General features: G+C 40.0%; 2 protein-coding genes and 1 pseudogene across 4 annotated transcripts; 2 read left to right on the top strand and 1 right to left on the bottom strand.

Annotated features, from left to right (window-relative positions):
* Nucleotides 1-4,867: 4,867 nt before the first annotated feature.
* LOC129492647 (vacuolar protein sorting-associated protein 35-like) lies at nt 4,868-21,282 on the bottom strand (annotated as a pseudogene).
* Nucleotides 21,283-22,045: 763 nt separating this feature from the next.
* Nucleotides 22,046-32,058, top strand: LOC134731828 (SHC SH2 domain-binding protein 1-like). 2 transcript variants are annotated; one of them, XM_063612778.1, is made up of 4 exons: nt 24,289-24,414; nt 30,120-30,206; nt 30,546-30,686; nt 31,841-32,058. In XM_063612778.1, exons 1-4 carry the CDS (start codon nt 24,346-24,348, stop codon nt 31,841-31,843), a joined length of 300 nt encoding a protein of 99 aa, XP_063468848.1. In that variant the 5' UTR covers nt 24,289-24,345; the 3' UTR covers nt 31,844-32,058. The 2 variants fall into 2 exon arrangements, 1 of the variants encoding a protein (XP_063468848.1); XR_010114440.1 differs by lacking the exons at nt 24,289-24,414; nt 30,546-30,686; nt 31,841-32,058 and adding an exon at nt 22,046-22,263 and having other exon boundaries at nt 30,120-30,448.
* A 187-nt stretch (nt 32,059-32,245) lies between these two features.
* LOC129493150 (cyclin-Y-like protein 1B) lies at nt 32,246-58,584 on the top strand. Of its 2 annotated transcripts, none has more exons than XM_055298922.2 (8): nt 32,246-32,873; nt 34,203-34,262; nt 36,670-36,704; nt 42,021-42,121; nt 45,295-45,330; nt 47,412-47,463; nt 48,050-48,169; nt 58,389-58,584. In XM_055298922.2, the coding sequence occupies exons 1-8, from the start codon at nt 32,516-32,518 to the stop codon at nt 58,404-58,406; spliced, it is 780 nt and encodes a 259-aa protein (XP_055154897.1). In that variant the 5' UTR covers nt 32,246-32,515; the 3' UTR covers nt 58,407-58,584. The 2 variants fall into 2 exon arrangements, with proteins under 2 accessions (XP_055154897.1, XP_055154896.1); XM_055298921.2 differs by lacking the exon at nt 58,389-58,584 and adding an exon at nt 56,039-56,196.
* The last annotated feature ends 13,505 nt before the right edge of the window (nt 58,585-72,089 follow it).

The following is a 72,089-nucleotide window of genomic DNA, read 5'->3' on the forward strand; positions in this document are numbered from 1 at the left end:
AAAGAAGGTGAGGCTAAAAACACACCAGAAGAAATAATGACTAAAAGCTTGCAAATTTGGCAGGATTTGGATAACAAACGTACAGGTTCAAGAAGCTGACCAGACCCCAAACAGGATAAATTCAAAGAAATCCATGCCAAACTACATCATAATTAAACTAGTGTAAGCTAAAAACAAAAATCTGAAAGCATCAATGAAAATTTTATGCCTTACCTATAGGAGAGAAAATGTGATTGACAGCATCAGAGACCATGGATGCCAGATGAAAGAGACACAGTATTGTTCAAGGGCTAAAAGAAAAACATTCTCAACCTAGAATCCTATAACCAGTGAAAATATTCTTCAGGAATGAAGAGGAAATCAAGATATTCTCAGAAGAAGGGAAAAGAAGAAAATTTGTCACCAGCAGACCTATCTTCATAGAATGACTAAAGGAAGTTATCTAAACAAAAAAGAAATGATAAAAGAGAGGATCTTGGAACATCAAAAGGAAAAAAAACTCATTAAGCAAAGATATAGGTAAATACAATAAGCTTTCCTTCTCTTGAGTGTTCTAAATTATGTTTGACATTTGAATCAAAAATCATAAAATTGTCTAATATGGTTCTAGATGTATGTATGTAAAGGAAAAGTTTAAGACAATTATAAAAAGGAGATGGTAAAGAATAAGAAAGGGAGGCAAGGTTTCTACACTTTACTTGAAATGGTGACACCATTAAACTGTGATGCTATGTACATATCATATATACAACCTAGAGCAACCACTAAAAAAGCTATACAAAGAGATATTCTCAAAAACAAATGCAATTCTGAAAAATGTTCGGGTATCCACAGGATGGCAGGAAAAAAGCAAATCAACAAATGAAAAGCAGAACAAACAGAAAACATAAAATAGCAGACTAAAGACTTAACATCAATAATTAAATGTGAGTGGTCTAAATACAATTAAAAGACAAAGACTGCCAAATTGGATTAAAAACGTGACTCAACTATATGTTGTCTACAACTCACTTCAAACAGAATATAGGCAAGTTGAAATTAAAGCAATAGAAAAAGACATATCATGGAAACAATAATCAAAGGAAAGCAGGTGTGGCTATATTAATATCAGATAAAGTAGACTTTAGAGCAAAAAAAATTACCAGAGACAGACATAAAGTAATCATAAACATGCTGACTCACCAAAAAGGCATAGCAATCCTGTAAGAGCATACACCAAATAACAGAACTGCAAAATATGTGAAGCAAAAACTAATAGTACTGAAAAGGCAAACAAACAAATTCAGTTATAATTAGAGATTTCAACACCCCTCTCTCAACGATTGACAGAAGAAAAAATCAGAAAGAATACAAAAGAACTCAACATCACCAACCAATTTGATCTAGTTGACATTGTATAGAATATACCACGCAATGACAGCAGACAGAATGTGACAATGACTCACTTTCTTTTCATTTGCTCACAGAATATGTATCAAGATAGACCATATCTTAAGCCGTAAAAGAAACCTCTTGAAATTTAAAAGAATTAAAATCATATAGTATGTTTTTTGACCACAATGGAATGAAACTGGAAATCAACAACAGAAAGGTAATAGTAAAACTCCAAATATTTAGACACTAAACAACACACTTCTAAATTCTGCATGAATCAAAGTATAAAAATAAAAAATATCAAAATTTACAAAACAGCTAGAGCAATGCTGAGAGACAAGTTTATAGCATTAAATGCTTACATCAGAAAAGAGAAAAAGTCTCAAATCAATCATCTAATCTCTCAGGTGGAAAACCCAAAACAAGCAAAATAAACCCAAAAAAAGCAGAAGGAACGAAATCGTAAAAAGAACATAAAAAAGTAAAAATTAACATTAAAATTAAATTTAAAAAAAGAACTAAAATAAATGAAATTGAAAACAGAACAATTATCAAAAAGAAAAAAATACACAGAACAATGAAACAAAGAATTGGCTCTTAAAAGAGAGAAGACACAAACTACCAATAGCAAATATGAAACAGGGATCATTACTATACACCCTGCAGATATCAGAAGAATAAGGAAATACTACAAACAATTCTATAAATATAAACCTGACAACTTAGAAGTAGTGGTCCAATACCACAAAAAGCACAAACTACCAAAATATACTCAATATGAAATAGGTCATTTGCATACCCTTTTAACGGTTAATGAAATGGAATTCGTAATTTAAAAATTCCGAAAGAGAAATCTCCTGGCCCAGGTGATTGCGCTGGAGAAATCCATCAAACATCTAAAGAATGAACAGCAATTCTACACAAGCTCATCTACAAAATAGAAGAGAAGGGAACACTTCTGTATTCATTTTATGAAGCTATTATTATCGATAAAACCAGACAAAGACAGTGGCACAGAAAACCAAAACTAGAGTCCAATATTCATGAATATAGATGCAAAATTTCCTAACAAAAGATTAGCAAATATAATTCAGCAATATATAAAAAGAATTATATACCATAACCAAGTGGGGTTTATGCCACAGAGGCAAGGCTGGCTCAAAATTTGAAAATCAACCATTGTAACCCACCATTTTCTGTTTTCCAATAAGAAAAATCATGTGATCATATCACTCTATCCAGAAAAAAACATTAAAAGTCAGCCTATTCCTGAGAAAGGAACTCAGAAATAAAGTAGTCAACATCCACTTATGATAAAAATACTCAAAAAAAAAAAAAAAAGAAAAAGAAACAGAGCAGAAATTCTTCAACTTGATAAAGAATATCTAAAAACCTGGTCAACCTTATTTTTTGATGGAATACTAAACATATTCTCCCTAATATCAAAACCAAGGTAAGGAGGTCTGCTTTCATAGTGCTGGAAATTCTAGCCAGTGCAATAAGGCAAGGGGGGGAAAAGGCATAAAGATTAGAAAAGAAAAAAGAGAACCTGCCCTTATTTGCAGATAACAATACTCTCTATATAGAAAATCCCAAGGAAGCTACAAAAACATTCCTATAAGTACGGTTTAACAAAGTCATAGGATATAGGATAAACATATAAAAATAAATTATGTTTCTATATACTAGCAATGAACATATGGACATTGAAATGAAAAATATCCCAATCACTCAAAAGAGTGAAATAATTAGGTACAAATCCAACAAAACACATATAACATTTGTATGCTGAAGAGTATATGATGCTGATGAAAGAAAACAAAGATTTGGCTGGGTGTGGTGGCTCATGCTTGTAATCCCATCACTTCGGGAGATGGAAGCAGGAGGACTGTTTGAGCCTAGGAGTTGGAGAACAGCCTGGGCAACATGTCAAGACCCCATCTCTACAAAAAAATAAAGTAAAAAATATTAGCTCGGTGTAGTGGCATGCACCTGTGGTCCCAGCTACTTGAGAGGCAGAGGTGGGAAGATGGTTGACCCCAGGAGACTGAAGCTATGCCATGAGCCATATTCATGCCACTGCACTCCAGCCTGGGTGACAGAACAAGACCTTATCTCAAAAAAAAGAAATCAGAGATTTTAAGTAAATGGAGAAATACATTGTGTTCAAAAATTGGAAGGCGTTAATCCTTCCCAAATTGACATATGGGTTTATTAAAGTTCCTATCAAAATCTCAGCATGATCTTTTGTGGATATAGACAAAATTATTTTAACATTTGTATTGAAAAGCAAAGGAACTTGAGTAGCTGAAACAATTTTGAAAAAAAATAGTAGGAGAAATCACTCTACCTGACGTTAAGACTTAATGTATAGCTACAGGTACTGGTGGAGGGATGGCTACACAGATTAGTGAAACAGAATAGGAAAAGAAATGAACCGTGACCTAAACCTCACACCTTACACCAAAATTAAGTAGAAAATGGATCACAACCTTATGTAAAATATAAAGCTATAAAAATTTTTTTTAAACATAGGAGAAAATCCGGATCTATGGCTAGGCAAACAGTTCTTATCACTGAAACCTCGACTCATAAAAGGAAAAACTGATACACTGGACTTCATCAAAATTAAATATTTTGCTCCATAAAAAGCCATATGAAGAAGGTGAAAAGACAAGCTACAGAGTGGCAAAAAATGTCTCCAAACCACATACCTGACAACGGACTAGTATCTAGAATATACAGAGAACTCTCAAACCTCTACAGTAAAGAAGAACAAACAATCCAATTAGAAAACGGGGCAAAAGTCACAGATATTTCACTAAAGAGGATATAAGGGTGGCCAATAAGCATATGAGAAAATGCTTGACATCATTAACAACTGGGGAAATGACAATTAAAACCACAATGAGATATCACTACAGACTTAATCAGAATGGTGAAAACAAAAAATAGTCAAAACACCAAATGCTCTTGAGGACATGGAGAAACTGGACCACTCAAACATTGCTAGTGGGAATGTAAAATGGTACAACTACTCTGAAAAACATTTTAGCGATTTCTTTAAAAAAAAAAAAACTAAACATGGAACTACCATATGACCTACAATTGCATTCGTGGGCATTTACTCCTTAAAAAATGAAAAATGTGTTCACACAAAAACCTGTACCTGAATGTTTACAGCAGCTTTACTGACAACAGGCAAAAACTGGAGACAATCTAGACATCCTCCCACAAGTGACTAAACAAACTGTGGAACAACCACACATTCACTATTCCTCCACAGTAAAAAGGAGCAAGCTATTGGTACATACAACGATCCAGGTGAAGCTCCACAGAACCACACTAAGTGAGAAAAGCCAATCCCAAAAAGCCACCTACTGTGTGATTCCATTTCTACATTTGTGAAATGAAATCAATAGAAGTGAAAAACAGCTTAAGGTGTGCCTGCAGTTAAGGAAGTGGTTGGTGGGAGAGGCAGGTGAGTTTGGCTCTAGGAGGGCAGCATGAGGGTCCTTGTGGTGATGGGAATATTCTTCCACTTGACTGGATCGATGTCAGTATTCTGGCTGTGATGTTGCATGACAGTTAAACAAGACGTTACCCTTAGGGGACACTGGTGAAGGGCATAATGCAGGATCTCTCCCTGTTATTTCTTACAACACTGTGTGAATCTACAATTACAAACATAATTTTAAGGACCTAAACCTCTCTTAAAGCTATATAAAGTAATTGTGAGATTTACTTTTCTTCTATCATTTAAAAATGCTTCATGAGAAGACCCTTGCACAGTTGAGTCTGACTGACTTGGTAGAGATGACTGTCTGAAGACTGTGGGAGTACACACATACATCTTGGTCCCATATTTCATATATTCGTTCACAACTTCAACCCAAACTACTTCCCCAGTAGGACAAGAGCTTTTACCTTGGCTCCATATAAACTGAATTCTTCATGAGAAACTCTGGCGATGTCCGCGCTGTGACTCTGGTCGTCTCACACTGCAGCACACAGTTTTCCAGCGTAGTCTTACCATGGTGAACAACTGGGATGAAAACACACGCTGACTCTTTTAAGAAGTAATGTGCCTTTTCCAATGTTAGAGATAGCCTGCCGCTGACCTTAGCTATGGTCTAAATATTTCTCAACGGCTACCATTTAAATTTTCTTACCTAATTTACAAATTCATAAAATATAAAACAATGACTATTTTATTTTCTACAATCTAAAAGCAACATTCTTTAAAAAGAATGACTTGACCTCAGATACAAAAGCACTTTCCATTACCAGAAAACAAGAAAAGTATCAGACAGCAATTTTTCTGAGTATCTCGGAAGAAAAAAACCTTGATTCAAGAAAGGGGATACAAAGATTCCAGCAAACAAATCCCACGTGAAGATAACTTCCGTCTAGTGCTACCTTGAATACACAGAACACAGACCACAACACTGGTAAGTTTTAAAAGAAAAAAATCACTACACAGAAAAGAAACTAATATTAAACAAGTTATAATGAGTAGGCTATTTTTCACTTCAGGGTTAAGATTGCTAAGTCGTCACACTAGGTACATAAAAAAATAATTTTTTAGGCTGCATGCAGTGGCTCACACCTGTAATCTCAGCACTTTGAGAGGCCAAGGGGGGTGGATCACTCAAGGTCAGGAGTTCAAGACCAACCTAGCCAACATGGTGAAACCCCGTCTCTACTAAAAAATACAAAAATTAGCCAGGCGTGGTGGCGGGCACCTGTAATCCCAGCTACTTGGGAGGCTGAGGCAGGGGAATCACTTGAACCTGAAAGGCAGAACTTGCAGTGAGCTGACATCACTCCACTGTACTCCAGCCTGGGCAACAGAGCGAGACCTCTGCCTCCTGCGTTCAAGCGATTCTCCTGCCTCAGCCTCCTGAGTAGCTGGGATTACAGGCGCCTGCCATCATGCCCGGCTAATTTTTGTATTTTTCAGTAGAGATGGGGTTTCATCGTGTTGGCCAGGCTGGTCTCGAACTCCTGACCTCAGGTGATCTACACGCCTAGGCTTCCCAAAGTGCTGGGATTACAAGCATAAGCCACTGCGCCCAGCCTAAATGAATATATATATATTTTTTGAGACAGAGGCTCGCTCTGTTGCCTGGGCTGGAGTGCAGTGGTGCGATCTCGGCTCACTGCAACCTCTGCTTCCTGGGTTCAAGGGGATTCTCCTGCCTCAGCCTCCCGAGTAGATGGGATCACAGGCATGTACCACTACACCCGGCTAATTTTTGTATTTTTAGTAGAGACGGGGTTCCACCATGTTCACCAGGCTGGTTTCAAACTCCTGACCTCAGGTGATCCACCCTCCTTGGCCTCCCAAAATGCTGGGATTGCAGGTGTGAGCCACCACACCCAGCCTCATAAATAATCAGCCTTCCATACACACGCATATCCCAGAGATATTGCAGGTTGAGTTCCAAACCACCACAATAAAGGAAATATCACAATTAAAGTGAGTCACACAATTTTTTTGGTCTTCCAGTGCATACAAAGTTATGTTTATGGGAGTCTGAGGAGGGTGGATGGCTTGAGGCCAGGAGTCTGAGACCAGCCTGGGCAACACGGCAAGATCCCATCTCTAAAAAATAACAAAAATTAGCCAGATGTGGTGGCACACGCCTGTAGTCCCAGCTACTTGGCTGGGCAGAATTGCTTGAGCCCAGGAGTTTGAGGCTACAGTGAGCTGTGATCATGCTATTGCTCTCTAGCCTAGATGAGTGAGACTGTCTCTAAAAACAAAAAATAAATAAAACTTATGTTTATACAAATGAGCATATGAGTTTATACTAATGAGTACTATGTTTATAATGCATCTATTAAGTGTACGAAAGCATTATGGTTTTTAACAATGTATACATCTTAATTTAAAATACTTTATTTTGCTAAAACAGTCCTCTGAGCCTTCAGCAAGACATAATTTTTTTTGCTGGTGGAAGGTCACCTCAATGTTGATGGCTGCTTACTGATCAGAATGGTGTTTGCTGAAGGTTAAGGAGGCTGTGGCAATTTTAAAAAATAAGATAACAATGAAGTTTGCCACATTGATTGACTCTTCCTTTCATGAAAGGATTTCTCTGTAGCATGTGATCTTGTTTGATAGCACTTTACCCACAGTAGAAGGTTTTTCAAAATTGGAGTCGATCCCATCAAAATCTGCCTCTGCTTTACCAAGTTTACATAATATTCTAAATCATTTGTTGTCATCCAACCATGTTCACAGCATCCTCCCTAGGAGATTCCATCTCAAGAAACCACCTTCTTCGCTCATCCGTAAGAAGCAACTCCTAATCTGTTCCAATTTTGTTATAAGATTGTAGCAATTCAGTCACGTCTTGAGGTTCTCCTTGCTATCATCAGGCTCTAGTTCTCTTGCTATTTCCACCACATCTGCAGTTACTTCCTCCATTCGAGTCTTGAACCCCTCAATCATCCATGACGGCTGGAATCAACTTCTCCAGAATCCCTGTTAATGTTGAGATTTTAACCTCCTCCCATGAATCATAAATGTTCTTAGTGACATCTAGAATGATGACTCCTTCCCAGAAAGTCTTCAATTGACTTTGCCCAGACCCATCACTATCAATAGCTCGTATAGCCTTATGAAGTGTATTTCTTAAATAGTAAGACTTGAAAGTTGAAATTACTCCTTCATCCGTGGGCTGCAGAATGGATGTTATTAGCAGGCATGAAAACAACATTAATCTCCCGATACACCTCCATCATAGCTCTCAGATGACCAGGTACATTGTCAATAAGCAATCGTATTTTTAAAGGAATCTTTTTTTTCAGCAGTAAATCTCAATAATGGGCCTAAAATATTCAGTAAACCACATTATAAACAGATGTGCTACCATTCAGGCTTTGTTGTTCCATTTCTAGGGCACAGGCAGAGTAGATCTGCCATAATTCTTAAGTGCTCTAGGATTTTCAGAATGGTAAATGAGCACTGGCTTCAACTTAAAGTCACCAGTTACATTTGCTCCGAATGAGAGAGTCAGCTGTCCTTTGAAGCTGTGAAGCCAAGCACTGACTTCTCTCTAGCTATGAAAAGTACACAGAATTTATAAAATTTTTTAATATGTGTGACACAGTGACATCCAGGTTTTGTGAAATTCTCTGATATGGTAGATGAATAAGAGAACGCATTTCCCCTAGGGGCAGTCAGAGCTAATGACCCTATCAGTAAAGATCTCTATACATGTGAATAACCAATCAGCCACATGCAGAAGGCATACTTTCCTTGTTGTTGTTGTTGTTGCTGCTGTTGTTTTTGTTTTGTTTTTGAGACAGAGTTTCATTCTTGTTGCCCAGGCTGGAATGCAATGGCGTGATATCCACTCACTGCAACCTCCACCTCCTAGGTTCAAGTGATTCTCCTGCCTCAGTCTCCCGAGCAGCTGGGATTACAGGCGCCCACCACCATGCCCGGCTAATTTTTTGCATTTGCAGTAGAGATGGGGTTTCATCACATTGACCACGCTGGTCTCAAACTCCTGACTTCAGGTGATCCACTCACCTCGGCTTCCCAAAGTGCTGGGATTACAGGAGTGAGCCACTACACCCAGCCAAAAGGCATACTTTCTAACTACTCCATTTGGTATGCAATAGAAAATGAAAACACACAGACACACACAATCTCACACAGAAACATAAGGGAATCAGTTAAAATACTCAGACAGTCTCTCTGTACAGATCACATAGCTCACAGGGCACGATACCACGGTCCTGGAATGTTTGTCACTAAGCCATGACGAAGACCATCACACTACCAACAGAAGTCAGCCTCTTATTTCACACTGATTATGAAGAAGTACAGGAGTGTCAATTACAATGAAGAAAGTCAACAGAAGGAGCTGAGACACGACATCCTCAAGCAAATGTCTTTTTCATCACAGCAGCCTAACAGCCTTATGCATCCAAGGATGGTTAAACTACTTTGCCCAAACAATAATTAAGCAGCCAACCATGCTAACCCTTCACTAAAATAAATTATCTAGTATCGGTCACTGATACCCCTACTCAGGCAGCATGTTTTATCCATTTCACAAAGATTCCCTGTGGACTAATAATAAAGAGAGAACCTCGTGTGACTGTTCTTTATCAGAAAACAAAAGTTAAGAAAAAGGCAAAATGAATTTTTAAATCTTTCATCAAAAAACAAAAACTCACATTTTCAATGTGACAAATATAACTTATACTTGCAAATTTGGAAAAGTAAAATTCAATATAAGAATTGTATTTCTTATAAAGTTTATTATAAGCAATAAACAGTTCAGAAAAAAATGAACATGGAATAATTATGGGCACTCAAGTAAAAGAAGACAGACTTTTTTGTAATTCTCAGATAGTCTTCAAAAGAAATCAGAGCAACTGAATTGCTACATGCTTCAGAAGTTTACAAACAATTATGTGTTTATATATAAAGTAAAAGCCCATGGATGCCATGAATCGTTTTTTTTTTTTTTTGAGACGGAGTCTCACTCTGTTGCCCAGGCTGGAGTGCAGTGGCACAATCTCAGCTCACTGCAACCTCTGCCTCCCAGGTTCAAGTGAATCTTTAATTCAGTTGCAATTCCTTCAAAACCGTCTAAGACCAGAAGGTGAATTAAACCATTTTAAGCACTTCGACATGTGATTTCACTAGGAGCTGATACAGGGTTATAGTAAGAGTAAACGCATACCAAGTACTGCTGGTCACGGTCCTCAGAGTGCAGCAGATGAAGGGCCCACGAGGCTCTGCTCATCAGCAGTCTTCTGGATCAGGGTCTTCTACAGGTAGATCTGGCTGATCTTGAATCAATGTGGATACCGAATTCATTATGGAATCCACCTGTAACATGCGAGGCACAAGAAACCCACTGAGGTGAAACCATTGACATATAAAGCCACTGTCAAAAGTGTTTCCAGTCATAAAATTACAATACAGTATCAACAAGATAGTCCTTTTTTTGGTTAGAAAGTTGATACACATGTATGTCATACACACATATACAGACAAAAGTCTGGAAAGATATGCACAAAATGCTAATTAACAGTGGTTATTCTCTATCTGATGGAATTGTAAATGTTTTACAATTCTTTATACATCTCCAATTTTCTAATTTATATAATGAATAAGTTACTTGTAAATTTTCTTTAATATTGAATTACCCTCCCTTCCCATCTCAGGTATTGAGGTCCAAAGTCTAAAATTGTAACACTGTTTCCCTAAAATAGCACGTAGATATTCTCTTACCTGGTCTTGAGAGACAAAGTCCGGAAACAACTGATGCTCTTTCTGGACTCATAGTCAAAATACTCAAAGAGTGGGTGAAAATGTTTTAATTTCAAAACTGTTAAAATATTCTTGTAAGTGTCAACTGGTATCTTCAAAAGTCTGGTGAATTCCTTTGAAACTGCACTGCTGGTAGCAATACTACAAAAAGAAAAACAGAAGTCTTAATGAATAAAATTAACTTTCTATATACACAAATAGAACTTGTTCCGTAAGAATTAGAAATTTTTCATTACACATGAAAGGAAATGGGTCAAGTGACTGATACCACCAGAAGACTATAACAACCTCCTTTCAAGGGGATAAAAATGCTTATCTAAACACAAACATAAATTCATCTATTATTTTTCTGTTGATACAAAACTAGATACAGTTTCCAACTCATGAACAGATGGTATAGCTGGAGTTAACATGACTGTCTAGAATTTGATGACATTTCTAAGGGAAGTATTTTAAGTGGTAGTTTTGTTCCCAGGGGGCAGCCAACGAGTATTGTATATTCACGATGAAAACAAGTAGGAAAAAAATCCATGCAAAACCAGCAATTCGACACAATAGAAAAATATATAAACTATTTCCTCTGCATCAGATTTTGGTGATTCAGGAAAAGCAGGCTGACTGACTTTTAGGTAGTGGTTAGTAAAAGCTCTGTAGATATTGAGGCATATTGGGACATTTATTATGACCTCTTTAGAGGTTGTTATTTCTAATTATTTTGTCTATTTTTACTTTAAAGTTCACTTGGGGGGAAAGACATAGATACATTATTTAGTTTTTTTGATTTAAAATTTTTTAATTTTTAATTTTATTTTTTATTAGAGATGGGGTCTTGCTAGGTTGCCCAGGCTGTTCTCAAACTCCTGGGCTCAAGTGATTCTCCCAACTCAGCCTCCTGAATAGCTGGGACTACAGGTGCAAGCCACCACACCTGGCACATCATTTAATTTTCTCTCACACTTAGCATTCCGTATCTGGACTTGTTTTCAGTTCACACACACACAAACCCAAAAATGACCAAAAGAAAAAGGGTAATACAAAGGGGAAAAAAAGAAGAAATTTTCTTGATGCACGTAAACCACTGGAAGGGAGATAGAAAGGGGGAAGATTACATGAGGTAAAATTCTGAAGAATATGGGCGGGGGAGGCGGGTCTGGCTTAACCCGAGTCCAGAGCAATGGCGAATGGGGCAGGAAGGGAACTGCTGGGGAGGGTAACAGGATCAGAGCTGCCCACAGTGCCCACTAGAGGACGCCATAGGTCTAGGACAGAACAGCTGAGGCGGCTTCAAGTTGGAAACAGTACTGTTGATATGTTCTTTGATGGAATCAAAATCAAAGCTCAAAATAGAAAAGATATTTAAACCAATTTAATTCTGCACTTTAAATATGTATACGCCCCTCATTTTTCACCATGTACTCTTTCGTAGGAAAACACCTCTTATGGAAATAAATACTGGCTGACAAAGTTCCCTTACCAGTTTAAGAACAAACTCATCACACAAACTCATTTCATACTCAATACAGCAAGCTTGTCCAACCCACAGCCCACAGGCCGCATGCAGCCCAGGATGGCTTTGAATGCAGCCCAACACAAATTTGTAAACTTTCTTAAAACATTATGAGTTTTTTGCGATTTTTTTTTAAGCTCATCACCTACTGCTAGTGTTTGTGTATTTTATGTGTGGCCCAAGAAAATGCTTCTTCCAATGCCGCCAAGGGAAGCCAAAAGACTGGATGCTCCTGATACACAGAAAGGGATCCAAATTGGAGAGACTGGTCCCTGAAGACTGCCTATGGTCCATAGGTATGACAATTTCATTAACATACACATTCAAGTAATTGGTCACCACTTTCTGCCCCTAGTAGTGCTAAGCATGACAATCTTAATGCACGATTAAAACAAGAAAAATGCCAGCAGTTCAAAAAACAATTGAGAAACAGAAGCAAATCTGGGGCAAAAATGTCTTTATGAGGATTTTTATAAAAATGTAACTTACTGTTCAAGGCTGAGCTTATTGAATATCTCTGCTGTTGTTTCTTGAACTTTATCAACATAGTCCACATGATCAGGGTAACATTTCATGGCAAGATTAATGAGAGAAACTTGTAAAGACACAATATCCTCTGAAGGCATGTCTTGTCTAGACTGGAATGTTTAGAAAACCATACAATTTATTTTAAACAATGGTAAAAGGAAGGCAGAGAAGTTTCAAAGTTTTCAGAACTTAGGAGAAAAACTATACAAACCTGTATCACTGTAGCCACCTGCTGTGAAAACATATCAAAAAGTTTAGTATCTGCTGGGATTCCAGGTCCATCTTCACAGTGAGCAAATAAAGCTAACCTAAAAAAAACCCCAAAACCCTGTATTTTAAAAGATACAGGGTTTGGGTAGTGAGATCATGGATGATATCTTATTCTTTATTGCTTTTCTATATTTTGTATGAGCCCAAAATGTTTTTAAGTCGATCATTCCCTCAATGCTTTGAGACAGTCTCCCTCTCTCACCCAGGCTGGAGTGCAGTCATGCACTCTCCAATCAATGAAACCTCCACCTGCTGGGCTCAAGCTATCCTCCCACCTCAGCCTCCTGAGTAGCTGGGGCTAACAGCTTGTGCCACCACGCCCAGGTAATTTTTGTGTTTTCTGTAGTGATGGGGTTTTGCCATGTTGCCCAGGGTGGTATTGACCTGGACTCAAGCAAGCCTCCCTCCTTAGCCTCCCAAAGTGCTGGGATTACAGATGTGAGCCACTGCGCCCGGCCTCCTCAATTCATTTTTTTTATTATTATACTTTAAGTTTTAGAGTACATGTGCACAACATGCAGGTTAGTTACATATGTATACATGTGCCATGTTGGTGTGCTGCACCCATCAACTCATCATTTAACATTAGGTATATCTCCTAATGCTATCCCTCCCTCCTACCCCCACTCCACCACTCATAGGTGGAAATTGAACAATGAGAACACATGGACACAGGAAGGGGAACATTCATTTTTAACTAAACAGTTTTGCCAATGAAACCTTTTTCCATCAGCATTCTTTTTTTTTTTTTTTTTTTTGAGATGGAGTCTCGCTCTGTCACCCAGGCTGGAGTGCAGTGGCGTGATCTCAGCTCACTGCAAGCTCCACCTCCTGGGTTCATGCCATTCTCCTGCCTTAGCCTCCCAAGTAGCTGGGACTACAGGCGCCCACCACCACGCCTGGCTAATTTTTTGTAATTTTAGTAGAGACGGGGTTTCACCGTGATAGCCAGGATGGTCTCGATCTCCTGACCTCGTGAACTGCCTATCTTGGCCTCCCAAAGTGCTGGGATTACAGACGTGAGCCACCACGCCCAGTCTTTTCATCAGCATTCTTATTTCATACCATACTAAGTAGATTTTCAACAAGATAATTCTCTCAAAGTCTTTTTTATTTTTTATTATTATTATACTTTAAGTTTTAGGGTACATGTGCACAATGTGAAGGTTTGTTACATATGTATCCATGTGCCATGTTGGTGTGCTGCACCCATTAACTCCTCATTCAGCATTAGGTATATCACCTAATGCTGTCCCTCCCCCCTCCCCCCACTCCACAACAGTCCCTGGAGTGTGATGTTCCCCTTCCTGTGTCCATGTGTTCTCATTGTTCAATTCCCACCTATGAGTGAGGACATGCGGTGTTTGGTTTTCTGTCCTTGCGATAGTTTACTGAGAATGATGGTTTCCAGTTTCATCCATGTCCCTACAAAGGACATGAACTCATCATTTTTTATGGCTGCATAGTATTCCATGGTGTATATGTGCCACATTTTCTTAATCCAGTCTATCGTTGTTGGACATTTGGGTTGGTTCCAAGTCTTTGCTATTGTGAATAGTGCCACAATAAACATACGTGTGCATGTGTCTTTATAGCAGCATGATTTATAGTCCTTTGGGTGTATACCCAGTAATGAGAAGCATAATTAAGTAGATATGGACAGAAATGCATTAAAGTGACAAATGTATTCAACAACCATGATTTAAATAAATGATCTTTAAAAAATAAAAGTACATAGGCTATTTTAAGATAGTGCATTTTTACTAAAGTTTGAAATACAACTAAGTCTAAAATTCATAAAATTGACTTTTATTTCCCACATCTTAACTTACTCAAAATAATGTCTGTTTCATTATCATTATCTGTTTGTCAGAGTCACAACTACATCCACATTTTGTTATGCCCAGAAACATCACTACTGACAGAGATGGGTAAGTGACATTACAGGCAACACAGGAAAATCCAGTTACTAGCTTCCTTTAAGAGTGAGCCCAATAAGTATGGAATTTTTGCTGCCCAGCATTGAGCTGATAATTTGGAAAATTTTGTTATCTAAATTCTCAGACTTTAAAATGAACAACTTAGTTTTTTTTAAAAAAACATACAAAAGGTATCTGCAGAAACAAATCTTCACTTAGGTTTCTGGTTTCATGACAATGCTTACAAGTAGTAGGACAGACATTATGTACTACCACACAACATGGCTGCAAAAAAGTCACCCATTGGCCAAGCGCGGTGGCTCACATCTGTAATCCCACCACTTTGGGAAGCTGAGGCAGGCAGATCATTTGAGCTCAGGAGTTTGAGACCAGCCTGGCCAACCTGGCAAAACCCCATCTCTACTAAAAATACAAAAATTAGCCGGTCATGGTGGGGCATGTCTGTAATCCCAGCTACTCCAGAGGCTGAGACACCAGAATCACTTGAACCCAGGAGTCGGAGGTTGCAGTGAGCCGAGATAGTGCCACTCTAGCTTGGGTGACAGAGTGAGATTCTGTCTGGGGAAAAAAAAAAAAAAAAACTAAGAAAATAAAACTTAAAGTGGATGTACTAAACATATGTGATATTTAAAATTTTTTCTTTAAGAAAATGTGATGATAGAGGGATTACTTGAACATTTTCAATCATCTGTATCTTACGGCTAGTCTAAATCAAATGAGTTCCCACTGCAAGATACTTACATCATGGTAAAAAACAAATTTTGTTCTTCAATATGATCTTTGGATTTGTATGATTTAAAAAATAAGTCTGTACAACATCTTTAAAGGTCAATTAAATACAGAGAATAAAGATATTCATTATTGTCATGTCTCCTGCACATTTAAGTTAAGCTTCTTTCTTGTCTAACCTAGGCAAGTACCTAGTACTCATACTCACAAAGCTAAATTATTTACAGTATAATTAAATTAAGATCATTGGTATGATAAAGATGTAACAGAAACAAATAATTGAAAAAAATGTTTAAAATTCATTATTCCCAAGTCAGAGCATTTATCCTCCAGTGTTGGAAGGTCTTACCTATCAATTAAAGCAATGATTATGTTTTTCACGTTGACACTCTGGTGTAACTCAGCACAGGCTCGAAGAAAAGGATTCAAAGTCTGGAGGTGAAATTCATCAGAGAAAACCTGAAAAACAAATGATCAATACAAGTAAAAGTATTTTGCATAATATTCTGAACTCACATATGGTAAAGTTTACATCTGTGGGAAAAAAACACTGTAATCTTATACAACTAAATTCAAACACATTACTTCTGAAGCTCTCTACTAAACATAAGCTCAGGCAGAAATATTCCAATAAACAAAGTGTGCCTACAATTAAACTAAAGCTACAGAGATCTAGAAAACTCAGATTACTCATTCCTACATCTTGGAGGAAAACAAACCACATTGATACAAAGACCAAGTTATAAGTTAGAAACAGAAAATTCCTGTTTCTAAATTATTTTCAGAAGAAGCAAGATTACATGAACAAAAAGAAGCATTAAAAATGATTTTAATTTTTTATAGAAATGACATCTTGCTATGTTGCCCAGGCTGGTTTTGAACTCCTGGTCTCAAGAGATCCTCCCACCTTGAACTCCCAAAGTGCTGGGATTACAGGTGTGAGTCACCACACCCAGCAAGGAAAATTCTTTATTCAGGAAAGCTTATTTCCTATTCCATCAACATTTTTTCAAAACAATTAAATTTAATGAAAGATAAAATAGGCCCTTAAAAAATGAAATAAATGTTCCCACCTACCTGAATAACACACTCCATGAGATATTCTTGAGCCAAAGCATCCCTACAGTTTACAACTTGCTCCAATATGCCGGTCAAAACAATATAAAAGAGAAAAAAAAGAAACACATGTAAGGGTTAAAATCTGTTTTCAAAATCTTAAGCTATTCCCATAGTAACACATTTGAACTACTAACTTGAACGTCGTATTGAGATTTTTCTCACCAAGACTTCACTTCTAAACTTTAAAAGCTATTTTCTTTTTGAGATAGGGTTCTGTTGCCCAGGCTGGGGTGCAGTGACACACTCTCCACTCAATGCAATGTCTACCTCCTGGGCTCAAGCCATCCTCCCACCTCAAGCCTCCTGAGTAGCTGGGACTACAGGTACATTCCACCATGCCCAGCTAATTTTGGTAATTTTTGTAGAGATGGGGTCTCCCTATGTTGCCCAGGCTTGTCTCAAACTCCTGGACTCAAGTGATCCATCTACCTTGGCCTCTCAAAAGTAAGCTTTTTTCTCCATGGCTTGTGCTTTTTTGTGTATCCTCAGAAACCTTTGTGTAATCCTAGGTCATAAAGATTTCCTCTGTGTTTTCTAACAGTTTTAGGTTCTATATTTAGGTCTCTGATCGATTTTTGTGTTTTTTCTATATGGTATGAGGGATTGGTCAAGGTTCAGGGTTTTTTGCTTGTTTGCAATATAAACATCCAATTGTTCCGGAATCACTTGCTGAAAAGGTTGCCTTTGTACTTTTATCAAAAATAACTGATCATAAATATCTGGGTCTATTATGGATTGTCTAGTCAGAGATCAGTAAACTGAGCTGCTGCTTGTTTTTACAAATAAAGTGTTTCTGGAACACAGCCATGCCCATTCACTTCCATATTGTCTGTGGCTGCTTTTGCACCATTATCTGCAGTGTTAGTAGTTGTAGACTGGGGTATTCAACCTTTTGGCTTGAAGAAGAATTAGAAGAAGAATTCTCTTGGGCCACACATAAAATACACTAAGAATAGCTGCTGAGCTTTTTAAAAAAAAGCAAAAAATCTCATGTTTTAAAGTTTACAAACTTATGTTGGGCCATGTTCAAAGCTGTCCTGAGCCACAGGTTGGACAAGCTTGTTGTACAGCATATGTCTTGCAAAGCCAAAAAACATTTATTATCTGGTCCCTCACAGGTAAAGTTTGCCATTCCCTGTTTTATTCCCCTCCATTGATTTGTGTGTCTGTCCTTTTCACCAATACCACACAGGCTCTCACTGTGGCTTTAGAGTAAATCATGAATTCGGGTTGTTTGGGTCTCAACTTTGTTCTTCCTTTTCAAATTTGTTGCAGCTGTTCCAAGTTCTCTGTTTCTTCACATAAACTTTAGAATCAGCTTCTTAATTTCTACAAAAGTCTGCTGGGATTTTGACTGAGATTACATCGGATCTATAGATCATTTTTTAAAAAAGATGCTATCTTGACAATATTAAATCTTCCAATCCACAAACACTGCATATATATCTTTCTGTTTATTTAAGTCTTCTTCAGTAAAAGCCATTTTAAGATTTTTTCAATGTAATATAACAAAAATATTCTGATTTTAAAAATCAGATTTCAGTTTATCTCAGAACATAAGAAGAGGTAACAAAAATATACAAACCTCTTTGTAACGTTCCACATTTACACCTTCCAGCTGACTGAGGCGCACCAAATTTGTTCCCACTAAAATTCTCAGTTCTTGTCTTTCTCATTCTCTTTTTTCTCTATCTCAGCTACGTCCCTGATGCTGCATTCGCACCCAGAGCTTGTTCATTCCTGCAAAGTTGAGCGGTACAAAATCCATGGAATCACTGATATCTCCAGTTGTTTCCTTGCTGCAAAGAAACAGAAAAGCCTTTACACAGTATTTACAGGACCAACTTACTGCTATCCCTCTCCTTTGTGCATTTCCTACTTACCTCTGTAGTACCCCAATGCTTTATAAAAAACCACTTTCAATTTCATTGGCTTAGTGTTAAATTTCAAAGGGAACACAATCTAGGGAAAAAAGTACCTGGAGAGGACAGTATAAATTTAAAGGGCAAATTATTTTCCCCAACTCCCTATCCTGGGCCAAGTGGACTTGCTCTTATGGCAACTTCCTTAATTCAAAAAGGCTAGAAGGGTGGGCATGGTGGCTCATGTCTGTCATCCCAATGCTTTGGGAGGCCAAGGCAGGAAGATCGCTTTAGGCCAGGAGTTTAAAACTGGCCTAGGCAACATAATGAGACCCCATCCCTACAAACCAAAAACAAAAACAAAAGGCTAAAAAATTAACACTTAGCGTGTATTGCTAACTACATCATTTTACTGTTGAATATTTTGTTTCTAATTGGAATGTAAGCTTTGTGAGGGAAGAGACCATGGATTTCCTGCTTTATTTTTCTACATCTCCTAGGATGGAGACCTCAGTAGCTTTCAAAAAATTTTATTGATTGCCTAATTAAACGCTCAAAATGGACAGTCAAAATGTAATAAAGCAAATAACTTTATCAATTTCTCTACATTGTTAAATTTTTTATCTTTTCTGTACTGATTAAAAAAGAAATTGATGCAGATATATTAAAAAACATTGAATTGTACACCTTAGAAATAAATGAAAATATTAAAAAGAAAAAACCAAAATCTGTTGGGGCAAACTGAAAAAAGATTAAAAATTAAAGAAAGAAAATAGATGAATAAACTTTAAAAAAAAAAAGGAATGAAGTTCTTTAATCTGGGGACCTGTCATGGGAACAGCTCACCCCACTGAAGACCACAGTTGGCTGCCCACCTGCCAATGCTGTGGGATAAAAGTACAGTAGACTTCGATTCTAGAATACTGATTACACAAAAGACAGGAGTGTCTCCGAATAGCTTTTATTTTTTCTTTTCTGGAGTTAATAGCTAACTTGTAACAGATAGTTCAAATCACTTATATTCCAAGGTAACTAGCAGTCTATAAATTATAAAAACTGATAGACATTAAAGGAACAATTATGAAATCCAGCTGGCTCACACTTCATTATTTCATTACAAATTCAATTTCCAAATATAACCCCCTTTAAAAAGTTGTATTTTCAAGGAATATTTAATGTAGTGGAAAAATGCTCAATTACATGAAATAAAAAAAGCAGGTTCTAATAATCCAAAGATAAACTTTGCATAAGAGTACACTTTAGATCATACCACATATACCGAGGAGTTCTATATGACAAAGGAAATCTATATACAAATGCTACCTAAATGGCTGACTGGGTGGAAGAATTATTCATACTTACTATATTTCTGTACATGTTTCCACACTTTTATACATTCTGCAATGAAAGAAATATTGCAACAAAATCAAGAAAGAAAATCACTTACTCTGTTGGCTCTCCTTCATCAGGTAAGATATTTCTGGTACACTGAAGAAAGTAATTTTGAAGAAACAAACCCCTCAAGGGATGCTGCACACCAGGGCACATTTCTACCAAGTCTTTCAAAATGTCCTTCCTGGACTGAGGAAATGACTTGACATATACAACTCCAACTGTGATCAAAAGGTAACTAGGAGAATTATGAAGAAATGCTGATTAGAAATAAAATATTCAAATCAAGAATTTGATTATTTCCAAACACATTGAACAAAACATTAAATAAACAAGACAGGAACCATGTTGTTTTCTCCTGCATGATAAGGAAAATATCTGATTTAAAATATAACCGCTGACTGACCTCTAAAAAAACTATATATATATTCACTCGCGCGCACACACACACACACACACACACACACACAGAGAGACATATACTGTATACATACAAGATAGATATTACCTTTAACATATTAGGAAGATAATAACTGTTATTTTAATTTTTCTAACAGTCAAGACATTAAACAAAATAGCAAACATGTCCATTTTTTTCTGTTTCCAAAATTCTTCAAATATCTACATTATTTGAATCATCTCATTGGAAATGTCCCTAACACACTGCCAGAAAGCGGCCGGGAAGTAGTTTCTTCAACCTAACAGCTGGTTCCCTATTAAAATGTTACCGGGCCAAGCACGGTGGCTCACGCCTGTAATCCCAGCATTTTGTGAGGCCAAGTCGGGTGGATCACGAGGTCAAGAGATAGAGACCATCCTGGCCAACATGGTAAAGCCCCATCTCTACTAAAAATACAAAAATTAGCTGGGTGTGGTGGCGCATGCCTGTAGTCCCAGTTACTCAGCAGACTGAGGCAGTAGAGTCGCGTGAACCCAGAAGGCAGAGGTTGCAGTGAGCCGAGATTGAGCCACTGCACTCCAGCCTGGCGACAGAGCAAGACTCTGTCTCAAAAAGAAAAAATGTTTCCAAGGGAACCTAGTAGAATGATTCTAAGAGGGAGCTTTGTGATCAGAATGATCAGCGTGCAAATACTGCCTATACTTTTTTTTTTTTTTTACACAGGGTATTACTCTGTGGTCCAGGCTGGAGTGCAATGGTGCTTTTTGCCCCCGCCACCGCGGCTTTTTACCGCCGTGGCTTTTTGCTCCCCGCCGCCGCGGCTTTTTGCTCCCCGCGTCGCGGCTTTTTGCCCCCATCGCCGCGACCTTTTGCGGTTTCTGGCCCCCGCCGCCGCCGCCGCCGCCGCCGCCTCCTGCCGCCGCCGCCTCCTGCCACCGCCTCTTGCCGCCGCCGCCGCCTCTTGCCGCCGCCGCCTCTTGCCGCCGCCGCCTCTTGCCGCCGCCGCCTCTTGCCGCCGCCTCTTGCCGCCGCCGCCGCCGCCGCCGCCGCCGCCGCCTCTTGCCGCCGCCGCCGCCTCTTGCCGCCGCCGCCGCCTCTTGCCGCCGCCGCCGCCTCTTGCCGCCGCCTCTTGCCGCCGCCGCCGTTTCTTGCCGCCGCCGCCGCCTCTTGCCGCCGCCGCCGCCTCTTGCCGCCGCCGCCGCCTCTTGCCGCCGCCGCCGCTTCTTGCCGCCGCTTCTTGCTGCCGCCACCGCCGCCGCCTCTTGCCGCCGCCTCTTGTCGCCGCCGCCTCTTGTCGCCGCCGCCTCTTGCCGCCGCCGCCGCTTCTTGCCGCCGCTTCTTGCTGCCACCACCGCCGCCGCTTCTTGCCGCCGCTTCTTGCCGCCGCCTCTTGCCGCCGCCGCCGCCGCCTCTTGCCGCCGTCGCCTCTTGCCGCCGCCGCCGCCTCTTCCCGCCGCCGCGGCTTTTTGCTACCCGCCGCCGCTGCTTTTTGCTACCCGCCGCCGCTGCTTTTTGCAGCCGCGGCTCTCTGCCGCTGCGGCTTTTCGCAGCTTTTTACCCCGGCGGCCGCGGCTTTTTGCCCCAGCCTCCGCGGCTTTTCCCCCCCGGCCGCCGCGGCTTTTTCCCCCTGGTCCGCCGCGGGTTTTTGCCTCTGCCGCCGCGGCTTTTTCCCGCCATGGCTTTTTGCCGCTTCTTAAAACAGCGTATGTTTTCATCCCCGTTGTTCACCGTGGTAAGACTACACTGGAAAACTGTGTGCTGCAGTGTGAGACGACCAGAGTCACAGCGCGGACATCGCCAGAGTTTCTAATGAAGAACTCAGTTTATATGGAGCCAAGGTAAAAGCTCTTGTTCTCTTGGGGAAGTAGTTTGGGTTGAAGTTGTGAACGAATATATGAAATATGGGACCAAGATGTATGTGTGTACTCCCACTGTCTTCAGACAGTCATCTCTACCAAGTCAGTCAGACTCAACTGTGCAAGGGTCTTCTCATGAAGCATTTTTAAATGACAGAAGAAAAATAAATCTCACAATTACTTTATATAGCTTTAAGAGAGGTTTAGGTCCTTAAAATTATGTTTGTAATTGTAGATTCACACAGTGTTGTAAGAAATAACAGGGAGAGATCCTGCATTATGCCCTTCACCATTGTCCCCTAAGGGTAACGTCTTGTTAAACTGTCATGCAACATCACAGCCAGAATACTGACATCGATCCAGTCAAGTGGAAAAATATTCCCATCACCACAAGGACCCTCATGCTGCCCTCCTAGAGCCAAACTCACCTGCCTCTCCCACCAACCACTTCCTTAACTGCAGGCACACCTTAAGCTGTTTTTCACTTCTATTGATTTCATTTCACAAATGTAGAAATGGAATCACACAGTAGGTGGCTTTTTGGGATTGGCTTTTCTCACTTAGTGTGGTTCTGTGGAGCTTCACCTGGGTCGTTGTATGTACCAATAGCTTGCTCCTTTTTACTGTGGAGGAATAGTCCAATGTGTGGTTGTTCCACAGTTTGTTTAGTCACTTGTGGGAGGATGTCTAGATTGTCTCCAGTTTTAGCCTGTTGTCAGTAAAGCTGCTGTAAACATTCAGGTACAGGTTTTTGTGTGAACACATTTTTCATTTTTTAAGGAGTAAATGCCCACGGATGCAATTGTAGGTCATATGGTAGTTCCATGTTTAGTGTTTTTTTTTTTTTTAAAGAAATCGCTAAAATGTTTTTCAGAGTAGTTGTACCATTTTACATTCCCACTAGCAATGTTTGAGTGGTCCAGTTTCTCCATGTCCTCAAGAGCATTTAGTGTTTTGACTATTTTTTGTTTTCACCATTCTGGTTAAGTCTGTAGTGACATCTCATTGTGGTTTTAATTGTCATTTCCCCAGTTGTTAATGATGTCAGGCATTTTCTCATATGCTTATTTGCCACCCTTATATCCTCTTTAGTGAAATATCTGTGACTTTTGCCCCATTTTCTAATTGGATTGTTTGTTCTTCTTTACTGTAGAGGTTTGAGAGTTCTCTGTATATTCTAGATACTAGTCCGTTGTCAGGTATGTGGTTTGGAGACATTTTTTTGCCACTCTGTAGCTTGTCTTTTCACCTTCTTCATATGGGTTTTTATGGAGCAAAGTATTTAATTTTGATGAAGTCCAGTGTATCAGTTTTTCCTTTTATGAGTCGAGGTTTCAGTGATAAGAACTGTTTGCCTAGCCATAGGTCCTGATTTTCTTCTATGTTTAAAAAAAAGTTTGTAGCTTTATATTTTGCATAAGGTTGTGATCCATTTTCTACTTAATTTTGGTGTAAGGTGTGAGGTTTAGGTCACGGTTCATTTCTTTTCCTATTCTGTTTCACTAATCTGTGTAGCCATCCCTCCACCAGTACCTGTAGCTATACATTAAGTCTTAACGTCAGGTAGAGTGATTTCTCCTACTATTTTTTTTCAAAATTGTTTCAGCTACTCAAGTTCCTTTGCTTTCCAATACAAATGTTAAAATAATTTTGTCTATATCCACAAAAGATCATGCTGAGATTTTGATAGGAACTTTAATAAACCCATATGTCAATTTGGGAAGGATTAACACCTTCCAGTCTTTGAACACAATGTATTTCTCCATTTACTTAAAATCTCTGATTTCCTTTTTTTGAGATAGGGTCTTGTTCTGTCACCCAGGCTGGAGTGCAGTGGCATGAACATGGCTCATGGCATAGCTTCAGTCTCCTGGGCTCAACCATCTTCCTACCTCTGCCTCTCAAGTAGCTGGGACCACAGGTGCATGCCACTACACTGAGCAAATATTTTTTACTTTATTTTTTGTAGAGATGGGGTCTTGACATGTTGCCCAGGCTGTTCTCCAACTTCTAGGCTCAAACAGTCCTCCTGCTTCAGTCTCCCGAAGTGATGGGATTACAAGCATGAGCCACCACACCCAGCCAAATCTTTGTTTTCTTTCATCAGCATCATATACTCTTCAGCATACAAAGGTTGTATGTGTTTTGTTAGATTTGTACCTAATTATTTCACTTTTTTGAGTGATTGTGATACTTTTCATTTCAATGTCCATATGTTCATTGCTAGTATATAGAAACATAATTTATTTTTATATATTTATCCTATATCCTATGACTTTGTTAAACTGTACTTATAGTAATGTTTTTGTAGATTCCTTGGGATTTTCTATATAGAGAGTATTGTTATCTGCAAATAAGGGCAGGTTCTCTTTTTTCTTTTCTAATCTTTATGCCTCTTTCCCCCCTTGCCTTATTGCACTGGCTAGAATTTCCAGCACTATGAAAGCAGACCTCCTCACCTTGGTTTTGATATTAGGGAGAATATGTTTAGTATTCCATCGAAAAGAATAAGGTTGACCAGGTTTTTAGATATTCTTTATCAAGTTGAAGAACTTCTGCTCTATTTCTTTTTCTTTTTTTTTTTGAGAATTTTTATCATAAGTGGATGTTGACTACTTTTTTTCTGAGTTCCTTTCTCAGGAATAGGCTGACTTTTAATAACTTTTTCTGGATAGATTGATATGATCACATGATTTTTCTTATTGGAAAACAGAAAATGGTGGGTTACAATGGTTGATTTTCAAATTTTGAGCCAGCTTTACCTCTGTGGCATAAACCCCACTTGGTCATGGTATATAATTCTTTTTATATATTGCTGAATTATATTTGCTAATCTTTTGTTAGGAAATTTTGCATCTATATTCATGAATATTGGAGTCTAGTTTTGGTTTTCTGTGCCACTGTCTTTGTCTAGTTTTATCTATAATAATAGCTTCATAAAATGAATACAGAAGTGTTCCCTTCTCTTCTGTTTTGTAGATGAGCTTGTGTAGAATTGCTGTTCATTCTTTGGATGTTTGATGGGTTTCTCCAGCGCAATCACCTGGGCCTGGAGATTTCTCTTTCGGAATTTTTAAATTATTAATTCAATTTCATTAATAGTTAAAAGGGTATTCAAATGACCTATTTCATATTGAGTATATTTTGGTAGTTTGTGCTTTTTGTGGTATTGGACCACTACTTCTAAGTTGTCAGGTTTATATTTATAGAATTGTTTGTAGTATTTCCTTATTCTTCTGATATCTGCAGGGTGTATAGTAATGATCCCTGTTTCATATTTGATATTGGTAGTTTGTGTCTTCTCTGTTTTAAGAGCCAATTCTTTGTTTCATTGTTCTGTGTATTTTTTTTCTTTTTGATAATTGTTCTGTTTTCAATTTCATTTATTTTAGTTCTTTTTTTAAATTTAATTTTAATGTTAATTTTTACTTTTTTATGTTCTTTTTACGATTTCGTTCCTTCTGCTTCTTTTGGGTTTATTTTACTTGTTTTGGGTTTTCCACCTGAGAGATTAGATGATTGATTTGAGACTTTTTCTCTTCTCTGATGTAAGCATTTAATGCTATAAACTTGTCTCTCAGCATTGCTCTAGCTGTTTTGTAAATTTTGATATTTTTTATTTTTATACTTTGATTCATGCAGAATTTAGAAGTGTGTTGTTTAGTGTCTAAATATTTGGAGTTTTACTATTACCTTTCTGTTGTTGATTTCCAGTTTCATTCCATTGTGGTCAAAAAACATACTATATGATTTTAATTCTTTTAAATTTCTAGAGGTTTCTTTTATGGCTCAAGATATGGTCTATCTTGATACATATTCTGTGAGCAAATGAAAAGAAAGTGAGTCATTGTCACATTCTGTCTGCTGTCATTGCGTGGTATATTCTATACAATGTCAACTAGATCAAATTGGTTGGTGATGTTGAGTTCCTTTGTATTCTTTCTGATTTTTTTCTTCTGTCAATTGTTGAAAGAGGGGTGTTGAAATCTCTGATTATAACTGAATTTGTTTGTTTGCCTTTTCAGTACTATTAGTTTTTGCTTCACATATTTTGCAGTTCTGTTATTTGGTGTATGCTCATTCAGGATTGCTATGTATTTTTGGTGAGTCAGCATGTTTATGATTACTTTATGTCTGTCTCTGGTAATTTTTTTTTGCTCTAAAGTCTACTTTATCTGATATTAATATAGCCACACCTGCTTTCCTCTGATCATTGTTTCCATGATATGTCTTCTTCTATTGTTTTAATTTCAACTTGCCTATATTCTGTTTGAAGTGAGTTGTAGACAACATATAGTTGAGTCGTGTTTTTAATCCAATTTGGCAATCTTTGTCTTTTAATTGTATTTAGACCACTCACATTTAATTATTGATGTTAAGTCTTTAGTCTGCTATTTTATGTTTTCTGTTTGTTCTGCTTTTCATTTGTTGATTTGCTTTTTTTCTGCCATCCTGTGTATACCCGAGCATTTTTCAGAATTGCATTTTTTTTGAGAATATCTCTTTATATAGCTTTTTTAGTAGTTGCTCTAGGTTGTATATATGATATGTACATAGCATCACAGTTTAATGGTGTCACCATTTCAAGTAAAGTGTAGAAACCTTGCCTCCCTTTCTTATTCTTTACCATCTCCTTTTTATAATTGTCTTAAACTTTTCCTTTACATACATACATCTAGAACCATATTAGACAATTTTATGATTTTTGATTCAAATGTCAAACATAATTTAGAACACTCAAGAGAAGGAAAGCTTATTGTATTTACCTATATCTTTGCTTAATGAATTTTTCTTTTTGATGTTCCAAGATCCTCTCTTTTATCATTTCTTTTTTGTTTAGATAACTTCCTTTAGTCATTCTATGAAGATAGGTCTGCTGGTGACAAATTTTCTTCTTTTCCCTTCTTCTGAGAATATCTTGATTTCCTCTTCATTCCTGAAGAATATTTTCACTGGTTATAGGATTCTGGGTTGACAATGTTTTTCTTTTAGCCCTTGAACAATACTGTGTCTCTTTCATCTGGCATCCATGGTCTCTGATGCTGTCAATCACATTTTCTCTCCTATAGGTAAGGCATAAAATTTTCATTGATGCTTTCAGATTTTTGTTTTTAGCTTACACTAGTTTAATTATGATGTATTTTGGCATGGATTTCTTTGAGTTTATCCTGTTTGGGGTCTGGTCAGCTTCTTGAAACTGTAGGCTTGTTATCCAAATCCTGCCAAATTTGCAAGCTTTTAGTCATTATTTCTTCTGGTGTGTTTTTAGCCTCACCCTCTTTCTCTTCTCTTTCCAGAACTCTGATGACATGAATATTGGATCTTTCATTATGTTCCAGCAGAACTTTGGAGCTCTGTTTACTTTTCTTTTTCAGTATGTTTTCTCTGCTATTGGGTAAATTTTATTGTTCTATCTTCCAGTTCACTGATTCTTTCCTCTGTTGTTTTCATTCTGCTGTTGAGCACATCCACTGAGTTTCTATTTTCGTTATTGTGTTTTTCAGTTCTAAAATTTCCATCTGGTTTTTTATATCATCTACTTCTTTGCTGAGACTTTCATTTTTCGTTGGTTTTATGTGCGTTCATAATTCCTTATTGAAGCATTTTTATCATGGCTGCTTTAAAATCACTGCCAGTTAATTCTATCATCTCTGACATCTTGGTTTTGGCATCTGTTGATTGTCTTATTGTTTTTGACATTTTCCTCATTCTTGGTATGACAAAGGATTTTCAAGTGAAAGTTGGATATTTTTGTATTGTGTTGTGAGAATCTGTATCTTCTGTTTTAACTTGGCTTCTCTGATACTACTACAAGAAGGGACAGGATTGGGGGTAGATGGGCATCATCTTGTTACTGGTGGAGGTAGAAGTCATGGTTCCCACTTGGCCTCCATTGATACCCAAGTTGGGTGGAGGAGCTCCTCATTACTGCTATGTAGGTGTGGGAGGTCTAGCTTCCTACATGGTCTCCACTGGCACTGTGATATATGGGAGTGGTCTTGTTACCACTGGGCAATGGTGAAAGTCTGGAATCTCCACTAGGCCTGCCCTGACACTGCCCCAGTAGGGAGGGAGTGGTCGTCTTGGCACTGCCAGGTCGGAGTACAAGTCCAGGCTCCTCGTATAGTTTTCACTGACACTGCTGCAGGGCGGGCCTTGTAACTGTGGTTGGTGGGGATGAAAGTCCTGGCTCCTTGCTTGATCTTCTCTGGTACTGCCCCAGTCAAGGTGTGGTACCTGGTTACATCCTTGAGGGAGAAAAACTTTAGGTTTTTCTCTTGATCTTTGCTGGCATGGGTGAGATTTGGGCAGCTGTTTTATGCTGTGGTGTTTACCTGGAATAGAGCTATTATTATCTAAAAGTTTTCTGTCTTTCTAGGTTGCTTAGTCCTTTCATTAGAGCAGCTTTGTTTTAGGTGTATGTCTGTTGGTGTACTGGATTGCTGGCTTCTTCAGCTCCAAGTCTAGGGATTATGAAGCAAAAAGAAGGGAACTTAACCACTGTGTTGGTGTTGTTTCTTGGGTCCTGAGGTCCCTAGCTGGTCTGCCTTCTTCTCTCCACTTTTCTGTCTTATGCTTGTTTTATGTATAATGCCCACGGTTTTTGGTCATACCTAGCAGGAGGAATAGGGACATCTGCTCCATCATCCCAGGAGTGGCAGGCTCCTCAGTTACTTTTTAATTGACAAATTATCTGTACATTTTCATAACATATTTTGAATATGAGTTTCATTTTCTACATGACTGCTGGTTTTAATTGTTCTCCTTTACAAATTTTATGTGATTCTTGATCGTTTGATATTTAATTTTAACTATCTTGCTGTAGATATTTTTTAATGTAATCGCCCCTAAACCTTTTTTTTTACACACAACCCCAAATTGAAAATCTCTTAGAAGAAGGCCCAATTAGCACATTTTTAAAATCCTCTCTATAGAGAGTTAGATTGGTGTATACATATGGTTCGGGCATATGTACAGGGTTAAGTAATCATAAATGTTTTCTCATGGAATACTACTGCTACTAGAAAATCAACTGAACATACATGCAGTAGATGTGTCATCAATGATTATAGCAACTGTTCTTCATCAATGCTGTTGTGTATTAAATTATTCCCAAATGGTTGCTGAAATAACTATAGAGGTTTGAGTGAATTATTTTTGTTTCCCAGAGTGCCTTGCATAGCATTAGGAAAGAAATTCTTATTACTTTTATGTTTTTTGGTGCCATGAGGTGTGAGAGATTAGTGTCATGTTTGATCCTTCTGGTTACTCTGTTTAAATGACATTTGTACTGGCTGCTAACGTTAATGCGTGTGGTAGGGAAAGCCATTGTTTCACTCATAGAAATGATTTTTAATTTGGGTGGGGTATTTTAAAACTGGCACGTTTTGGAAAATGTGGGGTCTTGTTTCTATCCTCAAATTACAATATTTTACTAAATTCAAATACTTTTCTCCAACTAATTGAGTATCTGAGAGAATGGTCATTTTGAATAAGTGCATCTTTTGACACAATTGTTAAATGACCTTTCTTTGGCAGAATCAGAAATCATTTATCTAGAATGAAAAAGTAGAACAAGAATTAACTGTTGGCACTTAGGCAAATGTGTGTGTGTGTGTGTGTGTGTGGTTTTGAAAGTGATAAATTGTCAACAACTTGCTAGAAATGGAACAAATGGAAATGTTGATTAAAAATGGCTGATAAAACTTATCTGTAAAATACTTTATCTTTGTGCTGTACATTTGTACTGTATTAAAGGCTAAGAAGTAATTATAATAAACTCTTATAGTCTTGCCTTTTAAAAACTGATTGTCATTTTCTCAAACTGTGACTCATAGGGTGCCCGTATAGAAATCTACCCTGGGAGTCAGTGCACCCTGAGTGACAATGGGATCCACCACTGCAAGGAAGGGGTCTTCATTAAGGTGAGCATTGGCCAAAACACCCACTTTTCAATGGATAGAATGGCTTCACCTACAAATTATGCTTTATTAAATTGTTGGGTTCTATTTTCTGGTTTTGAAAAACATGAACAGTATACACCTTTCGATAATATCAGTAGTCAGTGATTGGAATCTCTTGTGATAATGCTTTGTTACCTATAGATCTGCAGAAATGACAGAGGAAAGCTGTGTCACTAAGGGCTCAAACTGTGCTACAACATGGAACTAAGCATAGCCTTTCCCCTTTATTTTTAGAATAGTGTGAATACAGAAGATTTTTAAAGCAGGAAATGCTGAAAACATTTGTTTTCATTGCCACAGGACTTCTTAGATGAACATTGTGACATTCCCAAGATATCCACGGTGAATCATATAATACATAATAATGAAGGTTATGGTGCTGTCTCGGTGAAACCTACAGTCTTCTCTGACCTGCAAGAAAATGCTAAAGATGGAACTGAGGTATGTTATATTTAGTAATTTTTAATATAAAAACCAGACATAATTTATTTCAGCATTAAATGCTGATTAAGGATCTGAGTCTTCCTCACTTCCTTCGAAAAGTTTGTTGGGATATGCTTGGGCATGGAGAGAGAGAAGGTTGATAAAGCCATAACATTATAGAATGTGAAAGAAACTTTCAAGGTCAACTAGTTCAACTGTCATTCAAAGTCTTGATGTGGTTTCTGTGTAGTTCCCTTCTTATCATACTTAGCTTTCAATGAGGGTGGATGTGTGATATCAACGGTGTCTGTGTCTGACAGAATAGCCTTTAGCCATTATCACATTTGCAGATTTCTGGGCAGCCATATTTCCAGTGTTTACTTTCCATGGGTTAATGGAAGTTGTAAGCTGCTTCTTAAAAGTTTTAGGCTGGATGTGGTGGCTCCTGCCTGTAATCCCAGCACTTTGGGAGGCTGAGGTGGGAAGATTGCTTGGGGCTAGAAGTTTGAGACCAGCTAGAGCAACATAGCAAGACCTCATCTATAAAAAATTTTAGAAATTAGGAAGGCATGGTGGCACACATCTGTGGTTCCAGCTACTCAGGAGGTAGAAGTAGGAGGATTGCTTGAACCCACAAGTTAAAAGGCTGCAGTGAACTATGATTGCACCACTGCACTCCAGCTTGGGTGACAAAGTGAGGCCCTGTCTCTTAAAATAAAAAAAAAAATCACAGGCTGGGCACGGTGGCTCACGCCTGTAATCCCAGCACTTTGGGAGACTGAGGCAGGAGAATCGCTTGAACCCAAGAGGTGGAGATTATGGTGAGCCGAGATCACGCTATTGCACTCCACCCTGGGCAACAAGAGCGACATTCCATCTAAAAAAAAAAAAAGCCATTAGGATCACATTTAAAATCTTATTATGTGGTGGTTTTCTCTCCTCTCCTTTCCTCCTTTCCCCTCCCCTCTGTTCTCTTCTATTCTCTTTTTTTTTTTTTTTTGAGACATAGTCTTGCTCTATCACCCAGGCTGGAGTGCAATGGTGTGACCTTGGCTCACCGCAGCCTCCGCCTCCTGGGTTCAGGTGATTCTCCTGCCTCAGCTCCTGAGTAGCTGGAACTACATGTGCGTGCTGCCACACCCGGCTATTTTTATTTTTTTTTGTATTTTTAGTAGGGATGGGGTTTCACCATGTTAGCCAGGATGGTCTCGATCTCCTGACCTCATGACTCCCCTGCCTCGGCCTGCCAAAGTGTTACGATTACAGATGTGAACCACCGCTCCTGGCCTGGTTTTGTTTTACATAAGCCTCTTCCTTTGTTGAAACCATAAGATCTTCCTCACAGTGGAGAATCCTGAAAGCTCCCAGCAGCCAGCAATGAATGAAAGGTGTGGGCAGGGCTGCCAGCAGGGCGGGGCCTGGTGAACCACGTGCCTAGGCTCCCACATCACAATGGGGGCGGGGGCGCGTGGAAGGGACTCTGGGCCTGATTGGTTCCTGGGAAGGAGGAGTGAGCTCTGCCGGTTGTCAGGGCAACCTCCTGCCGTTGGTGGGAAGCAGTGGAAGGAGGAGGAGCTCCCTCTGTGCTCTCTTCCCTGCAATTACAGCTTGTTACATCTAGACCCATTCTAAATAAACCAAGCAGGTTCCCAAGGGACCCTTGCAGACAAGTCAGCTGAGGGGAGGCATCTGAGGCGAGGTGCAGGCTGCTAGTGGGGTGCAGCCCCATTGCCAGGGGCTGGCCCTGCCAGCGTACATTTGCTGGGAAGAGGTGGAGGAAGTGCTGAGCTCTGCAGACTTGGAAGCAAGGGAGGGCCAAAGCTGCTGGAGAGGAGCCGAGCTACCCCATGGGGAACACGCTGAGCTGTTGCTTGTGCACCAACGCCAGCCCCAAGCGGGGCCAGCACAGGAGGTCTGGGGAGCTGTCCTGCAGCGCTGACATCTATGAGGCAGCGTCAAGCAAAGGTGCAGGCCAAGGCAGAGAGGAGTGGAGCCGCCACAGATGGAAGACGCTGCTCCCTAATGCCAGCCCCAAGCAAAGACAGCGCAGGGTGCGGCGGGCGGAATCACTCTGCAGCTATAACATCACGGAGGTGGAGGTGGCAGTGGCACCACACCCCACTGCTGTGGAGCCTGCCCCATCGGATTTCGGAGCCCAAGAGGGCCATGACCTGCAGCACATCAGCGACCAGGAGATGCCCAAATGTAAGGAGGCGGCTGATACTATTTTCCCTCAGGCGCGCCTCTGGCCGCCACTGACCCAAGGTCCCCCCTAGAGGCATCCACAGCCTTGGGTTCCTCCCTGCTGCCCCTAGCCAGCTTTCCTAGGCCCAGGGACCAGACCAGGCAGGAGGACTGGCCTTGCTTCGTGCCTGCCTGCCCCCACCCCTCATTCTTTTTCCCTGCAGCATCTGGTGGTTTCTCTCCTCCTCCCTACCCCAGTGCCCAGTTCTGGCCCCTTTCTCATCTCCCCAGGCTGGCCAAAAACTAAGTTTTCAAAATAGAAAATGTACGCTACAGATTTCATTCCTATAGTGGAAGTGTCTTACAGCTCTTCTGTTTAAACTTTGGTTGGCCTCTTAATTTATTTAAACGTTAGAATAATTAAGCTTCATGATGAATGTGCCTTTGTAACTGGAAAGTACTATACTCTTGGAATATTCAAAAATCATGAATGAACAAAGATAGTATGTGAATGAGTTGTACCTTTATACACAAAGCATACAAGTACTTGTGAAAGTTTTTCCTTGTTCGGTGGTGTAAGGTAAGCCTCTGAGTGGTTTTACACACTAGGTAGTAGATGGGCAGTGTTGGATGAGAGCCCAAAATAGACTCTTTATATCATTCTTTAGGATTTATAACACATTTTCATGTATGTCTCATGTGTCACCTTGTCTCTACAAAAAAAAAAAAAAAAAAAAAGGTTAAAACTTAACCAGCTATGGTGGCTTGCACCTATAGTCTCAGCTGCAAGAGGATCACTTGAGCCCAGGAGTTTGAGGCTTCAGTGAGCTATGCTGGCTCCATGGCACCACTGCACCACTCCAGCCCGGGCAACAGAGTGTGACCCTGTCTCTTTACCAAATTGTTTTTTGCCTAAAACAGCTCTTTGTTTTTATATATTTGATATATGGAGCCAGTGTCTGACACTAATTGACCACAGCATCACTTGCTGCTTGAGACTTTCCCTGAAATGTGCTGAAATAGCAGCATAGAGGAGGGTGGTTCTATTTGATAAGTAGAAGGAGGAGGGCATGTATATGATTCATCTACAAGTTACATCAGTTTATTTAGGTGCAAGTTTTAAAAAGAAGTCCCAAACACAGCCTGGTTTTATTCCACGTACGTGGAGAACATCTGTGATTTTCGCATTCTTCAGCAGAATTGGGACATTATGGACTTTATTGTCTTTACATTTTATGCTAAAATCTTTTCTCGAGACTGTTAAGAGTGATTAAAATGGATTTGTAGCTTTAAAAAGAATCTTTTCTACTCATCTAAATTATTACATTTTTCCTTCTTCTTCCTCTACAGATTTTGCCTCTGACCATCCAAGGGAAAGCACACGCTTCCTGAGAAAATATCAAATGAGTGGTAAGACAATATTGTTTCTTCCTCCAAGCAAAAAACTACAAACTTTCTGTTTTGCATATTACAGAACATATTTAGAGGAACTCAGATATTAGTTAAAAATGTTTCAACTTTTCATACATTTACTTGTCTTATTTTAATGTGTGACATAATTTCCTTTAGTTGTCACTGTTCATGGAAACATGGAGACTTTGTGTTTACACAATTGGTGACATTGTTATCAATGCAATTAATTGGTCACATGATTTAATGTAGTAGTCATGGACTTGGGCCTTTTTCTTCATACGTCTTTGCCATTTTTCCCTTGCTCCAAAGAGTCCATTTTAATGATGAGTGATAGGATTTAGGCTACAGGTTGGATTTCACTTGAACAAATGAAAAGAATCCGTTGTTCTAGATTGGATCTGTGATTTTGGCCTCCTTTTTACACAGTGCTCTAACCACATGAGCCTATCACATCCATGTTCATGCTACTCAGAACTTATTCATTCAAATGTAATGGAAATGTAAATATGGCCTGTGCCGTTTTCCAGGTTAGCCTTAGTGTGTGAAACTAGTGTAAATTTTCCACATCCTGCTTGTTTAAGGATGAGAATTAAAACTGTAGGAGTTTTCTGTATTCCTGCTTATTTTTTGTAACATTCTGCTAAATCTTACTTTATTTTCAAAAAAAGCCATACACCATGTTTTTTAGTTATTTTTAACAGCAAGAGTACTATATATATATAATAACATCTGAAGTAACTATATATATATATATATATATATATATATAAAATAACATCTGAAGTAACGCAGCACAATAAAAAATGGGTTTCTCCCCTGCGTTTTCATAGTTTGTGTGGACTTTGCCTGTCTTGAGCTGGTAACTTCTGGTTAGGATTGTTGTATTTCTCAGTTTCTTCCAGAACCATGGGCATCTCACACATAGAGTGCATGGAAGTGGAAGAAAACCTACCCCATGTCCTCGTCTCTTCAGCAGTGAGAAATGTGTGTCAGTGAGACCAGTTCAACTTCAAAGGAGGAGGCATTGTGGAGAACAAATTGTGGCCCAAGTCCCTCTCATAGCTTTTATTCTTTGGACCTGTGTTAGAACAAAATGATTTTGTGTGCTGAGGATACCATGTTCAATTATGTTAGACACTCATTTTAACATCTGAGTTTAAGAGAGGCTACTTTTCAGTTGCGTAAAGACCCATTTGTTTTTTCAGTAACATATTAGTAGATGACCGATAAGTCCTTTGGGATGCTTGCAGGGATTGTAGTGCATCTAGAGATTGGCTCCTGGCCAGAAATTGGTTCTTAGAGCTGTCAGCTCTATTAGATCCTGGTAATGAAAGTAAGCTATGTGTAAATGTAGAATCAGAAAACACTACAGCCTAGGGGTTCAGATATACAATAGGTAAATTTTTTATTAGCTAAATTTCTCATCTGTCCTGTATTTTGGCATTTCTATGAAGGAATACCTGAGACTGGATAATTTATAAAGAAAAGAGGCTTTATTGACTCACGGTTCTGCAGGCTGCACAGGAAGTGTGGTGCTGCATCTGCTTCTGGCAAGGGCTTCAAGAACCTAATAATCATGGTGGAAGGTGAAGTCACCTCTCACATGGTGAGAGAAGGAGCAAGAGAGAGTGAGAGGTGCCGCCTGCTTTTAAACAAGCAGGTCAGGCCAGGTGTGGTGGCTCATGTCCATAACTCCAGCACTTTGGGAGGCTGAGGCAGGCAAATCACTTGAAGCCAGAGTCTGAGACCCGCCTTGGCCAACATAGTGAGACCCCGTCTCTACAAAAAATTTAAAAATTAGCCAGGTGTGATGGTACGTGCTTGCAGCCCCAGCTACTCCGCAGGCTTAGGTGGGAGGATCAGTTGAGCCTAGGAGGTCAAGATTACAGTGAACCATAATCACGGCACTGTACTCCAGCCCGAGCATCAGAGTGAGACCCCATCTCAGAACAACAACAACAACAACAACAAAAAGCCAAGAAGATTATGCATGAACTCAGAGCAGGAACTCACTCATTACCAGGGGGATGGTGCTAAGCCATTCATGAGGGATCTGCCCCTGTGATCCAAACGCTTCCCCAGCTCCAACACTGGGCACTACATTTCAACATGAGATTTGCAGGGCACACACTTGCCCAATTTGTTTTGCCTTTCCTTATGTACGTGGGGATTCTTTCATATTTGTGTAATAAAACATCTGTTAGGTCTAAAAGTAAAACTATATTTTTAGATTTTACTTTACGAGATTCATCATGCCAGATTATTTAAATTATAAATTCTGTTGGTAAGAATTTTTAAAAACGGAATTTTATCTCATTTTATATAGTGATAATCAGATGATCAGCAACTACTTTTATTCTATGGTATTTATACCGGAATTGATTAGTTATTTTTTCATTCTTAGTGCAAGAAGAGAGGAGGAGCTCTCACCTATATTATGTAAGTAAGCTTTTGAAAAGTTAAGAAATTGTTTGAATTAAAAGTCTATCTGTCATGATTCTTTAAATATTTAACAGGGAGCCAGTGCTGTCAGCATGATCCTTTTTTGATGGAATTTCTGAATTTCTTCTGTTTTCCTAAGTATCGGATTTATGCAGGAAAGTCTTTAGCTTACTGTGTCCATTTTTAAGGGTGTCTGACATTTAAGTTACACAATTTGGTTGTGATATAAATATCTGCCTTAAATATTTAATCTTTTGTATTCAAATAAAATTAAAAATAGCTAAGTCCACTTTCTTCAACACTTTCTGCTGACTTCCTGTCATAGCAGGTGAAAGCGTAGCTTCCTCACTCCACTGTGACCTTATTTCTCTCTGTTTCTTCCACCTGTAACACATTTTTAATTAAATCACTAATTGATATTTACATGATTATGGGTATGCACATATTATTCACTGCTGAGTCATAGAGTATTCTGACTGTGCCTCCTCTTTGTACATCCTTCATTTTTTTCTCTTAAATATTTCTGAAATCTGAACGCTTCTGTACTTCTACCAGATAACCCCCCCTTTTCCTAGCCCGTGATAGCTCATAAAGCCAAATGCGACCATTACCCCCCAGCTGGCCTCTTTGTTTTCATATCCTTCATTATTTTGTGTATGGAATTAATTTTCTGACTATGTTCCTTTGCCTCTTTTTTGACAGCTATTCTTCCCCAAGTGTTGTAACATTTGTCACATGCCTAACAGAAATAATGTTTTATCTACTAAAACATATGTTGCATGTTTTTTTCTTGGAGCAACTTTCCTTGGCCTTTGGTTTTCCTCCTCCAGGATAGATTATGTTTCCCTAGGCTGTCCTGGGCCTGTTTTCCTGGGAGCCCTCTCTGAACTCTTCTGCGCCCACTCACGTTGGATCCCTGACTCCTAGACTGTGCATTGCCCTCTGCCTTGTGTTACTCCCCAGTGGTGCTGGAGCACAGTTTCCGAGGAAAGGCTCATGGACACATATGTATAGAGATCTAGCCTCTCTCAAAACCCCTCCTTTGTTAAAGAGTATAAAATTCTAGAGTGAAAACTAAATTTCATGGCTCTGAAGACATTTCTCTATTGTGTTTTCATTATACTGTTCTTGAAACTATTGCCTTTGTGTGATGCATCATATGTAACCATTTTTTACATTTCTTGAGCTTTTTAGGATCTTCTCTATTCCTGGGATTCTGAAATTGTACAATACAGCTTCGTGGGGACCTTTTATTTTATTGCAGCCATTAAGCCTGCAGACTATCTCTTTTAGAGAATTTTCTTATTTTCTCTGTTTTATTATCTTTGTATTCTTATGATTCAGATGTTGGGCCTCTTAGACCAGTATTTCTGCATTGATCTTTAGTTTCTTCCCCTCCTATTTTCCAGTTTGTCTTTTATTCTGCTTCTTAGAGATTCTTTGACTTTCTGTGATAATCCTTCTATTGAATTTTTTTTATCTCCTTAAGTGTATTTTAAGATTTTTTTTTTTAAAGTTTTGCTCCTGAATTTTTACTGGTCCCAAGACTTCCTTTTTCCTGTTATTTTGATCTCTCATTGAAGGCTTCTCTCCGATGTGTGGTTGTCTTAGGCTTTTTCTATTTGGAAGCAGGACCTTTGTTCACTAAGGGGTCTCATTGTGGGGATTTGGAGGTCAAGCCAGCTTTTCTTTTGGGGGACATCAGTGTATTATATGAGGGTTTGAGGGTATTTTCTTTACAATGGTTCAGTTCTCTTCCAAGAAGGGTCTCCCAATGTTCTGCCTGGGCAGTGCAAGCATGGCTGCTGGCTTTCTAGAAGCAGGGTTGAGAAGGAAGGTGGAGTTTCCCTTTGTGTGTGCAATTTAATCCCATTTCCTAGGTTTCAGCCCTAGTAGCTCTGAGCCCAGAAACCCTCAGGTATAATATATCCAGAGAATGCGCATACATATTCCTTATAAGATGGGAGGGGAGGTGGCCTTGGGGCTCTAAGCACAGCTTTACAGTTGACCTTGCTGGCTTCTGTTGTATATTTCACTCTACCTTCCCAGGTACCCTGTGCTTCTGATTTTGGAGCCTGGGTTGGGTTCTTCAAAACAAAGAAGGTTGCTTGCTTCTGTCCAGGTCACTCCCTGTCAGCTCCAAAGTTGTGCTTCCATGGCGGTTGCCGCTCCTCTATCTGCTTTTCACCTTGCAGCATTGACTCAGGATCATCTGCCATCAATCCTGTCTCCTGGTCCTGTGTATAATGTTTTATTTTATGACTAATACTAATGAGATTTCAGAAGGAAGAGAAAATAAATTTCTGGTCAATCCGTCATACTTAATCCAAATTTAGAACCCATATGTAAGTGTAAATCTAAGTTTAAATTCAACATAATTATGACATTAATTCAGACAATTTCTATTTATACCTCCAATAAGCATATTACACTTTTCCACTCAGGCCTTTGTGTAAGAATTCTATTCAAACTCCATACATGCCATGTGGTCCCATTGCTGTGCAACATAGATGGAGCTGTTTTTGTTAGCGCACAAAGTGTTAGAAATTTTTAAGTCAGCTGAAAGTCATTAATTATCTAAAAAGTAGCTGAAACATGTCTTGTAAAAAAATGGGGAGAAAAAAGTGATCTTGAGAGTTGAGCATGGTAACTCACACCTGTGTCCCAGCACTTTGAGAGGCTGAGGCACGCAGATTACTTGAGGCCAGGAGTTCGAGAACAGCCTGGCCAAAATTAGCCTGGCATGATGGTGCTCACTTGTATTTCCAGCTACACAGGAGGCTGAGGCGGGAGAATTGGTTGAACTTGGGAGGCGGAGGTTGCAGTGAGCTGAGTTCAGGCCACTGCACTCCAGGGTGGGAAACAGAGCAAGACTTCCAAAAAAAAAAAAAAAAAAACCACAGACCAATATATGTTCCTTATATGAAATTTTAAATAGTACAAAATGGGGACAGCTATCACCTAAAGCTGTACCAACTAGTCTATGTTTTGGTGCATCTTTTTTCTGTTCTTTTTAGTTTCATATATGGATTTTTCCTCAGAAACAACTTTTGTTATGGCGTAGTATTATGCTGTATCACCCCTAATAGTAGTGACTTTAAGGGATACCTTCTTTGACTTTGAATGAAAGTATCTCAATGAGTCCATTTTCATTTTTCATGCTATATTTGTTTTTTGAGGCAATAATAGTATGTACATTGACAAACATACACTGTTAATGTAAAGTATATACGTTAATAGAATAGCTTAAGAGACATAAGAGTTTAGCTAGAGTTAAAACATTTCTGCCTTGAAGGAGAATTTGATCCTTCAAATAGTAATATTGTTCAAAACCATCTGGGATTTTTGTTAAGTAGTAAGTGAATTTATAGTAAAAGGCATCTGAAACAAGCCAAATGTTGTTAAGAAAGTATGGATATTTCTGATTATTGGCTACAGGCAATTTTTAAATACTCTGTACTTTTCTAAACTACCATTAGATCTTCTCTCTGTCTTTCACGTACTTGTGGGAGACCCTGATGGAAGAGTGTGATAACATGATGTAGACAAGCATATCCCAATAGGAGGAAGGAAGGCTCATCTGAGTTATTTTTTTAAAGCTACAGTAATTGATATTTTGTGGTTTTAAATAATGCTGTTGATCTCTTCAACTATTTGGTGACTAGGATTTGGTTACTGCCATTATTTTTAAGAAAGAGCATTTTTCTTTCTTTTTAGACGAAGTCTTGTTCTGTCACGCAGGCTGGAATGCGGTGGCATGAGCTCAGCTCACTGCAACCTCCACCTCCCGGGTTCTAGCAATTCTCTGCCTCAGCCTCCTGAGTAGCTGGGATTACAGGCATGCCTGCCACCACACACAGCTAATTTTTGTATTTTTAGTAGAGACGGGGTTTTACCATCTTGGCCAGGCTGGTCTTGAACTCCAGATCTCATGATCCACCCGCCTCAGCCTCCCAAAGTGCTGGGATTACCGGAGTGAGCCACCGCGCCCGGCCAGGAAGAGCATTTTTTTAAACACAGATGAGGCAGTTTCCATATTGACTGTTGCACTCCCAACAAATGAATAGATACTTTTAAAGTGTTTTAGAGATACTTTATTTTCTACAGGGCTCAAAAGGTTCACTGTCACCTCTCTGATAGCACTGCAGATAAATTTTCACCGATTTGTAACTGTAGGAAGATTTATCTTCCAAATTGTAACTGATTTAAATAACTTGTCAAGCATTTATTGAACTCCTGAATTTCTCCCACATTCTGTGCTCAGCAGCTGCGGTTAGGAGAGGAAGGGCCCTCCCTCCCCTGGAGAGGCTTACTTTCTCACCAGGGGGATGCTCTGCAGGCAGTTGCCATCATGTAACACACGGTGAATTAGACTGACGAGTACACAAAACCGGAAATGTTTTGTGGTGTGGCTGCTGGCAGAGGGATCCCAGAAGGCAGAGGAGGTGAAGCTTGCTGGGAGAAGGGGGAAAGAAATAAGATATTCCGGGCAGAGAGCAGCATGAGTGAAGCAGGACAGTGCCATGATGTGTGTGAAATAACTTACAGAATAAAATCAATCAACTTTTGAAATGAATGTAAAGTATTCTTGGAAGTTCTCATTTGAGTAATGTAATAGCAGTCTTATGTAAACATGAAGTGAAAGTTAAATTCCCGAAGTTGTTTTCATCATCTGATTTCTAGATGTGAGAGAGTCTTAAAGCAGTAGTTTTTCTATCTTCCCCCAAGGAAACAGGCCCAGAGAGACCTATGGCCCCTCACTTGTTTGGTCACTGGGCCGCCCTGGCACACAGGGTCTCTGACTCTAAAACGCTGGTTCCATCACACTGTCTCTTGAATGAGTACACTTAGGATTAGTAACTTTGTGAATGTAGTATTAGGTCTTTACTTACTGCAATAAAAATGCCTCTTGTGCCAATATTATTTAATGTATGACATTTTGTTGTAGTTAGTGAATAACAAATAGAAAATCTCAGCTGCTTTTTACTGCATAATAAAAAACCATGAAATGTTATTTTAAACTTTTCCCATTATTTATAAAGGGAGTTCATAATAGAGGCTTGCCAGGTTTGATGATTGGTATCATAGCAAGGGCAGCATTTTATAACCCATTCCTCAAACATCATCTGCGGAAGTTAAGCGCCTCCAATGAGTTTCCCATAGAGCTGCTCACGATACCACACTCAGGCAGGTCACGGGGCATAAGAAATACCTTAATGCTTTATTGTTTGACATTTTGACTAAGGAAAAAAGCCCATACTTCTGTAGGTTCAGCCTATTGTGACATTTTTCTCTATCTTCCTTCTCCTTCAGATACCTCCATGGCTTCTTGCTAGAAACTACAGCTCACGTTCGACCATATTGCTAGATAACAGCACAGTCAGCCAGCCTGATCTTAGACACACACTAGAAAAGTGAGTACAACGAGGCTGCCAAGGGCTGAGTGACAGACCCCCGTATGCTAAAAGCATCCCGGCCATCCTCTGTCATTTCAGCCATTTGGTTGCCCTTTTCAGCAAGCCGTTTCAGAAATTGATGTCAATTATATATGGATTTCTGGGACCTAAATATGAATTTTCTGTTTCTCTTTTAACTTTAGATGCTGTGTGGTAGAAGGAAAAGCCAGATAGCAAATAAGCAATCCCAGAAAAAGCACATGCATTCATGTTATGATAGTGTTGAACCTAATGGGAAGGAGAGGTGCTTTTTATTGGGTGTTTCTGGGAAAAATTATTAGTTCTTTATGGGCTACAGGCCTAAGATGATGGGTACTACTTTGGAAACTACTCTTGGATGAAGGAACAGCTTGTCCTCCAGTGGTACCGTAGTGTATCTGCATTGAAATTTTCCCATCATGCATGAGCACTTCATAGGCCACAATCATAGATGCCTTTTCAAAACACCCTTGAATGATGGGTTCAAGTGTATTTAAAAAGTCACAACAAAGCCCAGTTCCATTGGAGGTGTCCAGGGAATATTATTAACATCTCCTTAGATTATGAGTGTTGATTTTTGGGAAAACGGTTTGAGAACTACTACCTTAGCCTGTTAATGTCCTTATCCCTAACTTAACTTTCCAGTCTATAAACATGACTAGCTTACAGGCTTTATTTTGTTTCTAATGTACTAGCTTTTTAAGCTAATTTGTCAGTAATTTCCACTTTAATTAAAATTGGGGGGTGGGGGGAGGGGGGAGGGATAGCTAATTTGTCAGTAATTTCCACTTTAATTAAAATTGGGGGTGGGGGGAGGGATGCTAAATGACGAGTTAATGGGTGCAGCACACCAACATGGCACATGGATACATAGGTAACAAACCTGCACATTGTGCACGTGTACCCTGAAACTTAAAGTACAATAATAAAAACAATGGTAAATTTATGATCATAATAATGTTACTTTCCTCTCTCATGTATAACAATTATTGAGATCAAATTCTGTTTCAGCAGGAACTGGACTCCACCTATGTCTAAAGCCCTGAGGTTTGGCCTCTATGGAGTCATCACCTAATGTTTGTATTCAGCCCTAAGTAAAAAGCCACTCCGTTTTGGCTAGAGTCCCTGGTTTCTTCTGATTTCAAAAGATTCTGATGTTTCAGTATGCAATTCAAAAGTAGTTTTTAAGCTTCACCTTGCTTAAACAAGTAGAGATTCTGCTTTTTCTTCCAGCATAGTCTAATTCTTATAAGTTTTTTTTAAATAGGATTTTTTTTCCTTTTTAGAGATGGGGTTTTCCTGTGTTGGCCAGGCTGGTTTCAAACTCCTGGGCTCAAGCAATCCACCCAGCTCCGCCTCCCAAAGTGCTATGATTACAGGCAGGAGCTACCACGCCCGGCCTAGAAGTTTGTTTTTGAAGTACAGTTAGTTTTAATTTGCTCTCAAATCTTAGAAGAGATCATTTGGTATATTTATTTTTGATGAAATGAAGGTTTATTGAGCAAATTAATACAGCAAATTGGCTTTTTGGAAAGATTTTGAAAAATGTTTTTCATGGTTAGTAGTCCATTGTTCTCAAAGGGATGAGTGAGCCATATTAGAATCACATATACATGTTTCTTCAAAATATATGTCTGCAAACACATGCATCTTCCCAGCTCCACATTCCCTCCATCTCTGGGCACTCACAAGCCTTTTAGAAAAATGTTTAAGTACGTGAGGCATCATTATATGGATAAAAGCATCCCAGATGATTCTGAACTTAACCCTAACTCAGTCATTCCCAAACTTTGCTGCACATTGGAATCACCTGGGGAACTTTGCCAACAACCCTGATGCCCAAATCATACCCAGTGCAAATTAAATCAGAATGTCTCCAGCTGGCAGTAAGGCTGTTTTTAAAGCTCCTTGGGTGATCCAGTGTGCAGCAAACATGGGGGCCACTGCTTCCTTTGCGTGGAGGATTGATGGTTCTCACGTATAAATTACACATTTTCCCTGTCATTTGCTCTCCTTTCTACCCATAGAGCCTTTCGTCTGTGCAAGTCATTTCTACGTATGTGTGCATATGCTTAAATTTAAACCGTACCATAGTGTTTCGTGAACACCTGCAGTTCACAAAAGCACTATGTGGAGACTTTGGGCATTAAATCAGTTTGAAGCCTTGTTTCTCTTATTTGTAAAATGGGTGGTTCATGGAGTGTCATGTAAGGTTCAGTGGTCTTTTCAGCATGTAACTTCAAATTCTGTGATTTTGAAATCAATTTGGAGATGAAACTGTTTGAGGCACTATGGAAATATCCATCTTAGATACTAATAATGTTCTAAGGCCTACTTTTTACAACTCAAATTTGCCTTCTCAAATTATTCTGAGCCTCATTTTAAATGCTGAGGGCAAATGGAAGCACAGAACTTATCCAAGAGAAGCCCCTGTTTGCTGCCACACAACATCTGAGGATGACTTAGGACCACAGTAACATACATCTGAAGAGCTGTATTTGTTCACTAATATTTTGTTTAAACGAATGTGGAAATACCTGTCATGAACATTGTATGATGCAGTGTTACACTGTGTGTTTAGTGCTGCTTATATCAGGATAGCTAAAAGTGTCATTAATTTTGTGTGCATTATGTTTACTAATTTTCTGCTAATAATTATGCATAGGTGATTTTAAATTACTTTATTTGGTATAAAGCACATTCATTATGTGCTTTTATGGAAATAATGACAAATGGGTGAGTAGGTGATGGTGAACTAAATCAGCTGAAATGCAGGGCTTAGCCACTTATAAAGCAAAACATTACTATATGGCCTAAATAGAAGCATATGTACACATAGATGTAAGTGACTTGCACAGGATGAAAGGTTCTATGGATAGAAGAGCAAATGACAGGGAAAATATGTAATTATTTATATATACTAACCATCAGCAGAAACGTCTTCTAACAGCATATTGCCTAGCATTTTGGTTCTCCTATTTTCACTATAAAGCCAGAGAGCTAAAACAAAAAAAAAGTGCTCATACAGTACTGTTTCGAACAAGATGATTTCAGGGCCACTGAGAGGGTTCCCTCCTCCCCCTTTTAAAAACATATCTTCAGGCCAAACAAATGATAAAATCAGTTCTTACAAATATATTTTTCCTCCACAGTGTGACTTTGGCAATATATTACAGCATAAAGCACAGGTGAGCTCTTTGAAAACCTGCCTTGTTACTCTAGCTCATCACTTTGTATAATAGGACACACGCTGTTAGGTCATAACTATAGACATAAGCTGTAGAGTGCTTATTTTACAGTATTAAAGTGAATCATTTGTGGGTTTTTGTAAGACTCTTTTACCTCTTAAATTATTGAGGGTCTCAAAGTGTATTTTTTAATGTCTTGTTTGCAATTTATTGTAAAGAAGAAAGAAAAAGATGAACTAGCCTCATGCAAATATATAGTAGAAAAAATGTGTATTTTTAAAGCTTTCAGGTAATTGTGGGTATTCTTTAGCCACACCAAAACTTCACAAGTGCTGATTTATTAAAGTAGTTATAATGGGATTGTACATATCAATGAATTCGTTCCACTAATACTCACTGATCTTTCTTGTACAATAAATGGATCTTTCCCCTTGCCAGCTTTTATAATATTATGCATTGGCTATTTGGAAAATATTAATTCATGTTCATCTCTAGTGTCAAAAACTCACTTTCATTAGTATCACCATGATTATAAAAATGTCTTCAAATATTGAGATGCTGTCAAGCTCACAGTAGTAGATATGAGTTTTCCAAGTCCTGATTTTAGCTTGAAAGCGTTAGCTTTATTATACACAACAAATACTTGTTATTTTCCTTGAAATGACAGACTCACTTGACTTCTTTTTGAGAATGATAGTCAGTCATACTTTCAGATAGAAATGGTGTTCTGTGAAAAATTGGCTTGTTCAGCTCACAATTAAATCACAAGTGCTTTTCTTTAACACGACCATACTTCAGTATGCAGAAGTGCTTTATGTGAACTTCCTAGTTAGAATACTAAAAAGAGATTTCAGGATTTAATAACACCATGAATTTTTACTGTTTCATCAAGGACATTCTTAAGTGAAGCTGGCTACTTTAACAAAAACTGCAAGGGACAGTGAAGAGTGGAATGAATACTAGTATAATTTGGTACTACAGCCTTTATTCATACTGAGAAACCAGCAGTTTTACCCACTTTTGCTTTTATGCAATCATTAAAAGTGTTGAACAGTGAGAAAGCAAGCAATGTCTTAATACTTTTAGAAAGTAATAAATTATTCTTATGTTTCATTTTCAATCAGTTTGTCAGGTTGAATTAGTATTCTTATAAGAACATTTAGGGCCATAGGTGGTGGTTGACATCTGTAATCCCAGCACTTGGGGAGGCCAAGGTGGGAGAATTACTTGGGACCAGGAGTTTGAGACTAGCCTGAGTAATGTGGCAAGACCCCATCTATACCAAAAAAGAATTAAAAATTAGCTGAGCATGGTGGTGTGCACATTTCATCCCAGCTACTTGGGAGGCTGAGGCAGGAGGATCGCTTGAGCCCAGGAGTCAAGCCTGCAGTGAGCCATGTTTGTACCACTGTGCTCCATCCTGGGTGAAAGAAAAAAACCCTGTCTCAAAAAAAAAAAAAAAAAACTTGTGACATCACGGGCCTTCTAGGGAATCTCAGGGGTCCACAAACCACATTTGAAGAACCACTGGTTTCCTAAATGAGCACACAGTGTGTTAGTTTTTTAAAGTCCATTAAAGACTGGCCTCTTTTAAAATAAAAAGGCAATTAAGTTTGTAACTCAAACTACTTAAATATGATAGATGTATATTACAGGAAGATTGGGGAAATCTGAATCTCATTCACATTTATTAAAAGTTCTAAAAACTTTTTTGGCAACCACCACTGCTTCATAAATTGTTCTTGTGTTCCAGCATGAGGTCAGAGGAGTGAAAATAGATATAATTTATTACCATTGATTGTTAGTGTGGGGTCAATATTTAAAGACAAGTCTGGCTCATCAATGTAGAAAAGACTTCACAGTTCAGGACATTATGTGCTGAAGGAAAAAGAGGTCAAGAAACCCTCTGAAGGCCAGGATCCAGGAGAAAAATTTGCAAAAACTGTTTTGGTGAACAAATTTTAGCAAAGCAAACAAGGTGTATCTCCCTCCACCCTCCATGCCCTACTCCCAGCAGGTACTTTACTGAGATGTTAACAATTCCCCAATTAATTTCGTAAATGCACGTTCTTATTTTATAGATCTGCAAATAGATCTCTGCCTATTTTGGAAGAGCCAATACATCCACTTTCAGTAAGTGTCACTTTCTTTGAGGTTCTATTTTTGTCTCATAGAGTTGTATTTAGTTGATGCTGAAGTCAAAATCACCCACCTTTAAGTCTTCCCTCTGTTGTGTCTAATCATCTTATATAAGGAGTGTTGTCCAGTGGGCATGCTGGAGTAAGAGCTGACTTGCAGCTCGGTTTAATTAGTGCACTCAGGGGAGTAAATATACCATCCAAATAACAAAATGTGTCATTTAAAAAAATAATTTTCTGTAGCACCAAACAATATAAATATTTGTAAATAGTCCTGACAAATATGCACAATCTCTGTGAATAGAACTAGAAAACAATTTAAATTTAAATCAGTTTAAATGCTATAAAAAGTTAAAAACTTCCTTCTTCACATATGATAGCCACAGGGCTACCATAGGGCCTATGTTTGCAGAAAACCAAAAATATTTTAAGGTCCTGCTGTTTATATTTTTAAAATTAAAAGACATCCCATCAGAATTGTTGTAAGGGACACGTGGGCACAAATGTGAACATTGCCATCTTAAGAGTTCTTAAAAAGTTTTCTTGAGTAGATATTTATGTTGCCTTTTTCCTTCTTTCAGGAAGAGAAGGCTCCAGGGAAATCCTTCGAGCATGATCCCAAATGCAACTGTATTTTCAGATATTTCCGTACTCTTTTTCAACTCATGAGACTAACAGCTCCATGTGCAATCGTAGCTTTGGTAAGATATTTCTTATCTATAAAGCATCTTTAACAACTGGTCTCCTACACAGGGTATGGCCGTGTTTCTAACTAAAAGTAGATTCCTGGAATTATCATCAGATCTTTTAAGAGAAACCTGTGCAAGCAAAGTAAATACACATATTTGAATTTAATCTTCATTATGGTTTAAAATGATGCCATTGCTTTTCTTATCACAGAATAATTGCTATTAAAGGCAGCAGGAGAGATTTCTGGTTTCTCCTTCAACAGATTCCAATGTAGATCTCAGCTGAGTCCCAGGCCATATTCCCTGGGCACTTCTGATGCATGCTGTGACTGGGAGCTGCTGCTCTGAATGCTTTGTTGTTCCTGCTGACCTCTTGTGCCTGCTCCATAATTTGCCAGGAATGTGGTACCAGTAAGACTTGGACACAGGCTTTGCTAGATAGCCTGCTAAGCGGCAGCTGTGTCCTTACCACTACATCATTCTCAAAGAATCACTGTGGTGAGACTCATTCTGAATAGCAAGTCCTCTTCAGATGGCTGGGATTGGTTTACCCCTCCCTACACTGACCTGTAGAGGAATGTCAACCACACAGCCAGGAGAGAAAAGATACTTAGAGCAGTACCCTCTCCTTTAGCATCTGGCTAGAGCTTAGAAGAGAAGGCTTTTGCTGGGCACCTGCATAGAAACCCTTCTGTGGGCACTGGATGAGACGCAGGCCTCTTCATAGAGCTGCAGGCCGTTTAGAATGCTCAGCACCTGCTGGCAGGAAGCAGGAGTGGAACTTCCAGCTGGAGAGAGAGAGAGAGCTGATGCTGGGGGGAAAGCTGGATTGGAAGAAGGTGGTGTTCACTATAGACAGGCTAAATTTGGTGTTCCTGTAAGATAGCAGAGTGGCTGTGTGCAGTCAATATTTGGATCATTGGGACTGCAGCATGAATCTGAACTAGAAATAAGGAATGAAGACTAAGAGCACCTGCTCAAGGCTGGGCACAGTGGCTCACACCTGGAATCCCAGCACTTTGGGAGGCTGAGACAGGCGGATCACCCGAGGTCAGGAGTTCGAGAGCAGCCTGACCAACATGGGGAAACCCTGTCTACTAAAAAACACAAAAAATTAGCTGGGTGTGGTGGTGGGCACCTGTAATCCCAGCTATTCAGGAGGCTGAGGCAGGAGAATCGCTTGAACCCAGGAGACGGAGGTTGCAGTAAGCCGAGATCGCGCCCCTGCTCTCCAGCCTGGGCAATGAGAGCGAAACTCTGTCTCAAAGAAAAAAGAGTAGCTCCTCAAATGCAGAGAAAGTGTTTAGAATGAAAGTGGAGAAGCCGGGCACGGTGGAGCACACCTATAGTCCCATCTACTCAGGAGGCCGAGGCAGGAGAATCCCTTGAGATCAGGAGTTTCTGTCCGGCCTGCGCAGCATAGCAAGTCCCCATCTCTACAAAGGAAAAGAAAAGGAGGACAGAAGATAGCTCTGTAAGGACTACCAGCATGTAAGGGACAAGCCTCCAGTAAAGTGGCTAGAGTGGGAGGAGGAAGAGCAGGAGAGGATAATAAAAGAAGAACAAAGGATGGGAAAGGCTGTGGTCACTGTGCTAAATGTTGCAAGAAGTTGTCTGTTCCATAAACACCCCCTGGATGCCGACCCCGTCCCACTCTTCTAAGTGCTGGGGAAGAGAAGAGGACAGGTTGAACACAGTCCTTGTCTTTATGAGCTTATGTTGTAATGAGGAAAGCATTTTTTTAGGTTATGGAAAATAGCAAAACGATAAAGCAGGATAAAGACAGAGTGACGGGAGGGGCTCACTATTTCAGAAAGGATGATCAGTAAGAGCCTCTCTAGAGAGGTCACATTTGAACAGTGACCTGACTATAAAGCGAGGACGATAAGGAGTGCTGGCATGACAGGCAGTGGGATGAGTGCAAGGACTGAGACAGGAACACATTTCATGTGTGTTCAAGGAACAAACAGCAGGGCCCCGTGTGGTGAGAGGAATGAAGGAAAGAACAGAAGAGATGAGGCCGCACAGGCAGTGCCACAGCTCACAGAGCCCTTTGGCTTGCAGGCCATAAGAAGGAGTTCAACCAGTTTGATGGGGGCACTCATGGTAGATCTTGAGCAGGGAAGTGCAGTGTTCTTAATTTAAGAGGTTATGGCGACTGCTTTGGGGAAAGCAGACCACAGCTGGGAGGAAGGTTAGGGCAGAGAAGAGGACCAAGAAGCAACTAGGGTGATATAGGTGAGCCATTACCCATGGTGGCTCAGAATCTGAAGCAGGCAGCCTACCCGTGAAGGCAAGCATAGAGGGATTGCACACAGATTGGAACAGGGTAACTCACACGTAAGTATTAGTCCCCAGGAGCTAGGCCAATGGCCATTCCCTGGACAAGATTAAGGCCAGCTTGGGGAGTGGAGCCTTAGGGTGAAGGGCTCTGGTTTGTAGGCGTCAAGACTCCGAGGACCTTGGCAAGAGGAGTCTCAGGCAAGTGATGGGGGTGGGTGAGGTGGGTTAATGAGAGATGGGAGGTGAGGAGCTGGCAACAGGGCCTGATGCTGTAAGCAAATAAGAGGATGCACCTGGGGAGCTGTGGGGAGCAGGATGGGAACAGGAAACACATTTGTATTGGGGGAAATCTCTGGCAGAGAGGGAGAAAGTCTTCAAGAAGAGGTGATTTGGAGAACAGTATTCTACAAATGTGGGATGGGATCCACCATGCTGACAGAAGAGTTGGTGTTAAAAAAAGGAGATTCCTCACTGACCCAGGAGGGCAAGTGGTATCAGTGAGTGTCAGCAGCTCCAGCTTACCAGTAAAGGTGACAGGAAGTTGAGGGCTCACCAATGCTGTTCAAGTGCTCTCTAATGAATGCTGTGGAGTTGAACCCTGGGAGGGAGGGTCATTCCTAGGATACTTGATAGTGCAGAGTTAGGGGGAAAGGGAGCAGAATCTCTCATAAGAAGATACCACGTTCCACAGCCATTTGATTTTGAAAACACAGTTGAGTTTGGAGGACATTGCCAGATCTGAGCCGCCGATCTATCACCTTCGGACAATAAACGAACTCTCTTAAAATGAACTGTTCTCCTTTGGTCTTGATACAAAGACTTCAAGTAGCATAGAGACATACTCTTCTGCAGAGCACCCTCTGGGGTGGCAACGCCTCACAGCTCACCTCTGTAACCTTCACTCAGCTGGTCCCTCACCCAGTTCTTTACAGGATAGAGATTGGAAAGATAGAAAATGCTTTCTGAGATTGTCTCACAAACTGCTTGGCAGGTTGAGAGGAACCCCAGGGATACAGAGGCCTACAGCTGTCTGTACCTAAAAACCAACCGAACTGACTGAATGCAGATACTGTAGGACAAGAAACGAGTTTTCATGAAGTGATTGTGGAGACATGGAAAATAGGGGCTGTGAGCAGGACCCTCCTTTCACACACATGCGTTCCTTAACACAGCACTGAATATGGAGATTATTTCTGAGCCACAGAGACCTGCACTTGTCATGCTGTCGGCATGGCAGGCATTGGGAAGTGCTCTTGACCCGCAGTTCCTCAGCTGGTGTCCCAAGAGTGGGTTAGTTATTGTGAAAAGGAGAAGACAGCAGTGTTCTCAGTATCACTTGGGCGTTACGTTTTCAAGCATGGCACACCTGTAAAATTCCTACCTGCCAGCCAGGTGTGACGCTGCACACGGACGGCACTGGAGTGTTTCCTGAACAACCTTAATCTGCACTGGGCCTGAGTTTGTGCTGCCTTTCATGAGTGTGAAGGTGCTAATGGTGCCTCTCTTCATGCCCACAGGGATGTCCAGTCATCCCTGTGACCGAAATTGGGCTGGAAATGTCTATGGGCAGAGTAGCCTGCAGAGGTATCTCAATATGACTGTGATTTGGCCTCTTGCTTTGAGCAAAGTCTCTGCAGAGCATAAGAATAAAAGGCACTTACTTTCTGGTCAAAACCGGAAGAAATCTTTCATTCTTAAATGTTCGTATCACCACACTTAAACTGAACTGAAATCAAAGAGCAGTGCTCTATTTTGCAGGTGTACATTGAACGACTTCTAACTAATGGCTAACATCGATCTTTGTCCTACTAATTGGAAAAAGATTGTCCTTGGAGCCATGCTTCTTGCCTCCAAGGTTTGGAGAAATGGTGGTCTGTGGAGTGTGGATGACAGCCAGAATCCCAAGGACATTGCAGTTGAGAACATGTGAGTTTGTAAGGCTTTGGCGAACAGTGTAACCAATTTCCATACCTCATTTGCTCTCCAAGTTAACATTGTAAAAAATATCTTTATAGGTTTCATTGTGCAGATAAAGGAAATAGGCATAAGACAACAGACTTCTCTCTATCCAGCTTTAGTGTAACAGTTTATATTTTCCGGCATTCATGGGTAGGTCTTGATGTGTTATTGTTGTAATAACCTCCTGGATAAACTGAAAAGTATTTTTCTGATTGTTTTTTGGCAACCCTCTTTCAAGTGTCCTATGAGAATGGCACAGTACAATAAATATCTTTATAGGTTTTTAGAAGCTATCTGCCAGTTTCGGTCCCTTTTTAAAGGGCGAACATCTGGCCTTTGAAATAATTGGCCACACTGTTAAGGTCTTAAGGACTCTGGACTGTGGAGAAGTTTTAGCTTCAACCTAAGTCCTCCATTGTGTAGTTGCTTTTGCTGGTCCTTTCCTCCCCCTTTTATCTGAAGATCTTTTTTTATAGGAACCTTGAGATATGAAGTTAAATAGCCATAGATTCCTGTGCCCTGGCCCCTCCCCACTGGGAGTGTTGCGTGTGTTTGGAAATCAGCCTGATGAGTTAGAACCTCCAACGTTCACCTGTGGTGTGAAAAGCATTTCTGGGGCATCTCCCCATGCCCACCACACTCACAAGGCTCCATGGGTACTCAGACATCCGCGGCAGCACTCTGGGGTCTGGAGTTGCCCATGACAGTGCAAGGAGCCTTGCAGAGGCATAGGGTTCCTCCCAGATGCACCAACACCACACAGCTTCACCAGGACTCCCTTCCAGTCCGGCCTCATGACTGCTGTGAAGGGATGGGCCCTGGAGCTGGCAGGCAGGGTGAGCAGGGAGGTGTTTCCAGCAGAGCCTTCCTGGGTGCCCGCTGGACAGTGAGGACAGCTGTGCAGGCTGCATCTGTGCAAGACAAGGGAGCAGCTCTTGTTCACATTGAGCAGCAGCAGCCCATCAAGATCATTCCAGGCAGTGGCACAAGTTAGTTTTGTGACCTTTGTCCATGACTCCAGATAATACTATCATTCTGAATCACCTCAGTGTATGTCTGCAATTGAAGATACAGTGTCTATTGTAGATATACCTCAGTGTATATCTACATTTAAAAATGACCCCTTTGCGGCTGAGCTCAGTGGCTCATGCCTGTTATCCCAGCACTTCAGGAGGCTGAGGCGAGTGGATCGCTTGAGCTCAGGAGTTGAAGACCTGCTGAGTAACACAGCGAACCCCGTCGGTACAAATTTTTTTTAAAAAGTTATCTGGGCATGGTGGCAGGCAACTGTAGTAATCCAAGCTACCTGGGAGTCTGAGGTGGGAGAATTGCCCGAGCCTGGGAAGTTGAGGCTGTAGTGAACTGTGATCACATCACTGCACACCAGCCCTGGGTGATGGAGCCAGACCCTGTCTCGAAAACAAAAACAAAAATCTATTTTTGCCACCACTTTGCTAACAGTATAAACCAAGAGATCGTGGTGGTATTTCTGGTAGCCATTTTAGCAAAGAGTGTGACCGCAAATGAATTTGAAACTAACGGAAGTGCTTTGGACGTTGCAAACACTAAAGTGGCCTTGATCATAGTCATCCATTTGAAAACTGGTCCCTTGAAGGAAGCAAGGTTTGTGACTGCCTGACTTCTTCTTGCCTGCTGCCTAGCCAGAGCTGATTTATTAAGACAGGGGAATTGCAATAGAGAAAGAGTTTAGTTCATGCAGAGGCAGCTGTACGGGAGACCAGTTTTACTGTTACTCAAATTAGCCTCTCCAAAAACTCTGGGATGGTTTTTAAAGAATAATTTGGTGAGTGGGGGTCAGAAAGTAGGGAGTGCTGTTGGTCACATCAGAGATGGAATCAGAGAGCGTTGAAGCTGTCCACCTGCACTGAGTTGGCTTCTGGGTGGGGGCCACAAAACCAGATGAGCCAAGTTTGTTGATTGGAGTGGTGCCACCTGATCCCAGTACAGGGCCTGCAAAATATCTCAAGCACTGATCTTAGGTTTTACAATAGTGATATTATTCCCAGGAGCAATATGGGGGAGGTTCAGACTCTTGCAGACTTCAGCTGCATGACTCCTAAACCATAATTTCTAATCTTGTGGCTAATTTGTTAGTCCTGGAAAGGCAGTCCAGTCCCCAGGCAGGAAGCAGGTTTCTTCTGGGAAAGGGCTGCTACCGTCTTTGTTTCAAAGTTAAACCATAAACTAAGTTCATCCCAAAGTTAGTTTGGCCTCTGCCTAGGAATCAACAGGGACAGCTTGGAGGTTAGAAGTTAATTCAATAATTCAAGTTATATATATATATATGTATATAAATTCAAATATATATATATAAATTCAAATATATATATATATAAATTCAAATATATATATATTTAAATTTCTATAGACCTACCGACATGTGAACAGAAAATTGATTTTGGAAGTAGGTTCAGCTGGGTTTTAAGTTCAGCAAATTAGATCACCACATCTTGGCTCCTGGTCTAACTGTCCCCCTTACAGGAGAACATCAAGCATTTGTTGACTTAGCCACTGGGTAAAATATTAAAAACTTTCAATAAAATATTAAAAACTTTCAAACCAAGAAACCAAATGTATTGTTCAGATACTGCTCATTTTTAAGCAATTAACTCATTACAGAGGTTACTCTGAAAACAGCCAGATTTACTCTGTGTACCTATTAATTTAGCCTTGGTGAGGGCGGCTGGATGAGCATGTGGCAGAGGACAGCTCCCAGCCCTTTCATCTCCCACTGTATTCAACTCCCCCAAATCCCATTCTGGCCAGGGGTGACAGATGCTGAGCACTTCAGGGTTGCATTCCCAACTCAGGAGCAAGACTGCGTGTATAAGGCCAGGGCCCTACTGGAAATCACATCATAAAATGGGTTTAGTCTAGCCAAAATGTCTCTCCTTGATTTTTCTGCCTTTCAAACTTTAAAGAATATCCTTGCCCTGTCATAGTGGCAGTTTCAACTCTTCATAACACTAAGGTGAGCAGAAACTTGCAGTATGCCCCCTTGACATAGCCTTGCGGGCTGGAGCAGAGGGAAGGGGATTCTTTTTGCCATGGAATACAGCTTGCTTGTAAGTATTTATTTGGGATGAATCCTTCTTGTAGCCTTAGAGTTTTTCCTCCTCTGAGATAATACGGTGGCTCTCCATGGGTCCATCTGTTGCCGTGGTGATGCGCCCAGTCCTCCTGTTGGTGCTTCTCTACTTCAGTTAGCCCCTTCCTGTTATCGTCCTGGTAAAAATGCCTGGAGGTCCTTCAGAGCTAATAAATGGCACCCATCATTCCCGTCATGTGATTGCTATTGCGGGGCTTGTGAGTGAGAATGGAGATTGAGTTGTGCAGTTGCCCTAAGGGAACTCTGAAGAATGAGCCCCGGGTCCACAGCAGGAGTGCAGAAGAGGCTTCCACCTTTCCCTCATCCCAAACTTGGGGTGCTGGGATGCAGAAGAGACCCCAAGCAGCTGTGTCTTGTTTGGACATTAGTGTAGGAACCCGACCAGGCAGCCTTTATTTGTTTCAAAACAGAATTTAGAGCATCCTAGTAGCTCAGAATGGTATTTTTAAAGATAACCCACTTGACTAGAATTGTCCTATGTTGGTTTTATTGTGTTTCTCCTCCCCTAGGGGCAAGATGGAGAAGTGTTTCTTAGAGCTACTTGAGTTTAATATTCATGTATCTGCCAGTGTCTATGCAAAATATTACTTCGATCTGCGTGCCTTGGCACATGGCCATGACCTGTATTTTCTATTTGCTTCTCTTCACAAAGATAAAGCACAGAAACTGGAGGTAAGGATGTGAAGTCACTTAGTGGAATTTTCCATCGGCCACAAAAGCCAACATCTGTTACAAAATCATATTAAATAGTGATTAGGAAAATGAAAGCCTTAAAATTAACAGACGAAAGAGCTTATTTCTTTGGCATCATATTTCTTATCTGTTAAAGTTTATAGAAGGATCCATATTCTTTATTAATTAATTAATTAATTAATTTTTTGTTTTTTGAGACAGAGTTTAGCTCTTGTTGCCCAGGCTGGAGTGCAATGGTGCGATCTTGGCTCATGGCAACCCCCGCCTCCTGGGTTCAAGCAATTCTCCTTCCTCAGCCTCCTGAGTAGCTGGGATTACAGGCACGTACCACCACACCCAGCTAATTTTGTATTTTTAGTAGAGATGGGGTTTCTCCATGTTGGTCAGGCTGGTCTTGAACTCCCGACCTCAGGAGATCCACCCTCCTCGGCCTCCCAAAGTGCTGGGATTATAAGTGTGAGCCACAGCCAATGATCCTCCATATACTTTTTTTTTTTCTGAGATGGAGTTTCACTCTTGTTGCCCAGGCTGGAGTGCAATGGCACGATCTTGGCCCACCACAACCTCTGCCTCCCGGGTTCAAGCAATTCTTCTGCCTCAACCTCCCGAGTAGCTGGGATTACAGGCATGGGCCACCATGCCCGGCTAATTTTTTATTTTTAGTAGAGACGGGGTTTCGCCATATTGGTCAGGCTGGTCTCGAACTCCTGACCTCAGGTGATCCTCCCACCTTGGCCTCCCAAAGTGCTGGACTTACAGGCATGAGCCACCGCACCAGCCAGTGATCCATATTCTTAAAAAATAATTGATATTCTTTCTGCTATGACCATAATTCAGAATATTTTTAATTACATTTAATCTGATTTTAATGGGTTTTGTTTTTAACCTCTATCCATTCAGACAACAATACGTGAATAAATGCAATTGTATTCCTGATTATATCTATATACACAATGCACTTACCACTCTTGACTGTCTTTTACTTACACAGTTTGGAAATTTATGTCATTGTCTACTGTATATAACACAGTGCAGTCCCATGAGTTTATTAGACAAAGCAGTAGTGGCTGAGAAACTTGTACTTAGACTGCATAAGGTGCCAGTGTTTCAAGTACTGTCTGTAGGAAGGACATGGGTTTTTAATGAAAATGGTAACTTTCATGGGGCAACGTAAGATTTCTGGCTTATGACCCTTGGTGGGTATACAGGAAAATTACAACTGAAATAGACACATATAAAATTGGCACTTTTTCTGGTATCTTCGTGGTACTTTAGAATAATACGTTTTTCTACCACAATGTGCAAGTAAAGTAGCACCTTATGCTGCTTCAGTCATTAGACTTCTTGGATGTTCCAAAATAGCCCAGCACACACCTGTCTCATTAAAATTTGCTTTGAGTACGTAGTAACTAATAAAGATAGGGTAGAATTTGAATCGCTGAGTAAATTGATTTTCTGGCACAAGTGCATGTTTATTATGTTGAAGGAACAGGTGCACAGGTAACAGATGATATTGTTGTTAGGATCTTATCACAATACTCTTGAAATCTTTGGGAGTCCTATTTTATTTTTTATGTAACTGTATCATTAAGCGATGAGCCCAATTTTACAATAACTTAATAAAGTAAGTTCCTCTTGGCTCTGGCAATCTATTCATAGCCCTTAAAGGAGAACACCTTAGTGAATGGGCAGGGAGTAGCATCCTCAGAACCTGGCCCTGTAAACCTCAGCCAAAGCAGCTGCAAAGGAACCATCTAAAGGAATCTGTATGTGTGGCTTGTCATCAGCGATGCCTTTTAAAAAATGCTGGAGCCCGGCCGGGTGCGGTGGCTCACACCTGTAATTCCAGCACTTTGGGAGGCCAAGGCGGGTGGGTCAGGAGGTCAGGAGATTGAGACCATCCTGGCTAACACAGTGAAACCCCATCTCTACTAAAAATACGAAAAATCAGCTGGGCGCAGTGGCGGGCGCCTGTAGTCCTAACTACTCGGGAGGCTGAGGCAGGAGAATGGCGTGAACCCGGGAGTCGGAGCTTGCAGTGAGTGGAGATCGCGCCACTGCCTCCAGCCTGGCAACAGAGCGAGACTCCGTCTCAAAAAAAAAAAAAAAATAAGTTGGAGCCCTTTTTTAAATTATACCTGTTTTCTCTTTGATTTACTTTCCTAGGCTGTCACGGCCGTGTGAATACAAAGACTTGCATCGAGATGCCGCTGCAATGAAAAGGGCTGTCAGCATGAACTTCATTGGTATTCGGTGCTCTAATGCCATCTTATCTTAAAGAGAGAAATTAGCCTTAAAAGACCCTGAGCTTCTCAACTGTAAAGAGTAGAAAATATCACTTCTGCTGAAAGAAACAACAAAATTAGGATTTTCTTTTTTTCTTTGTTATTTGTTTTGTAAATAGTTTTTGTTGTTGTTGTTGTTAGTGTTTAGGATTTTCATCGAGAGGAAGCATCTTCCAGTCAGCCACATTGTGGAACTGGTGATGGTGGTATGAACAGTGGGTGCCAGGTGCTTCCTGCCCTTCCTCTTCCACTGGGTCCAGATGGCATTCCTAGGGCACCACCTTGAACAACTCTTGGGGAGAAGCAGTGTCCCATGGACACGGCACATCCCAGCTCAGAGTCCACAGTCACCCACAGTCTCAAGCAGGTGCCAGTCGTGTCCACAGTCACCCACAGTCCCTAGCAGGTGACAGTAGTCTGAACTGAGCTAGAGCTCAAAAAACTTTAGAATTGGCTCCAGATTTGTGAGAGCAGCTGGGTTTGGTTCTCTGTCCACTGAGGCACTGAATACATGATGGCCCACAACTCACCAATGGCTGGGAGAGAGTGGCATCGGGGCGAGGCTGTCATTACTCCAAGCACCAGGGTGGCTCAGGCCTGCACATCTAGTCTTTGGAGGGAATCTGTGCATGTGAAATGAGGCCCCTACGTCATGGCTCTAAAGGAAGAGATGAAATCAGCTCATCTTCCCCCAGGCTGATAATGGTCACACCACCTAGGGAAGCAGTAGAAGACCTGGCCTTGGGATTGTTAGGGGAGCTACGGAAGTGAAAACTGAATTTACCCAGTTCCAGGAAAACAACAAAGGAGGAACATCTGGGTTCAAAACATTATCAGAAGATCATTTTCCCAGCTAATCTTGCCCTGGTGCATTGTATGGTCTCAGCACTTGTCAACAAAACAAAAGCCTCTCAATAATTCTAACACAGGGTCACACCACAACTCACATTTTCCAGTGCACCTCAGTGGTTCAAGAGATTGCTGGTGCCGCCTGCACCTGTCAGTCTGTTCACATATGGAGAGGAGCAGCGGTTCTCACAGGAGTGACTTCTGCATCCTGAGGAAGTTTGCCCACACAGTTCTGGTTGTAATAACTGGTGGCACCCACTGACATGCAGTCAACAATGGGACTCCTATGGTGCACAGGACTGCCCCCCTCCTCAATCAAGAAAGAATTTTCTGGCATCCAAAATAGAAGGCGCTGAGGATCAACTGCCCCAGAGTCTACAAGGGAAACACTTTCTGAGACTTTCTTTTTTCTTACAAGACCAGATCCCCACCAATGTGAGACGTTGGATCAAGTTTTTGTGCAAGGGTGGATGTGGGGGGCAGAATCCTAAGATGCCGTTATTATCTCTGCTGTCTTTTGTTACACCCTGAATCTTTCCTTGGGTATGGCCAGGCCTGTGCCTTGTTCTAGACATTTGAATATGGCAAAGTGAGGGAGTGGCTTTCTAGGAGTTACCTTTCCTTTCCTTTTATTGGGAACAATAGGAATCCCTATTTTCTTTCTTGCTTTTATTTTCACAGTGCAGTGGTTTGGAATATCCCACTGTTGATTTGTGATTTCCTCCTCCAACCATAATCTATGGCCCTTTATATGTAACTGAATATTTTCATGTATTGATATTTTGTGTCTGAAGATAAAATATTAGACTAAACATGTTAAAACATTTCATGCAAAATTTCAGTGATTGTAGAGTCTACTCTTTGGTGAATACACAAATTTATCTATTTTATATATTAAAAATAGTATTAGTTGTGATAATGATATTTTCTTATCTTCACTTGTTAGATATAGTTACTTAAATTTTTCCAAAATTAATCATATTTTATCTTATATTTGATTTAAAATACTACTAGGATATTTAGATTGATAGTTGAAAATAAATGGCAAAATAAGAATTGCTGAAACCTAGTGATAATGTACTTAGGATGGGTTTATTATTATCCCTATCATTGTTAAATGTTTAAATTTCCATGAAAACCTCTATATAAGAACTTAAAATTTTGTGTAAAATCCTTCGTGCCCTGCACTTTAGCTCCACTGCATAATTAATAAAAGGAAAATGGATTCTCCTGTGGGAAGCTCCGCTGGACTCTCCCTTTCTTTTCCCTGCAACATGGGGAGAGCGTTTTGAGGTCACCATGGGGTGAGGCGGCAGTGAGTGCCGGGAGGAGTGTGTGTGTGGAGATGCGTTTAGTGGCCACGATTCTCCCTTGGGTCTTTCTGGTTGTGGGTGGTGGCTTTGAGAATGGTTTCTGAGGATCCTCTCCAGGGGAGTCCTCTGCTTGTGAGGTCTCCCTCTGGAGAGGGAGCGAGGATGTCTGGGGAGGGATTCATAGGATCGCCCCTGTGTGACAGAGGCGCCCTGTGCGGGGTCTCCGGGAAAGCATCTTTTTAGGGGTGGTGGGGGGAAGCCATCGCCTGAGTGGAGGGTGGGGCCTGGTCACCCCTGTAGGGTGGGCGGGATGTCTGACGGAGTGCTGAAGGGTCGCCTGTGTTTCCGGGTCGCTGTGCGGGGTCTCAGTACAGCCCTTGACGTGGGGAAGTCATTGTGGAGACTCCGAGGTGGTTGGGACGGGGAAGAGGGCAGCCTGGGCAGTTGCCGCAGTGTGTCAGCGTCGCTGATGCCAGGAGACAGGTTTGAGAGGGGTCTTTGGATGGGAATAATTGTGGAGTCCCCACGTTCCCGGCGGGCGGGGAAAACTCGAGGGTGCTCCAAGGCCAGAGGTCAATGCGGGGTACGCAGGAATAATCTAGGGGAGCTCGCAGGGGAATGATGGCTCCCCCGAGGGGTAAAGTGTGGAAGGAAGGGGCCTCAGCAAGTTAGGTCCTGCAGGGACCTTCTGTAGGGCGTCTGTGAGACAGATCCATGGGGCCTCTAGGGTCGCGCCTACCGGGGGCGGGGTATTTTCCCGGCGTCAGACCTTTCTGGGTCCCGGAGGAAGGGCTTCGCCCTCCGCACCGCCCGGTAGAGGCGGCCAGGAGGCCGGGGCTCCCGCCTGGCACACGTGGCACTTGGCAAACTCAGTTCGGGGGAGTCGCGGTGCTCCTGGGCGGGGAACCTCCTCCAGCCTTGGAGATAGCGGGGCCACCCCTTAAGCGCCGGCAGCAGGAAAGGACGGAGCTAGTCGCGCACCTCTGCATCCTTTTATTATGGAATTGGAATTGAGTTTACTTGGCCGACGCTGTGGAGCGGAGGGTGAGGTTGGTGCTCCCCCTGCTCCTTCTCTGCCAGGGGCAGTTTCCAGCGCAGATCCAAGCCCCTGGGATCAAGCCCCTGGGATCACGCTCCGCCTACTGAGGGGAGCGCGGCCTGGTGCAGGGGGCGGCCCCAGGCTCCTGGGACTGTCAGGGGACATCTGCGCCCTGTGAGCGCCAAGCCTGCCCCACAGCTCCTGAGCCAGCCAACACCGGCGCCCGGTGCAGAACGCGGACCCGCAGCCCGAGCTCCGGAGGTGGACAATTTTGTTCCAGAGCGAGCAGGGACAGGTAGGGCTACAAACAGAGGGAATGCGGGGGGCTGGCCAGAAAAATGAAAAGAAAAAAAGGCAAATGATTGAATGTGGTAGTCATGAAATGTGGAGTTTCGTATTAGATTTGAGTGTTACACTGGGTTCAGAATGAGTGACTACAGTGCAGTTTTAGGACTGGCGGTAGACAACTGTAAAACTCTAGGCAACTGCAGATAGGAGAGTCGTTGATAACCTTTCTGTGAGATATCTCTTTCGATCTGTGTTTGATAAGAAATATGCCCAGCCCTAAGAGTACAGCTTTCACATTCCTAACAATCTGAGTCACTCTGAGCCAGAGTGGTCTTCAATAAATTACAATCATTTCCTTTGCTTTTCTGACCTGGTTAAACGAATCGCATGGTTCCTGCCCATTAATACCCCTGCATCAGTAACCAGATCTTTGCGTGTTCGCTTGCTGCCTCCCTTTTCTTTATTATGTTTTGAAATGGACAAGAAATAGATTTCATTTTTGCAATCTGTGACTTGGGTTTCTGAAAATCTTAACCTCAGCGTATGCTGACATGTTAATTTCTTAAAACGCTTTACTGACGTATACTTTATATAATCACATATTTTAAGTACAACACCAGGCTATTTAGTATATTTATAGAGCCATGCGAGGTTAATTACCACCTAAGTTTAGAATATTTGTATCCCTTAAGAGGAAAATGCATCCTATTTGCATTCACCTTTGCCATGTCAGATCTAGACAACAATCAATTTTATGTCTCTCAGAGTTTCTAATAGCCAGGATCATGGATTATGTGGTCTTTTGGGACTGGTTTCTTTTCACTTAGCCTAATGTTTTTGGGTTTCATTTCTGTTGTAGCTTGCATCACTACATAATTCCTCTTGGATGGCAAGTAGCGTTCTGTTGCATGGACATGACCACATGTTATGAGCACTCATATAAGAGTCTTTGTATGATTATAGGAATTTCATTTCCTTTGCATACTAACTTTGGGTTAGAATTTCTGTGTCCTATGGTGATTTTATGTGCAACATTTTGAGGGATAGCCACATTTTTATTTCGTATTGTTTTGTTTTCAAGGTGGCGCAATATTTTACATTCCTATTTGCAGCATATGTGAGTTCCATATTCTCCTTTTCTAACATTTGTCATTGTATCTTTGGTATAGCCATTCTAGTGGGTGTCAACTAGTATTAATTGTGGTTTGACTTGTATTTTCTTAACAACTAATGAAATTGAGCAAATTAACAAATTGTGTATCTTCTATGGAAAATGTCTATTCAAATCTATTGTCCATTTTTAATTGGTCAATAGTTGTTTTAAGAGTTTTTTATATATTCTAGATACTAGCTTCTCTTAGTTTGGTTTTTAAGACTCCATATATAAACGAGATTATATATATATATATATAAAATGTTCTTCATAAACCCTAATAGACCCAAATAATGTATACAATTTATTTTCTCCCATTAAGCAGCATATTTTTTCACATTCTTTTTGATGTTCTAAAAACAAGTTTCCAATTCAATAATTTATTTTTTCAATAAAATTGTACCTTTGGTATAATATCTTAGACATATTTATGTAACCCAAGAATACAAATATTAACTATAAGATTTCTTCAAAGAATTTTGTGTTTAACCTCTTACATTTTGATATATTACCCTTTTTGAATATTTTTGGGGTCTGCAGTTTGAGGTAGGGGTCCACTTTTTCCTTTTGCAAAGTGTATATTTAATTTTCCCAGCAAAATTTTTTGAAAAGACATTTATTTTCGTATTACAATTTCTTGGCATCTTTGACACAATCAATTTACCATAAATTAATGTGTTTATTAGTGACCCTTCTATTCTAGTCTGTTGGCCTACATGAATCTATACTTATGCTAGTACCAGACTATAACATTGCAGTAAAAATTGATACTGGATGGGTGAGCATGGTGGTTCACACTTGTAATCCAAGTCATTCAGTTGGCTGACAGCAACCCCTGGTAGGATTCTCGATGGAAGCTGCTTTTCATCTTAGATTTTAACAGAAACTCAAGGTGAAAACTTTTCAAGACTCAAAAAAGCCCAAGTCTCTTAAATTTTTAGTGTAATTTTGGGTATCAGAAAATCAGCATTTTCAGCATCTCTGAAATCACAATGCAAAAATAGCCCCAGCTTCATAAGGCCAGCCGTTGGTATCTCTGTTCTGCAAAGTAGGGTAAGATGATGCCACAAAAGGCAGGCTGTACGCAACATTATCCTCACTCCAACAACAAAACTATCACACTTTAAGTAATCCAGGGTGTCTTTCAATTATAAGACATAAAGAAAAACTTTCTTGAGAGGGAAAATTTTACAAATCAGAGAAAAAGTTTCTAGAACATAACATTTACATCTTATAACAAATAAGTTATATGACCTTATTCTTTCCCTATGAATATATTAGTTTTTCCATAATACTTTTAATTTTTAGCTTGAAAATACCAGTTACTTAAACAACACAAAGACACAAAACGAAACCCCAGAAATGTTTTTTTTTTTTTTTTTTTTTTAGGCAGGGTCTTACTCTGTCACCCAGGTTGGAGTGCAGTGGTTGGATCTCAGCTTACTGCAGCCTCAATCTCCCTGGCTCAAGCGATCTTCCCACCTCAGCCTCCTAAGTAGTTGGGACTACAGAGCCATGGCACCACACCTCACTAATTTTTGTATTTGTTTTGTTTTGTTTTGTTTTTAGAGATGGGGTATTGCTATTTTGCCCAGGCTGGTCAAGAGATCCACCTGCCTTCACCTCTCAAAATGGTTACAAGTATGGGCCATCATCCCTGGCCTAATTTTTTTAAGCTGATAAACAATACATACAATATTTAAATCAATGTACAAAAATCACAAGCATTCTTGTACACCAATCACAGACAAACAGAGAGCCAAATCATGAGTGAACTCCCATTCACAATTGCTTCAAAGAGAATAAAATACCTAGGAATCCAACTTACAAGGGATGTGAAGGACCTCTTCAAGGAGAACTACAAACCACTGCTCAATGAAATAAAAGAGGATACAAACAAATGGAAGAACATTCCATGTTCATGGATTGGAAGAATTAATATCCTGAAAATGGCCATACTGCCCAAGGTAATTTATAGATTCAATGCCATCCCCATCAAGCTACCAATGACTTTCTTCACAGAATTGGAAAAAACTACTTTAAAGTTCATATGGAACCAAAAAAGAGCCCGCATCGCCAAGTCAATCCTAAGCCAAAAGAACAAAGCTGGAGGCATCATGCTACCTGACTTCAAACTATACTACAAGGCTACAGTAACCAAAACAGCATGGTACTGGTACCACAACAGAGACATAGATCAATGGAACAGAACAGAGCCCTCAGAAATGATGCCGCATATCTACAACTATCTGATCTTTGACAAACCTGACAAAAACAAGCAACAGGGAAAGGATTCCCTATTTAATAAATGGTGCTGGGAAAACTGGCTAGCCATATGTAGAAAGCTGAAACTGGATCCCTTCCTTACACCTTATACAAAAATTAATTCAAGATGGATTAAAGACTTAAATGTTAGACCTAAAACCATTAAAATCCTACAAGAAAACCTAGGCAATACCATTCAGGACATAGGCGTGGGCAAGGACTTCATGTCTAAAACACCAAAAGCAACGGCAACAAAAGCCAAAATTGACAAATGGGACCTAATTAAACTAAACAGCTTCTGCACAGCAAAAGAAACTACCATCAGAGTGAACAGGCAACCTACAAAATGGGAGAAAATTTTTGCAACCTACTCATCTGACAAAGGGCTAATATCCAGAATCTACAATGAACTCAAACAAATTTACAAGAAAAAAACAAACAACCCCATCAAAAAGTGGGCAAAGGACATGAACAGACACTTCTCAAAAGAAGACATTTATGCAGCCAAAAAACACGTGAAAAAATGCTCATCATCACTGGCCATCAGAGAAATGCAAATCAAAACCACAGTGAGATACCATCTCACACCAGTTAGAATGGCCATCATTAAAAAGTCAGGAAACAACAGGTGCTGGAGAGGATGTGGAGAAATAGGAACACTTTTACACTGTTGGTGGGACTGTAAACTAGTTCAACCATTGTGGAAGTCAGTGTGGCGATTCCTCAGGGATCTAGAACTAGAAATACCATTTGACCCAGCCATCCCATTACTGGGTATATACCCAAAGGACTATAAATCATGCTGCTATAAAGACACATGCACACGTATGTTTACTGCGGCACTATTCACAATAGCAAAGAGTTGGAACCAACCCAAATGTCCAACAATGATAGACTGGATTAAGAAAATGTGGCACATATACACCATGGAATACTATGCAGCCATAAAAAATGATGAGTTCATGTCCTTTGTAGGGACATGGATGAAACTGGAAAACATCATTCTCAGTAAACTATCACAAGGACAAAAAACCAAACACCCCATGTTCTCACTCATAGGTGGGAAGTGAACAATGAGAACACACGGACACAGGAAGGGGAACATCACACACCCGGGACTGTTGTGGGGTGGGGGGGGAGGGACAGCATTAGGAAATATACCTAATGCTAAATGAGGAGTTAATGGGTGCAGCACACCAACATGGCACATGGATACATATGTTACAAACCTGCACATTGTGCACATGTACCCTAAAACCTAAAGTATAATAAAAAAAAAAAGTTCAGAAGTCAAAACCTTCACAAATACCTCTAGATTTTGTAAATTGAAAATTTAAAGGCACCAATCACTGCAGAATTAAAAATAAACTAACATTTTATAACCCAAAAAAGAAACAATACATACAATATTTAATTGTATTGTATGGCCTAGTTTTTTTAAGCTGATAAAGGTAACACACCAGTACCTTCTGGGGGAAAAGCTTTCAAGCAAAGCATTCATTTTTGGTAGAAATCATAGAAGATGCTATCATGATGAAACGGTTTAACTAATCCAGAACAATTCATAATCTCTTTCTCAGATCTTTGCTCAAATCAGCCTCATGCACAAACATTCCTGACCCTCACTTCAGTAATACACTTTTTCCTCTCTCTCTTTTACACTTTCTCCCTGTAGCTGTTTTTTTGTGACCCCCTGGCAGGAAAAGAGAAAACATGCTACTTATTGAACACTATTATGTGTCATAAACTATGGTAAATACCTTCAAGAAGAAAGACTGAGCTAAAAGGGCTTCACTTCAGTCTAGTAGATGTACCTCACAGGGTTTTTGAACATTTGGTGACAGGCATTTTGGGCATGTCTTCTAGGCTGAAGTGTAGCCCTTATGTGACAGACTCACTCTGGAAGAATCTCAAGTCTCACCCCAAGATCTCTGTCTCCTCTGTCTGGGGCTGTCAGGGAAGAGAGAAGCCCAGAGTACTCTGCACTTGGGGATCGGCCATAGGAGCTGCTCACCGAGTGGAGAGATAGGAGCTAGCAGCTCAGGATGGGGACACAAGGTGAGTTCCAAACAGCTCTGTCACAGAGAGTGTCAGCAGAGCTTTGTGACATCAATTGCAAAGACAGAGGGCATGTGACCGAAGAAGCCCTGAGTGATGAGTCACAGCCCATTCTGAGGCAAGGGAGAAGAAAGTAGCATCCTGAGGCTCTCTTGCCTTACTAACCCATTGCATTTATTCTCAGAGGCTCCTGCCTAAAATAAAGACATTTTTCCACCTCCATCTCCTTACATTCTAAGCCAGTAATACGTGTGAGTTATCATTCAAGTGCACAGAGATCTCTATTTCCTTCCTCCTTAAATGACACTTTTAATACTAATAAATTCCTCATAATTTTTACCTCACATATGGGAGACAGAAGAAATAGGGCTTCAACACTGAGTTAATTAAAAATAATTCAAGTTATTTATTTTCCTTCACACTATAAATTTGAACAGCATTTTCATTATTCTTTGGGTGTTATAACATACATGCTTAAGCAGCCAAGGCAAGCATCTCCTTAATCTTTACTAATGATTCCAAGGAAAGGCAACTGTACTTCCTAAGGATAGTCAAAGTATGTGAAATGTAAAGGGTGAGGGAAGAAAAAGTGGTAGCTGGAGGTTCCAACATTCAGTCAGGTTTAATTTATTTATTTTTGTCCCAGTATAGAATTCTATTATTTTTATTTTTTGGTGTCTTTTTTCAGTTTTATTTTATTTTTGATTGACAAATAGTAATTTACATATTTATGATGTACAATGTAAAATTTCCATACATGCATACATTGTGTAATGATCAAATCAGGGCAACCATCAAATTCACCACCTTAAACATGTATGATTTGTGCTATGAATATTAATGGATTAAAATGAAAATGTTTATCAGTGGTTTACTTGCCTCAATTTGTTTTACACACACTAGTGTCTAAGGCTATGTGCTGTCCACTTGTCCACTTCAGTGGGCTTTTTCAAGTCAACTGTTTGCTCTTGGAAAGAAATGTTACTCCTATCATTTTGTTCAGTCTCCAAATGTAAATGCACGATCAATTTTCTGGACAGTATAGAAAAACTACTAGATTGCAGATTGTGGTAAATTCGAAATCACAATAAACAGCAATAAAGGGTATCCACAGGCTCTTCCTTTATTCATGCATAATTATTTGTTAGCTGTGGTCATCAACACTTAGAATTCTCTAATTGACTAATCTTTCTCTTTGTAATAAATGTTAAGTATGATCTACATTATATTTTATTTGAGTATTCTATTGCCAAGGAGATGAATCCTCTTTCATATATGGTAAATTATTTATTCATTTATTTTTACTGTGCACATTAGTTTTTTTAATATTGTATGTATTGCAGATTTATATGTCAGTTTTTTGTCTTTTAATTCTCTAATTTTAATATATTTGAATGTGTTAGTTTCTTGTCTCTTTTCCGTACATCAAAAACTGCCTATTCTTTGTCAAAAAATAACCCCATGGTGACTTCTGCAAGTTTGCCAGTTGTATTTTGCACATTTGAATATACAATCAATTTATTATCCATAGAATAGAAAGGAATGAATGCATTTTACCGATTAAATACCAATTAAATTTGGTTCACATGTTAAAGTGCTTGAGATTTTCTACACTATTTTATAGTGTTTCCTCTGTCATTAGTCAACTTTCCATATAAACTCCAGCTCATTAAAGACTTTTTTTCTTTCTCGTGGCCTATTTGTTTACATCTCTGCTAATACTACACTCTTTTAAATATTATATTTGAGAATACTTTATGGATATATGGCAAGCTATTACATTTTTGTTCAGAAGACTTTGAAATTGTATTAGACATTTGTTACTTTTATACATTTTGAAAAGTAGTTTTTGTTAACTACTAAAAAGCCTGTTTTGGGGATTTCTGAATTTTAGGACTTCATTTGTAAGAGGTGACATCCAGCTGATATGGGTTATTGTTAAGAACATGTGCTACGTTTCCACTTACTCATTCTGCTTTGACAGTTGCTAATAGAATTTTTAAACTTTTTCTGTTGTGATTCTTAAATATTTTTAGTCTTATTTATTTCTCAGTTAAATTTGTTCTGGAGTATACATTTTACAAGCTATCAAATGTTTTCTCTTCATGTAACCACAGGGGATGGACACACTTTCCCAATGAACAAGTTGTGACAATACACTTGTGAAATATTGTCTATGAGGGAAGTTCATTAGATACTCAGGGCTCAGAGTATTTTTTGGAGGATGATCCCCTAGGCAGTGCTGTGATAATGAATCAAAATAATAGACTTTCAGAAGCAATACAGGAGTTCAGCAAATGCCATATTGTTTAGATAAACTTTTTAGCCACACTGAGCTACTCCTATCACATAGGTTGTTGGGATCCCTCCCCAAATCTAAGTTCTTTGATACCAGCAAAGGTGAAACATTATGAGCAGGACTTTCCAAGGATAATTTGTCTTAGGATGGCTAAAATTAACTTTTATATGTACATCATGTAGTAGGACATTGTTATGACAGGTACTAGCAATACACTGAACAAGGAGAAAGTAGAAGTGACCTAGTAGCACATGTTACTCCCTGGGCCCAACAACCAAAAGGCTACTCTGCATTTGCCTGCTGGATAGTTCAGTTTTAGCATCAGGACTGCTGTGTGGGAAGAAGTATTTGTGGACAGAGAATAACAGTTCTGTCTACTAAATCCTGGAATAAATGTTTGGGCAGCACAGAATCAGGTGAATGTCTTGTGAATTGAATATAGATTTTCAGTGCCATCATTCTCACCAGCTGTCTACATAAACGTGGGATGTTTTAGGACTCAGTCGCATCTGAGGATGTGGCTGTCAACTTCATGTAGGAGAAGTAGAATTTGCTGCCTTCTTCCCAGAAGGTGCTCTGTAGAGGTGTAATGCAGGAAATCTTCAGGAACCTGGCTTCTACAGGTAAAAATAACAAGATTTATTTACTTTGTCAATTAGGGGATAAGTATTTCATGGTTTTCAATGTTGTTCCATGATTTAGAATGTGGAAAGGTAATGTTTTGGTGAATAATCTAGCATGGCCACAGTGTAAAATGAACCTTGTGTTTAATTCTGTTTTGTGTTTCTATAACAGAATACATGGCACTGGGTAACTTACAAAGAGTAGAATGTTGTATTAGCTCATGGTTGGAAAGTCCAAGATTGGGTAGATTCAGCTGGTGAGGGCCTGATACTACTTCAAGTCATGAGAGAAAGGAGATGAGAAGTGGGATTATGCAAAGAGATCACATAGTGAGAGAGTGAGAATGAGTCTAGGAAGCTAAACTTGTTTTTCATATAACCAACTCTCTGGTAACTAATACAGTCTTGCAGGAGCAGTAAATTATGTACTCCCAATGGTGGCTATTAATCTGTTAATGAGGGATCTGTGCCCATAACCCAAACACCTCCCAACATTGCCATATTGTTCATCAAATTTCAACATACATTTTGTTGAGTAAAAACTAACTCTACATCATAGCACTTATAATCTAATTTTTAAAAATAATGTCTAATCATTTGTACTGTTTTTGGGGTCTACATTTTAGGAAACAAATAGGAAGATCAGAGCGTTGAAGATTAGTACAAAAAATCTTGGAGAAATCTAAGATAATTTCCACTTAAGAGGAGGTAATATTCTTTGGGGAAGTCTTAGCATGTCATAATATTTCTAAAACAAGCAAACAAATTACATGAGCACGATTTCAAATATATTTATATTTAGAAAGTTTTTAACCAAACCTATATACTCTAATGTAATGTAGATATTCACTGTTTGCAAAATAGTTTACTTGGAAACAGTGCTTTGTTAATTCATTTGCATTGCTATAAAGGAATACCTGAGGCTGGGTAATTTATAACAAAGAGAGGTTTATTTGACTTATAGTTCTGCAGGCTGTACAAAAATCGTGGCACTAGCATCTGCTTCTGGTGAGAGCCTCAGGGAACTTCCAATCATGGTGGAAAGGAAAGGAGAGCTGACATGTCACATGGTGAGAGAAGAAGCAAGAGAGAGGAAAAGAAGATGTCAGACATTTTAGCAATCACATTTAACAGCAATGAATAGAGTGAGAAGTCACTCATTACTGCAAGGGTGCAATTAATCAGGGATCTGCCACCATGACCCAAGCACCTCCCACCAGGTTTTACCTCCAACACTGGAGATCAAATTTCAACATGAGATTTGGAGGGGACAAATATCCAACCTATATCAAGTACTAAGAAACTGCAAATATGAACATTACAGTTTTGATCATTGCTACGGGGGAAGGAGCTGTGTGGATGGGTAATCAATCCATTCACTTTTAAACACAAAGCTTCTAGTTTTGTCAAGGTACAAAACCTCTACTTTTCTTAATAGCCATAGCAACCAATGTAAGTTCAAAACCTGTTAATAAAAGAAAATTATAGTAAACAAACTGTTAATGAGGAGCTTGTCATTTTTTGCAGAAGTTATATGGTAGAGACACTGCATGAAAGTAAGGCAGGAAGGCAATGTGGAGAAACCTTTAGCCAGATTCTAAATCTTAATCTGAGCAAGACAGTTGTCATTGGAGTAAAAACATGTGAATGTAGTGTGTGGAAAATTCTTCATATGCCATTCCCCACATCATAGGC

The sequence above is a fragment of the Symphalangus syndactylus genome, chromosome 11 (genome assembly GCF_028878055.3).
Source record: "Symphalangus syndactylus isolate Jambi chromosome 11, NHGRI_mSymSyn1-v2.1_pri, whole genome shotgun sequence".
In the NCBI taxonomy this organism is placed as follows: Eukaryota; Metazoa; Chordata; class Mammalia; order Primates; family Hylobatidae; genus Symphalangus; species Symphalangus syndactylus.

Coding starts and splice junctions, on each gene's coding strand:
- LOC129493150 (XM_055298921.2), top strand. CDS start 32,516: ATGGGGAACACGCTGAGCTGTTGCTTGTGCACCAACGCCAGCCCCAAG. Junction 45,331..47,411: donor TATTACAGCATAAAGCACAG/GTGAGCTCTTTG, acceptor CTTATTTTATAG/ATCTGCAAATAGATCTCTGC. Junction 47,464..48,049: donor AGCCAATACATCCACTTTCA/GTAAGTGTCACT, acceptor TCCTTCTTTCAG/GAAGAGAAGGCTCCAGGGAA.
- LOC134731828 (XM_063612778.1), top strand. CDS start 24,346: ATGAGCCACCACACCCAGCCAAATCTTTGTTTTCTTTCATCAGCATCA. Junction 24,415..30,119: donor ATACTCTTCAGCATACAAAG/GTTGTATGTGTT, acceptor TGTGACTCATAG/GGTGCCCGTATAGAAATCTA. Junction 30,207..30,545: donor AGGAAGGGGTCTTCATTAAG/GTGAGCATTGGC, acceptor TCATTGCCACAG/GACTTCTTAGATGAACATTG.